The sequence below is a fragment of the Acomys minous genome (genome assembly GCF_964271855.1).
Source record: "Acomys minous genome assembly, chromosome: 4".
In the NCBI taxonomy this organism is placed as follows: domain Eukaryota; kingdom Metazoa; phylum Chordata; class Mammalia; order Rodentia; family Muridae; genus Acomys; species Acomys minous.
In genome coordinates, this window is record NC_140486.1 from 121,106,435 (window position 1) to 121,178,523 (window position 72,089).

The following is a 72,089-nucleotide window of genomic DNA, read 5'->3' on the forward strand; positions in this document are numbered from 1 at the left end:
TTTAAAACAAAAACCAAATCATGTCACTTCCCTGTCTAATGATCTTGAAGTGTCTCTCATTTCATATTTAGAAAATCCTAAACACTTTATTTTTACATGTGTACCCAGTATTTAATTCTATCTACAAATAACGTGTGTCACTACTAGGCCTTTGGATGCATATTGAGGAATCCATTCCAATATGGATTTCCTGGGTTTCTATTTTTCATGAATGTTGATTTGTTCTGCTGCAAAATCAGCAATAAAACTCAGAGAAGTTGCAATGACTGCTGTTGTATAAGCTGAGACTTAGCATATCTGTTGCCTTTGTGCTGTACTTTATAAGCTTCTTTTCCAACAGGGCTTTGCCTCGCTTCTGTAATTTACAGAAGAATAAAGAATGGTGTAAGAAGGAAATGCTAGTACTGTGTTTTCACTGCAGAACTGAGTCATGGTACCATTATGCTCAGAAAACAGAAAGGTATTGTTAAAACTTTTCACTGGTGTAACAGTTCTGACAAATTACTTAAAATTTTTTTCTATTGTATTGCTAAGCTGAATCATTTCCTTGAAACCTTGAAATATACTATATTACCAATAAAAGAAGAAAGATTTACAAATGGTAGATAATTATCCTTATTAAAATTCTAAGAGTCTATATTATGAAATAAATTCATATGTTAAATACTCAAATTCCAAGGCAGGAAATCATCTAGTCCCCTTTGTGAAACCCACTGGTTTTGGTTTTCTATTTTAAAAAAATCACTAAGAAATCAATGCTTGTCTTATATCATTTTTGAGATTTTAGCAAAAATTTTGTAATAAAAAGACTGTCAGTATGTGAATGCTCATGTGCCTGTGCATATTTTCCTTGTTGGCATAGTTTTATGCCAACTTGACACAAGCTTGGGTCCTTTGGGAAGAGGGGCCCTCAAATGAAAAGCATTCTCACCGGAGGTCTGTGGGCAAGTTTGTGGTGCATTCTCTTGACTGACATTGATGTGGGAGGGCCCAGTTTTCTCTGGATGGCGCTACTCCTGGGCTGGTGGTCCTGAGTGCTTTAAGAAAGCAGACTGAGGAAACCACGGAGAACAAAACAATGAGCAGCACATCTCTATAGCTTCTGTTCAGTTCCTAACTCCAGGTTCCTGGCGTGACATCCTTGGATGATGGTCTGCGATCTGTAAGAGAAAATAAACCCCTTTCTTCCCAAATTGCTCATGGCCATGCTCTCCATCTTAATATTTTGATGAACCCAGAGTTCATTGATCTGGCTAGGCTAGAAGTATATTGGTGAATCTAGATCTCATCGATCTGGTTAGGCTGGAAGGCCAAAGAGTTTCAGAAATCGACATCACCAATTCCCCAGTGCTGTAATAAAAGACACAGGCTGTCTCTCTCTCTCTCTCTCGGGTTTTCTGTGGGTGTTGGAGTTCCAAGCTAAGTTTCTCATGGTTTTGTGAAAATCACTTTACTGACTGAGCTATTTCTCAAGGACACTGCAGTAGTTTTGTTTTGTTTTTTAAATCCATACAAGTAAGATAAGTTCTGAAAAGTCCAAGTTTAAAAATATAATTTAAAAGGTCTGGTATTCTCATTTATTTTGCATGTAGGTTCAAAGCATAAAATCCTGCCTTTGAACATCATTCTCGACTGTGGGTAGCATGGGATGGGAGTTAAAACAATAGTTTATTATCCTTAATTTAGAAAGATAAAGAAGGAAAGGATAAGAAGAATTTGTAGGAAAATAGCTAGTTCTTTAATGCCCATGTATCACTTCATACCTGCATTCAACAGGCATATAGTGATGAGTATTAAGGCCTGCAAATAAGGGATGTGTGTGTGTGTGTGGGGGGTAATTCTTGATGAACAGTGTATTAGTGTCTTGGAATTTAGCATCCTTAGTGAGCATCCTTTGAGAAAGCTTCAGTGCATTTTGAAAGTTGTTCTTTATACCTTTGCTTCCTTGTCCTTGTAGAAGAGTGACTGTACTTATATTTCTGTTTGTGCACATTTACATGCATACAATGTTTGTACACATTTAGTTGAAACAGAGACACCCAAATTCCATAATGAGGACAACTGATTTTCTCTTTCTACAAATCTTCTATGGGTAGGTTTCTGAGGCACCTGAAGGGTGGTCATGACAGTCCACTAATGAGGCCTCTGATCTTCATTGGGACATGAATCTGTGAGGGTCTTGAGCTCTGAGAACTTGATATTAACAAGTCCTAACATGAACATAAGTGTGGGAGGACAGTCAGTATCCCCCTTGACCCATATGTAAACTACATGGATGAGGCTAATTCTTTTTTTTTTTAATTAATTTATTCTTGTTACATCTCAATGGTTATCCCATCCCTTGTATCCTCCCATTCTTCCCTCCCTCCCATTTTCCCCTCATTCCCCTCCCCTATGACTGTTCCTGAGAAGGACTTCCTCCCCCTTTATATGCTCATAGGGTATCAAGTGTCTTCTTGGTAACCTGCTATCCTTCCTCTGAGTGCCACCAGGTCTTCCCCTCCAGGGGACATGGTCAAATATGAGGCAACAGAGTTTGTGTGAAAGTCATACCCCACTCTCCACTCAACATCTGACAAAGGTCTAATATCCAAAATATATAAAGAACTCAAGAAATTAAACACCACCAAACCAAATAACCCAATTGAGAAATGGGGCTTGGAACTAAACAGAGAATTCTCAACAGAGGAATATCAAATGGCTGAGAAACACTTAAAGAAATGCTCAACCTCCTCAGTCATCAGAGGCTAATTCTTGAAGACTAGAACCATCCACCACATGGATATTAAACCACAGTCTCTAGGGTCTAGGGGAAATGAAATGCAAATAGAAAAGAATACTGCTTACTATAATTTGCTTTTATTCATTATTATTGGTGTTTTTAAGGTATCAGGAGACAAAACTGTGCTAGTAAACCATGGAAAAATAAATTCCACATGTATTAAAGTTTAATCCATTAGGTGACCCCAGGTAGGAAAGGATGAACTAAAACAAGAGTCCCTTGTAGCTTCTAAGTCCCCATCATGCGTTTGAGGATATCATCTTTTCCAGCCCTCACTTCTCATCAGAGGAATCAAAGTTGCATAGTATCCAAGGAAATGATGCACCGAGCATCATCACCTCCCTTGTTACCCTGTCAGACTCTACTTGATGACTTTTAAAGGTTTTCACTGCTTTGCTCTGTTAAGCACAGGAGTATTCTTTCGCATTGTCTGGCGCTTTTGTCTTCTCTCTCACTTTCCTATAGGATGGCTCCAATGAAAGAAGTCCAATTAAAAATGGGAAAACCTAGTACACTCATAATAGAGGCAACCTCCAAATATGGTCCATTGAGCTAGGGGCTGGGCTATAGAGTGGGCTTGATGCAAAAAAAAAAAATATGTAAAGGTAATGCAGACTTCGAGGTCTTCACAGTTTAGCACAGGGATTCTCTAATTTGGATGTATCTGAGCTGAAAACATAATAGGTAGATTTAGAGTCCCATCTTTAAGACTTAAGACTCAAGGCATGCATTTTAAAAATATATCCATTCTCCTGTTTCATACATACCAAGTGTGCTTTTGATTCAGGAAATCCACTCAAAAAAAAGGTAAAACTGGACAGGGTGAATGAAAAGGTAGCCAGAAAATCTTGGTGACGTTAAGATGTCAGGGTCTTGAGGACACAAGGAAACTTGCTGTGAATTCAGCGTGGCCTTGTCCGTCCCCACTTTCTCCTCTCTCTGTCCTTGCGCATGAAAGCTTATACACGTTTCAGCATCGTTTTGGTGTAAGGGCAAATTCTATTTTTTCCTGTATCAACAAGTTTCTGGTAGGAAGATAATTAAATTTCACCCCCTCAGTTCCGTGGATGTTCACAAGCTGTACCCAAACTGTGTTCTAATCTCAGGTGTTAGCTCCCCAATATCCTTTCCTTTCCTGCTAACCACGACTTGTGACAAAAATCTAGCAAGTCAAATTAGCAGGCCAGGGCGGCTGGCCTAAGAAGACAAATCATGTTGGCTTTTTGATTGCTCGCGGTTCCGGTGACATTGTGTTGACATTCAGCTTCACAGAGTCAAAGGGCTCCTGTGCTTTGAGCCTAAGTGCCTGTAGGGGCTGAAATTGTCTGGGAGTCCCTGGAGGCTTACCAAGCAATGGGAGTGTTTGGATTGCTCAGTGCAGAACCCCTGCAGCATCTTTTCTTGTTTTCTGACTGAAACCCAAGGAAAACTGATCTATAACCACACTGTATCAATTCTAGACAGTAATAAAACTCTCACATGCTATTAGTAAATACCAAACAATCTTTATTCCCTAAACTAAGCCCTGCTCTGCTCATTGGAGGCTAAAAGTGTCTGTGACTTCATTCTACATCTTCAACTCTTTAAGACAAATGTGATAAATCTGTTATTTAAAATGTTTTAATGACAACGTTATTACATTGTATATATTGAGTCAAATATTTTAAAGAAAATTTAAAGTACTGTGAGCAATATCATACCTTATTGCTTGTGTATAATTTTGATGTTAAGTACCTTGAAATTATCTGCTGCTATAGAATACATAATTTGGTAAGAGTATTAATGTAAGTAAGATAAGAGTCATCTGAAAGGGGCTTGAACTAAAAGATTTAATGGAGAAATTTCCAATAAGTTTAGAGTCACCACTTAAAATATTTTTCATGTTCATTTTATTCATTAAATAACTTTCTGTATAATAATCCAAAGCAATACATTTGTTTACATGAAAGAAGAAAGTATTTCAAAAGGTTGTATGCTTGATATTTTCTGCATTACTTTTTTGTTTGCAAATTGGACAAGCAGGATAGCTCAATACGTAAATGGTCTTGGCTGGACAGAGCCCAATGACCTGAGTTTGAGTCCCTGAACCCATGTGATAGAATAAGAGAACAGAGTCTTAAACATGTTTCTCTGACCACCATATGCTGCTGTGGGGTGTCAGTGTGTGCACATGCATGCATACCCATGTATACCTACACACATAATACACACACACACACACACACACACACACACACACACACACTAAAATTTGCAAATTGAAATCTGGCTGATGGTGAAGGAAAATGAAAAGGTGTTCAGAATTAATTTGTCAGGTTAGCTTGATTACTTTTGGACTGTGTTTATGTCAGGCAAGTAATCAGTGCTAACAATCCATCTCCAGGTCACTGAGGTCTTGTCATTCTTATAAGAATATCACTTTTGGCAGCACACACATATTTCCCGAGTTGGATCACATTAAAAACTTTTATTCTGCACTTTACAAAAATAATCAAGAACCAGACCATGAAGGAAGCACATCCAATAAAGGAGTTTAGAAGTTCATCCAGTAAAGTTGTATCCCTGTCATATCATTTTAAGGAAATTTGCAAACTTGGTCATTGAACAACTGTTCCCCATAAGAGAAACCAAGACTATTTTATGAGCACCCTAATTGTAACTTCATCCACAGGGCTATTAAAAACTTTGGAGAGTTACACAGCTTTATATTAAATTTAATATAAGGTCAACTGCTAGCAAGAAGGACAAACAAGGGCAGAAGGCAGAGATGAGCTTTGTAGCTTTATTTTCAAATAAAGGATTTAGTATTCTTATTTGGTATTATAAATTTATACTAGGATGAATGAAGTTAAAATTCTCAGAGAGGAAAAGGAGATTAAAAAGTATCTGATAGTTAAGTTCTTAATGAGAAAAATTAAGATGCTTCTGAACCCTAAGTGATGAAAGAAATCTTGCAGGAAAATACATATTGTCATAAAAACCTCTGGGCACATATCATCCTCTGGTAGCAACAGTTTATTTTGAGGCCTGATTACAGATTATTTATCCCAAATACCACAGTCAGTATTTTGCTATAAAATCAACATAAATCATATAGCAACTGAGATTGTTATTAAAAATGTGATGTTTTTAATGTTTTCTTTCTTGAGCTCATATTAATGCTTTAGGTAATTAATAGGAGCCACAGATGAACACTCAAGTAGTATTAAGGATAAAATGAAGAAATATTCTATGAACATAGAGGGAATAATTTTCATTCTGATTAGTGAGTTTAATTTGCAATAGAAACTAGGCAGGGTGTAGGAATTCAAAACAAGGTCTGCAGCTTAGAAATGAGACTGACCCTTTTTACATTCAGAATGAATTTCAATTACGGTGAGAAGCCTTGCTTGTCAATTGCATTTTCTTTGCTTTCCAAATGCAAAATTTATTTGGAATAACCAAATTAGGATATGGATAATGCCTCTTCAAATGAACATGTTAATGTCTTTCTTATCACAACAACAGAGGCCTAAATATATTGTTTAAGCTTACTTTTCTGGATGTCTCCATCTTATTTTGTTAAAAGAGTTAAGATACAAACAGCTATTGGACAGTTTGTCAATGGAACATTGTTTTCATATACAACATTCAAGTCAAAATGTTCCTTAGCTATTATCCTTTCCCAAGCAAACATTTCAGACCAGCAAATATTAAAACAAACATCATTTCAATTCTGAAATATACACAGACTTATAATCAAACATACATATAATCAGCTTACCTGGGTAAAGCCTTCACAAATTGCTCGGCTCTGAGAGAAACATTGATAAAATGCAAACACGTAGTTTGAAAGGCAAGAAGGTGAAGGAGGATTTGAATGGCTAGTCTTGTTCTATTTTAGTTTTATCTGGGTTTGCTAGGTCCCAAATCTGATTAGCATATTTAATCTTATGCAGTGTCAGGAATGGTTTACCATTCCTTAATCAGTCTATTATTAGCTGTCTTAATTGTTCCTAATAGCTTATTTTAAACACACCTTTAGTGTACAATGATGCATTGTGAGTTTGTGTGGTTTAGAGTTTTGGAGTGTGTGTGTGTGTGTGTGTGTGTGTGTGTGTGTGTGTGTGTGTGTGTGAAACATTGGCATGGTATACACATGGTGCATAGGAACAAACCTAAACTGAAGTGAAAATGTAAATGATGTTGTTCACTGTTCATGTGAGTTGGTTAATTAAGAAGAGATTGACATATCTTTGTGGTGCCGTTGGGATGGAAACAGCATATCGAGTGACAGCTGACTGTGACTTTGCTTTGGAAGGCTAGAGCTGAAGTTCCCCTTCCACACCCCATGATTCACAATTTTTGAAATTCTGTGGGATGTGTAGTGTAGTTGAGAATTGTTAAATGAATTAAGCATTATTTCTATTTGTATTCTAATGTTAAGAAAGAGAAAGAGGAAGGGAATTGGGAGAGGTGACAGATTTTTCAGAGGCAGCTTAGAACTTCTGAACACTAACACTTCAGCAACCCTCAAACTGCTGGGAAAAAAACCAAAACAAAACAGAACAACAACAACAACAACAACAAAAAGAATCAGGATCCTAGACTGGCCACAAAACTGAGGGTGAAGCTGCTGACAATATGTGCAATTGTCTGTTTCTTCCTAAATGGTGAGCTCCAGTTAACCACCTGCTGTCAAACACCCAGCTTGAGTGTTGGGCTGTACACAACAGCCTTTAATTGAAGGGAACGTTAAGGCTAACAGCAATGAGATGTAGCTAGTTATTTCTCTATTGGCTGAGAGTGGAAGACAGTTTTTGTGTCTAAGGCTCCTGATGTCCTCCTGGGCAGTACAGTTTTCATTCCCACTCCTGAAATAGCCGGCACAAAACCCTGAGACTCACAATTCTCTGTTCTCTCTGCTGTGTTCATCTGACCTTCCATGTAGAATGTCCCTGCTTAGACTTTATTAAAAGCTACCTTGGCCTGTCCTCTGTACTTGTGTTTATTCTTTGGTAAGATGCTATTGAGGGCAGGTTTTCTTAACCTTAGATTGCCTCACCCAAGTACCAAGGAGATGCCCCAGTTTTCCAGGAACAGTAACATATAATGTAGATCATTTAAGGTTATTTTAAAAATCATTTTTATTAATTTGTCAAATTGATACAGAGAGACAAAGACTCACTGTGCAACCCACTCTTGTGTCTTACGCTCAACACATGTTAAGTATGCTCAGCCATCCAGTGTAAAAGTTGTTCTATTTCCTCAGAAGAGGGGATGAGATAAGAGCTGTACCCAAGCTGTGTAAATACATGGCTTGGGCTGAGCCCAGACTGTTTGTATGTAAATATCCAGAGGCCTAGGCCTGGAAGCTCCTAGCCTCTGTATAACCTACTCTTCTACAGGGCTGGACCTTGAAGCTTCAGCTTCCAGCCTGTGCCAGCCAACCTAGATCCAGATTGTTTTCAGCCTCTGAGACTTACTACTGAATAAGCTCACCCTTTCCAGTTCTTTCTGAACTCTGGTTGGTTGGTTCAACGCAGCTGTTCTGGCTCAGAACTCCTCTCCAAGCTGCCTGATTCAAATTAGCTTCTCTTGGCTTCTAACTAAATTGTTCTGCTTGGAAAAACTGCCTCTGGACTCTACAAACTGAACTGCACTGACTGCAAGAACTGAACGGAACTCAGGAACCCAACAGAACTCAACTGCACTCAGTTGAAATGCACTCAACTGAGCTCAGATCCTCCTCTCTCTCCTTTCACTGCTCTTAAAAAGCTTCTTTTTCCTATCCGTTCCTGTGAGAGTTAGGTGTATCCTATCCCCAGCTCATTCTGTCCAGTCTTTCTGATTCATCACTTTGTCTGCCCCTCAATTGTTGTCATTGTTTGAGATTAAAGGTGTGTACTAAAAATATGCCTGTGTTCCAGCCAGAGGGATTAAATTTGTGTCATTCCTGCCAGATCTCACAGACCTAGAAGGTCTCTGGATGTGATTCTTTGCTAGAGTAGCCATTTTGCTAGAGTAAAATTCTTCTACGACCCAACGTTTTCAGTATTACAGCATGCTACACCATTCAGGTGCCTTATTTTTAATGAATACTATTAATGCATAAAATATCATATTCTGTCACTCCTTTCAAGATCTTAAATTATGAAATGCAAGTTTAAAAGAGAAGTAAGTGGTACGTTGACATTGGAGATCTAAGTTATACTAAGGAATAGGGCTCCTCATGTTCCCAAAAGAGAGTTCTTTTAGAAATGTTTTTTAAAAGATTTATTTATTTTACTATGACCATGTGGGTGTGGGATGAGTATATAGGTACTGGTGCTAGGATGCCTTGGATCTGAAGTTACAGGCAGGTCTGGTCCTTGACATGGGTGTTTGGAAATGAGCTTGGGACCTCAGAAAGATACATGCTCAACCAGTGAGCCTCTCTTCAGACCCTTGAAGTTTTGGGTAAGACCAAAGGATGAGATTAATTCCTTAGAGGATATCTTTGTTTGTATGATAAAGAATGGATTTGGAATAAGGTTGTATGTAGTGAGACAAATTTTGGAAGCTGAGGTAGAAACCAGGGAATTGGTGGAAAAATGATGGTAGCCATGTGGAAGATCAAAAGGGAGGAATGAGGAAAGGGGAGAAAGAGGTAGAGGAAAGAGGAGAGTCAGGGGGAAAAGAAAGGATGGACAAGGGGCAATAGGAAGAGGAAGAAAGTAAGGCTGTGGAGCAGAGGTAGATATTGACATTCAAGGGTTAAGGAGGAAAAAGTGCAATGCTGTGAGGTATTTATATAAGGAAGTTAAACACTATGATGCCTAATCTCCCATGCTGGACCAGACTCCTGGCAAAGGGACACAGAAACAGAAGCATGCTGGGCAGAAAGGGTAACATAAAGATAAAACATTTGGGAGGCTCAGTGACACCAAAGGAAGTAGTGTGTCTGATGTTGAGGACAAGTTTTGAAACCAACTAAATAGTTTTTTAAAAAGTAGAAATATGTAGAGTAATAGATGTAGAAGACTCAAACTTTAGAAATTTAGAAAATTGAGATTGAAAGTGTTTTGTTCTCTGTACTGCTATAAGAAACCTTGAGATAGCTGTGTTAAGTACAACCTACCTACCCACGTACCTAGATTTGGAGCAGAACACTTGGCCTCAAGCTCTGGGTCGCCTATTTATAAGCAATGTGCCTTTAAGAATGGTATTCTCTGTTTAGACCATTGTAACTGTGTGATAATAGTATCAACAAGCATTTAATAATGTATCTATGAGATCCAAGCTCCAACGTCAAACAAGGAGGAGGGTCACAGGAGGCAGAAGAAGATGCAGGAATTGTAAGACAGTGATACACACATTATGCATTAGGTGTGAAGGCTGCTCTAGATGCTAACAGGCATACAGGCAGGCACAAGGTAGCAGAAACATGGGCTGCACACAGGTGGGCAAAGTCCCAAATGCAAACCCACACACAGGCCACAGGAAGGCACACCTAGGCAAGGTAGAGACAATGTGAAATGACTTGCTTCTAGCATCAAGGCATGTTCACACAAAAACTCAGATAGTGACATTGTGTCAGAAACGCTCGTTTAATAGATTTCATCAGTGTTTACTTCATGTTCCTTGGATGTCCAGGGTCGGTCATCTCTAGCTGATGTCCAATGTCAGTCATGCTTTTACTAACTCAGACTGGAAATCCATATCAATGCCATAGCTTAAGCTTCAATAGGCCTCCATGACCATCTGTTCTCTACTCTTATGTATTTGTTACTTTTCACACTGCTGGAACACAATACCTGACAAATGCAAAATTAAGAAGGGAGTACTTTGTTTTATCTCAGTCCATCATTGTGGGGAAAGTGTGGCAGTTGAAGTGTGGGACTGCTTGTCACATCCACAGTCAGTGGCAGAGCAAAGGCCTGTGGTACTGCACTTGCATCCTCCTACTTAGTCTAGAATTCCAGCTGCCCATAGAACAGTGCTGCTCTTATTTAGGATGGGCCTTTGGATTCTTTTTTAAAAATATATTTTATTAATTTATTCATATTACATCTAAATTGTTATCCCATCCCTTGTATCTTCCCATTCTTCCCTCCCTCCCATTTTCCCCTTACTCCTTTCCCCATATGACTGTGACTGAGGGGGATCTCTTCCTCCTGTATATGCTCATAGGGTATCAAGTCTCTTCTTGGTAACCTGCTAGAGAATGTGGAAATAGAAGGATCCAGAGAGTCCTAGAAACCTACAAGAAGAACATTATGATGGGTGGATCTGGGCCCAGGGGTCCTGCTCAAACTATGGTACCAGCCAAGGACATGCAGTAAACTTCGAACCCCTACCCAGATCTACCCTATGGACAGGACATTCTTCACAGTTGAGTGGAGAGTGGGGTCTGACTTTCACACGAACTGTGGTGCCCCATATTTGGCCTTTGCACTCTTATGGAGGACCTGTTCAGAAGTTTGTTTTGTCGGTGATTCTAGATACTGCCAAGCTGACAGTAATAGTCACAACAGGTTATTTAAGGGTAAAACTATTAGAACACAGACTACCTCACAGCCTGTGCAAGTCTTCCTGTGAGAATAAGGTAACCAGAGAGTTGTGTCCTTGGCAGCTAGTAATAAATAGGGGCCTGCTGTTGTGTGATGTGGAATGTTATCCATAGGCTCATGTGTCTAAACACTTGTTACGCAGATGATGGTACTATTTGGGAAATACATGGGCCAATAGGAGGGAGAGCCATGCTGGAGGAAGTGTGTCATGGTGGAAAGGTCGTGACGTTTTCTGGATGGACCCCTCTTCCTGCTTCCGGGCTGTGGATCAAGTGAGACTACTAGCCTCCCACATGTGCCTCTGTGCCTCCTCTGCTATGATGGATAGGTGCCTACAGGGTTATAACACAAAATAAGCCTTTCCTCCTTTCAGTTGCTTCTAATGGGGTATTTGCCATAGCAGAAAAGTGACTGACATAAGACTCACAACACAACACTTAGAAGCAAAACAACCTATAAAGCCCAGAAAAATGTGAAGAAAAGGCACACTTAATTAAAATTAAAATACTAATATTATATGATAGACAAAGTGGCCAGGAAGTTAAGAGACTAATATGGCAAACAAAGCAATATGTACAAAACAAATTAAGGGTCTCATTGGGTGTGAGCATTAGATACCATTACAGCCATGGTAACATCAAGGTGTCCAGATGCTTGTATTTTCTCAACACTGCACAGCACACAGAATTCCTGCGGGCCTATTTATGGTTATACTTCCAGCAGAACCTTTATCCATGATGCAGATGGATGGCAGTGGTCAGGACCAACCAAGACCCTGAGTTTTCAATTTGGACATGTCTTTGGGGCATCTTTTAAATTGATGTTCCTAATATTTCAGAAAAAAACCTACCCAAAACAACCCCCCCCCAAACGACTCCAAACAGAACCTGCAAATCCATTCTACAAACAGGAGGGAAACTATCTAAGAAATGAACTCACTTTAATAAAGCTGCTGGGTAAATGGGTTTAAAAATCACTCTTATCTCAATGATAGAGATGACTTTAGCTCTCTGCCACCTGAGTAAATAAATATTTGTAAGGAACTGTACTAAGTCTGCAGAACATCACAGTGCTCCAATAGACTACATTTTCAGGCTAGAGTGAAACAGGCAGGTTAAAAAGAAGAGAAAACAACAACAACCAACCCCCCCTCCCACCACCACATTTGATCAGTAGTCCATTCTCTTCACTAACAGGTAAGAGCACTATTTTCAATTTCTACTCCTGGGTGGAAAGTCATCCTGAAATTGAAGCCGCTTCACAGTCTAAGTGGATAGGAGAAAGTTAATCCATCAGGGCTCAGACAGTATGTTGAACAAGTATAGTTCCCTTGAGCCGGCTGGGAAAGCCAGGGCAGTTTTTTTTTTTTTTTTATTCCTTCAGCTGTAGTTTTTCTATCAGACTTCTAGTTAGAAGGAAAAAATTTCATTAACAGATAGGCCTTTTTTTTTTTTAAAGCTTAAAGTGTATGATAAAATTTCATGGCCACCTCCGCTATTCTGGGGAGCATTACTATCATGGGAATTGTGAAAAAGAGAAATGCCCATTGATTGTTGCTTCGAGTTCACTGAGCAATAAACCGTGAAATATTATCTGGAAGGAATACAGAAAGTTCATGGCGACCCTGGTACCGTGGAATAGTTGCACGTGAACATCCTTCAGTGAAACAGAATAAGCAGCCACGTGCTGGCCCAGGCCACACTCCTAGGAGCTTAAGCTGCAGCTGAAAAGAAACGCTTTCCAAACAAGAATTTAGGTTGTTGATTACATACTTTCCCATGCTGTCTTTGACTATTTGACCGAATAACAGCAAAGAATTATTTGAAAATCTGCTATCTAGGACAAAAATTCTGCACAAAATTTAGTCAACATTTCAGCATAGATGGGGAGAGGGCCAGATGGCCTCATCTCTCTTTGAGAGACTAAGGGCAGCTAATGTTTATAAGGTTGTCAGGGTGGGTGGGTAGTGCTTGTGTTTGTGTGTGTGTGTGTGTGTGTGTGTGTGTGTGTGTGTCTGTGTGTGTCTGTGTGATTTTCTTCAGTGGTGTAGTCACTGACATGTTGTCCATGCTCCAGTAAGTAACTTCATTTTTCACTCAAAATCATGTAACCAACTCTAATTTAACTCAGCCCCAAGTTCCACACAAAACGGAACAAGAAAAGAAGAAAAGGAGCTATTGCAAAGATGGACGGTGGAAGAGAGGAGTGCAGAGGGAAGACAGCTACAATTCATTCGTTACTATATGTGTGAAACCATAAAATGAATTTAAAACAGAAAAACAAACGAATCAATGTTTTAGAAGTTTTTTTTTTTTCACTTTTACCCTAGCATTTGGAGAAAGAAAGACTACAAAGAGTGGTATAGAAGAGGAGGGTTGCTTTTGGTATTTAGTTTCACAATTTCTTTCTGCAGTTCTTGCCTATCTACACCTTTTGGAAAATACGGGCATCTGCCACAATGACATACAACCTCTGCCTCCTCAAAGCAGCCCAGCCTTCCTTCATATTCCCTGGTGCCATCAAAGCTTGCACTTCTTCCTTCCATCTCAGGGTCTTACAATTTTCATCCTGTTTTCTCTTTACCCACATCTCTGGCTGGGCCTTTAACAGGCTGACTAATTTTCGCAACAAGCTTTCAGTGCCCTCTCTGTATGTATGCGTATGCTACTGTGGATTGAACCGCATCTCTGTGGCTTTCTCACCACTGAGTTGTGTCCTCCCCGCTTTTCTTATTGTGAGCTAGGGTCTCACTAAGTTGTTCAGTGTGGTTCAGGGAGGTCTTGAATTTGCAATCCTCTAGCCTTAGGGCAGATTATCAGGAACTCCAGGGTTGCCTTGCCAGGTCAGGCTATGAGCTTTCAATTCATCACAAACTATAAAAAATGAAAAATTCAAAATGCAAATATTGACCATAGTAGATGAGCAATTAAGGTAGATTGTGCTGTATATATAGATTTAAATCTGACGTTAACTACACACAAGCCTATATGTTGGTACCTTTTACCCCAAACTACAAACTTAATATTTAAACAGACATTTACAAAATTCTTGGGTTCAAACTCAGTGCCTTAGAGGCATCACATAAGTATATTACCACTGGGCTATACTTCTAAGCCAAATCGAAATTTTAACCCTTTCATCGGGTACGTTGGTACCCACCTGCAATCTAAGCACTATAGACATTGAAGCATGAAGATTGTGGTTTTGATCCCTTCCTGGGCTACAACGAGATTACAGCTCAAAAAAGAAAAAAAAATCTTCCATGCATGGAACCCTTAAAATGACTTGTGCATTTGCTATGGACATCATTAATTACAAGCAGATGATACTCGCTAAAAGTTGTATTTGTGTCAAAAAAAATCACCAAAACATTAAAAACACACACAATATACAAACAATATATTTTAATGCGTTGTTATATTGATTCCCATTGGATTCATGTGTGACATTTCTTCCTGTAGAACTGGCTAAGATAACAACCATTTCTGTTTACATGTGTCTTCACCTCTCCAAGGTCAAAACTTAGGAATGATTATTAAAAACAACAATTTATTCACAAATTCCCCCAAGTACAGTAGGAATCTGAAATTAAATTTATACATTTTGACATTGGTATTTTACTTTGCTCTTGAACACTAACAATGTAGGAGTTAGCTGGGTGTGGTGGCGCATGCCTGTAACCTCAGAACTCTGGGAGACAGAGGCAGGCTGAGCGCTGTGAGTTCAAGGCCTGGTCGACAAAGCGAGTCCAGGACAACCCAAGGCTACACAGAGAAACCCTGTCTCAAACAAAACAAAACAAAACAAAAAACAAAAACAAAACCAAGAAGAACATGGGCTCTTACAATTTAAAATAAGAATCCACAAGTATTAAAAGCACATTTGGAACAAAAATGAACTTCAATTGATCATATTTCATAATAATCAAAGTATAGTATTTTAATATAGTTACATAGCTCCAATTTACCATGTATATAAATGTCCTGTATAGGTTTTGGTTTGGTTTAAAGTTCTGATTTTAATAAACCTTCATTAACTGCTAAGTAATAGTATTCATTAGTAAAATAAATTCTTTGAGAGTTATATTATTTAGGTATAGTATCTAATATTTGTATTAACAACATTTGGTAAGTTCATTCTTCTCATCATCACTTCTCTCTCTTTCCGTGTGTGTGTGTGTGTGTGTGTGTGTGTGTGTGTGTGTGTGTGTGTGTGTGTGTGTGTATAAGGCAGAGGCAGAAGTCATCTATCTTCTTCCATTGCTCTATTTATATGTCTGGGTCTTATACAAATGTGCCTGCAGAGGCCAGAAGATGCTGTTGAATCCCCTGGGGCTGTAGTTGCACATGGTTGTGAGCTGCCTGCTGAGGATTCTGGGAACCAAACTCTGGTCCTCCACAAGAATGGAAAGCACTCTTCATCACTGAGCCATCTCCACCTTGTGTTTTGAGTCAAGTTCTCTCATTTAGCTTACTGATTCACTAGACTGAGTGACCATCAGGCACCCAAGATGCTCTTTTGATGTCTCTTTTGATCTGGGATTAGATTTGTATGTCACGGAACCCAGCTTCTTATATGGGTACCGAGGATCTGAACTCCAGTACTCATGCTTGCACGGCAAGCACCCCAGTGCCGCCATTTTTCTAAGCCCTCATTCTACAGATACTTTGGTAATAGCTTTGATTTCCTAGTATAGGGGGAAATCTAGTTCTTATCTGCATACTGCAAACTGTTACAATGGTTATGCTTAACATCTATATATTGTCTTTAAGGTCTCTTCAAGCTCTACCAGTGTAGTAAACAGGCAAAATATTTATATGTATACAGTTAAAACAATTGCAAAACAGCCAATGTGTCTGTATTATAAAACTGCGAAATACTGTAATTAACTTTCCCTAGGATTTTAGCAACTCTCTTCTAAGGTATACTAATTAAGGCTTCTTAATGAAATAAGGTCAAAGCCAAAATATCATATTTCAGTATAATGAATACTGATGGCAATTATTATATTGTTCCCAAAACAAATACATCCTTAATTACAGAATTAAATACAGTCACTGCTTTATTTAAAATGCAAATACACTTTTGATTTAGTTTCTGACCTTCAAGAATTCCTTTCTAAAATGTTAATATCAGGTGAAAAATTGGAGAATCTTCACTTGTCTTAATAATAACTTTTAATGTAAGCACTTAGCTTTGAGTTCAACTGTGAGGTCCAGACACAAGTGTACGTGTGTTTTTTAGTTCTCTACTCATGAGTATGGTATACAGCAATGGGTAAATTGTTAAAACAAAATCATTCTTAACACTAGTCATATTAAACTAGTAGTAACACTGTAACAGTTCTACCACTAGAACAATAGGCCAGGAGACTGACAATCAGATGACTGAATAGACATTGATGCTGAACATTTGTCTCCAACAAGGATCCAGTCTACAAGAGATGGATTAAGGTTTATCCCACCTCTGGAGCATACTTCATTCCAACAGGATCTTTCTTAGTAGAATTACAGTCAGTTTTCAGATAGAAAATTGCCAAGCACAACAAAAACATTCATAGGATGACTCCAAATTAAAAAAAGAAAAATCTGAGGCATCATTCTGACTTACAAAACTACTAATTTCGTAGTTAACAAATATTTTCAAAGCTCCCAAGTTTTTATGTTATATGATTCTAAATATCAATAAATATATCTAATCTCACTTGAGAGATAAGTAGGATTAAAAATTAAATAATCATCCAACAGGGGTTAGTGTTTCTCATTTAGAGATTAGGGTTCATCCCAACCCAGTGCTTGATTAACTGATGGGCGATGGCTCGGCTCGGTGGCACGAAGAACGCCTGCTGCTTCCCTTTGGTAAGAACATCCACAACCTAAGACAGAAGCACAGCACAGCACCTCAGAGGCCAGATACTATGGGGTTTCCAGTTGCTTCAGGGAGCCCTTGTCTCAATGTTAAAATGTTCCAGAAAAACAGATAAAAACAAGGCCAGGAATGCATTTCACTCCAAAGTCAAGGCAACATTTTGGTATGGGTACCTTTTCCTGCAATTCTGAAACCATCATCTAATTTCTTTTGTCAGTACAAGATAAAAATTAATTTTCTATGGGCAAAGCCATAAATGAGTTTAAAACTTTAACACTATAGTGTCAATTTTTTTCTATATAAATTTTTGGCTAAAACTGTTCAATAATGTATCCTTACTACTTAAGAGATATTATTTTAAAAGTTCTCATGAATATATACTATGATATATATTTATGTATTTGGCGACATCTATGCCTTTCTTGTCCTTCAATATATTTTTTCTTCCCCGTTTACTTCCTATTTGTGTGTGTGTATATATATATATATATATTTAAATATATATATTTAAAGATGGACACTTACTATGCAGTACAGGCTGGCCTGGGACTCACTATGCATTGCACTCAAACTCTTGGTAATCCATAATCTTCAGCATTATCTTTCAAAATACACAAAAACTTCAAGCATTTTTACTGCCTTTTTTGAGAGCTATTTCCTTTAGTGTGAACATCTGTGATTGATATTTGATATGTCTGAACTAGTATAAATACTTCAAGTTCACTAAAAGGGATTATCATTCATTCATCAGTGGGTGTAATATGTGAAACTTGAAATGGCACAGAATCATCATTCTAGAGAATCTCACAGAGTGAGTCAAATAGGACACATTGACAACACACATTTTCTATATGGAATTATCAATTACATTATAATCCATTCATAATGAGAGGGTGGCAGCCATTCATTCAACTTGCTGAAGTACGCTTCCTTGCAGCATGCCCAAACCAATACTATCATGGAACAATCAATAGAATAAGGAAATTAAATTGAACTCTACCTGTTCTCTCGTGAACCATCGGGCATCCTCTATTTCATTCTTGTCAACTTTAATTTCTGTAGACACTGCCACAGCTAAACAACCAATCATTAAGGAGGAGGGCATTGGCCATGGCTGACAAGAGACGTACTGAACATGGCCAACTTTGACTCCACTTTCCTCTTCTACTTCTCTCCGCACAGCGTCTTCTATTGTCTCGCCTAATCAGACGAGGCACAAGAACAAGTGGCTGGTCAACATGACTTGGACACTGTGAGCTCCACACAGTTCAAACATTTTGAAATCACTCTGGAAAGAGCCCCCATTCCATGAATGCTAATTGCAGCCTGGAAGTGAAGAAAAGCATTGCACTTGGAAGTACGTGCCCACGAATCGAGTGTCAAAAAGCTTCAAGCCACTTTTCATTTCCTAAAAGCCCAATTTGGCAGTGCATAAAATAATAATTATAAATTCTGCAAGTATCACATACTGTTGACTAAATATTATTAAAAAGTTTATTATCTCATGAATCATCATTCAATATGCCATTATTTTGTAGGGTTTTTGTTTTTGTTTTTGTTTTTCTTTCTGAGACAGGGTTTCACTGTTTAGCCTTGGCTGTCCTGGAACTCACTCTGTAGTCCAGCCTGCCCTTGAACTCACAGAGATCCACCTGCCTCTGCCTTCCAAGTGCTCAGATTAAAGGTGTGTGCCACCACTGCCTGACTTATTTTGTGTGAGTTTTATAAATGGCTAGTTTTTCTCTCCATTAAAAATCTTTTATTTTATTTTGAGATAGGGTCTTATGTAACCCATGTTGGCTTTGAACTTGCTATATAGCTGAGAGCTGAGGCTATCCTTCATCCCTGACCTTAGTACCTCCACTTCCAAGTGTTGGGCTTACAGACAAGCATATACTATAACATCCAACTTTCATTAGAATCTGGAAACTCAAAATCACTCTCTCAAAAGACCAACAAAACAAAACAGACAAACTGAGAGAGAGGGGCGGGGAGGGAGGGAGGGGGAGAGAGAGAGGTGGGGGGGAGGGAGGGAAAGAAGGTGATCAACACAATGTGTTGGCCAGCCACTCCTGGGAATGGGTCTTGACTTGGAGCGTGTTTGATAAACTCAGTAACATTGCATTGGCGAAAGCTGATTTCCCCTTTCACAGAAAGTATTGATTGCCAATAGCATCTTTGTTAGAGGTTGGGTCCACCTTCCCTTCTCAGTGCAACACAGTGATTAGGAGCAAGGACTCAGAAGTGACACGGCCTGGGTTTGAATCTCTTCTCTATCACCAGTGAATTGGGGCTAGGTAAGCCCCAATTGTGTCAGACCTGTGAAAGCATTGTGCAGTACCCGCTCTAAGGCTGTAAAAGAGTCACAAGATTTACCACAGGCCAGCTTCCAGCTGAAGATCAGGTAGTATGTTTACTGCTATAACTACCTAACAATGCAGACTAACATTGTCTGTTGAGATTAAACATGACTAATCCAGGTATGTTCATTCATTTGCTCTGGGATAGGTAATAAAATCCTATTACATGTGAAGCAATGGCTCTAACCGACATATAAAAATGGATGAAAGAGAACATTATATCTTACAGAATTGACATGGTGCTAAAGTCGATAATCTATAAATATGTATTGTAAGGTGGTGTTGATCACTGTAGGAAGGGTCAGATGGCATGCCTGGGATTGTAAATGCTGGGTATGGATGTAATGACTGTACTTGTAATAATCATATAACCTTTAGGAAGGGTGACACATCTAGCACAGAAGAGAGATGCAAGCCACCTGGAGTGCTTGGTTAAAAGCAATGTATGACAAAGTAAATACTAAATTTAAAATAACAAACTACCTTTGTAAAAATTTGGAAATGATACCATGATTAAATTACATGATTAAGATACTATTTAAAATATTTTGGGGTTGTCAAAACGGTTGAGCAGGTAAAGGCACTTGTCACCAAGCCTGTTGATTTAAGTCTGGGACTCACATGGCTAAAGGAGAAAACTATCAAAGTTGTTTGCTTACCTCAACAGTGCAACCTTCTCCCCCCCCCCCTCTCTCTCACACACACACACACACACACACACAGAAGGCAGTAAAAATTAAAAAAAAAGTGTTTCTGTTTTTTACCATGGTATTTACAGGAGAATACAGCTCATGCTATCTGTTTTAAATTTCTAAAAATTATTCCGAAAAGGCTTACCAGGTTCAATAAATCCAGCGAGGCAAGTAAACATGCCTGGGGGAAATCTCTTTTGCCTGCCTAAAAGGCATTTGGTTCCATCTGGGTGGATAACTTGCATGATGACTACTGGATCTGTTCAAAAAAGAAAAAAAAAAAAAAGGAAACAAACAAACAAACAAAAAGCACACACAGAAGCAGCAGTAAATACAATTAGATGCATTATGCAATAGTAACATGCAGGTATATTTCTTACAGGAGCAAGACTCCTATTTATACCACAGCCCTCCTTTCTGCTCTGAAGTGCTTAAGAAATATCTGAGGAACCACAGAGAATACTTTTGGTAAGTGAAAGGAAGATGCTTTTTGCCGTCCCTAATTCCGATCTTAGCAACATTTTCTCTGTACTTAAGAGTATAATGAGGCACAAGTTTGAGGAGATAATATATGAACATTGAAACATTCACAGTTTACTAAAAATACACTAAACTTGTTTTTCCCATTCATCCAATAACACTTAGCAGTTCATCTCTCTAGAAGTCAGTAACCTAGAAACTCCTCCTCCAAGATCATGAGTGCGATCAGGGAAATCAGTCATTAAAGTGCCCATGTATTCCCAGGATCACTGAGCTCTAAGCAGTTTCTCTAGCAGTTTTCAGGGCTGGGTTATGGGATTTCTCTAGCAAGAAAAGAAACACAGCAGCGCCTAGAAGAATAAAGGCATAGAGGCCATGCAGGGGTGAGAAGGGAGCTTTAGACCACAAGGCTGGGTTAAGTCTCCCAGGGACTGAGGCACTGGAGACTTTATCATAGCTTCATGAGAGGGGCCAAACTGACTAGCTTTGAAATGAAGCATCTTAACGCAGCAGATTCATGAACTGATAAACTAAAGGTAAGACATGACTTATCGTAAACAGTACAGTCTTTTACTGAACGTCTTCTGACCCAAGATTCCAAGTAGCTGAGATTTCATTACAAAGAAAGAAAGGAGGGGGAAAAAAAGCAAAGCCTTGGGGTCTCAGGGGCAGATCAATAGTTAAGCATGCTTGCTCCTCATACAGCACTCACAATGGGTAGTTCTTAACAAACTGTGAATCCAGGTCAATGGGAAGGTACCCTATTCTGGTTATACATAATATTTACACACATTTGCACAGACATCCAGACGTGTACACACACACACACACACACATACACACACACACTCTTAAAAAAAGAAAACCCTTACTTACCAACTCTTGGATAAGATGTATTGTGCACGCCATGGAGACTAGGACAGTTTTCTCTTAAGCAAACTCTTTTATAGCCACCTTCCTCAATTTTAGTCGCACTGCCACAGGTTGGGCAGAACTTGTATCGACTATGCCACGCAAGAACAGATCTTGCTTGAGCAACAACGCCTTTTAAGAAGAAGTACAAGAAGTTTTATTTCCGTGAAAAGCTGGAATAATATGTAGGCACAATGCTTTGAAGCAACAGTGAGCACATGGGTTGTTTTAGGAATCTCTGACTGGTCAATGGCTTTAGTATTTATCTTTATGATGTACTATTATCATTCATATTTATATTTTTATTTTTAATCACTTTGTTGTAGTATTCTTACAAATTAAAAAAAATCACACAGCTAGATTATGGTAGTGATTCAAGCAAGCTGTTTTTCCTTTCAATTTAATTTTCAATATGACAAGTGAAAATCAGGCTTAATTTTAATTTGAATAGGACAGATGCACTGACATGTACACTAAAGACTAATAGATCAGGCTTCTGCTATTAGTACGTAAATACTGGATATACATTACCCAAGTATACAGTGAGTTTACAGTAGAGATTACAAAATCTTATATTGGGCTACAGATGTAGCTGAGTGGGAGAATACTCTTTTAGTGTTTGTGAAGCCCTAGATTTTATTTGTAGCTCTAAAAAAAGAAAGCACAACAAAACAACAACAGTCTATATTTTCTTTACATTTGTGATACTTTGTTGACTTAAAGGAAGCCATAGGTGTTTCTTGGTATATTAAGCCACTGTTGGTTCACAGCACCACACTGTGAGACATAACCAGTCCTTGCATATAGCACGTAGCATTTATTTGTAGGTAACTCCATTAAACATGTCCAACAGAATTTATCTTAGGATGTATGCACTCTGGTTCAAGCCCTTACATTGGTTCTTCCCGAGCTTTGTGACCTGAGAGAAATAGTACAATCAAGTCATAAGACTAGGAATATCTCAGAGGCCTGGTGAACTTATGTTCTTTAAAATCTAATATGTGACCGATGGAATTTTGAAATATCCAAAACAAGAATAAATGTAACAACATTTAAAGTGACAATGGTGAATAAATAAAACTTATAGCACCATATTTAAAGAAGCACAAGTATCATTAACTGTCTGCCTGTTACCTTATATACCATAGTATTTATCTTTTATCAGAATCAATATATAAAAATATGTATTTAATACTTGTTATACACTATAATCCTATAAAGATACATATGCATACATATATTTATACTTAAGTATATATATGTATATATTTATATATGTGTATATTTTTTAATATATTATTTTATTTGGTATTCTCAGCAACTTTATGAGAAGAGAGACTGGTTATCCTTATTTCTAGAAGAGGAAACTGAGGCATAGAGAAGTAAAGTTATACAGTAAAGTAGTTATCACTGTTTTCTCACCAGTAAAATAAAGAAAAAAGAAACAACTAGCTCATTTATGAGTTTATTATAAAACTATGCATATGTATCTAAATATAATTGTTGTTATTTAAGTCAATTATTTCCTCACCATTCTCTGTCTCTGATACTACTTGTATCTGTCCACCAGCCAAGGGTCTACTATATCCCAGTTATAATGCTCCAATCTACAGACCAAGTCATGTGCATGCTACCGCACACTCTTCCTTACTTTCTATCTTCACTGGCATCATTCTAACATGCTGTCTGTCTGCTAAGCCACGGCAGTAACTCATCTACTCCCAACAAGGCTCCTGACCTCCACTCTGCCATATACATACAATTCATGCTTGTGAGGTAGCTAGAATTAACCTTGCTCTTTAAAACACACACATACACACACACACACACACACACACACACACACACACACACTCACTCACTCACTCATTCACAATGTGGAGGTGTGGGGCTGTTCTTGTAGCTACAACAAATGGGTATTTAGAATAAAACTCTTGCTATTTTTCTTTTCCTTTCTTTCTTTTTTAATAGATGCTACTGAAAATCAAAAGCGAGGAATGCAACAGCTAAGGTCTTTGGCGTCAAGTTCAAAGCCTAGTAGGGACTCAAACTTTATTTACAGAAGAGTTGAATGGGACCATCACACGTGGAGGTTAACTCCAAGGAAACTAATCTGGCCGCTTCACATCACAGCCAGCATTAGAACATCGCTCTGGAGGGAGAAGTTGAGGGACCTCTTAGGCTTACTGCCCAGTGGCATGTACCGCTCAGATGCTGCACAAACACGCACCTCCAAACTGGTTTAAAAAGCAGACAGTTACGGACACAAGAAAACATACTCATTCCTCACCAGCCTCTTTTTCTTTCAACTGCAGAAGAGCTGGCATTGGAGGGTGGAGAAAATAACAATTTTCGTGTCTTTGCTTAAAGTCTTCAGCGGCAACAGGCTCTATGGCGAGGGCAAACCAAGTGACCAAACCATCGTCCTCTTCCACGGGGACTCTTTCAGCATGGTTCCGTGGTCCCTTTCTCATTTCAAGCTCTACTCCAAGGAACACCAAGGTGATCGTCTCTGGCTGAGCCAAGTAACCCTTTACGTCTGTGTAGTTCAGCTGGCAAAGCCTGACTTCCGGCTGCTGCGAGCTTTCTTTGTTGCTTCCTAGAGTAACCAAGGGGTTCAAGTCTGAGAACAGGATATAAACTGTGGCTGGGTGGCTCTCTTTAGCTTTCAGCCAGTCGGAATCATTTCTTTTGTCACTCTTCCGGTCCAGGAGTGTTCTGCTGAAATAATTGTCGCATTCGTCTACTTCATTCGTTAGGAACCACGGCTTCTTCCCACCTTTTGCATTAGCTAACAAGTTAGCTACGTGCTTATAACCCCAAAACACAGCAATATCTAGTGCAGTTTGCCTTGACGTATTGACAAGTGATCTGTCACATCTAGACAGAAGAAAAGATGGGGAGGAAAAATAAAATGATAAGTAGAATTATTCTCTTGTATTTATTTTAGTAAAATACATACATAGCCCAACTATTTCATTTTTCCCCTTTTTCTTTTTCATCATTTGGTTCATAGTTCACTACTGAAGGTTAAAACAATCAAGTAATAATTGTAGGAAATGAAAAGTTAAGGACGGTAGACATTTAAATAAAATGAGAGTGTCTCGGTGTGCCATAAAGAAATGCAAGCATTTTATATAGTCCATAGCAGCCATAATGAGGCTCACAGTTGTGTTTAGAAGAATGGCATCAAACTCATTGTAGACATTCTTTCTGACAAAACATGAAAGGTTGCCTTTTAAATTAAGAAACGTATTTCTAAAATGTAGCTCAGAGTTAGAGAGCTTGCCTGATATGCATGAGGCTTTGGGCTCAGTCCCTAACACTGAGCCCCCTCCCCAACCCAGTCTCAATAAAAGCCGCTTTAGTGATAAATTATGCCACCTTTCATATAATAAACTGGGCAATAAGCTATTTACTAGCCCATCTATATAAACATATCTATAGGACAGTGTGAACAGACATGAAGGCAGACATTAGAGCGCAAACCCTTTTAGGCGGGCCAGCCCTCAGGTGTTTACCCTTTCTCAAGCAGAAACTGGACAACATCGGGGTGCCCGTTCCTTGCGGCATACATTAAGGCGGTCCAGCCATTTTCAGAGGGTTCATTGAGAAGAGATGGAGAGTGACTGAGTATCGCTGCTAACTTGGCAACATCTCCTTCTGCAGCAGAACTGTGGAGTTCAGATAGTATTATCCTTTTTGGATTTTTTACAGAAGCCATGTCTTCCTTTAAAAAAAAAAAGTGAGAAAAACCTTATTTGCAATTGCTTTTTGCATGAATGGATGAACATTACTTACGTGCAGATCTAGGAAAAAAACAGTAAGTTTCCAAGCCAATACACCTGTCAAAAGACAATCCGTAGCCAACTGCTACTGCCATGTAGATTTTGAAATTGCTGTAAATTGCGAATCATAATTCAGTTTAGGGGCCTAAGAGAAGGGTCAGACAATAACAAAAGAGTTCTGGCAATAGAAATGCAGAGCTTGGAGTGGAAGGGGAGGGAGCAGTAACAATCTAAAAAAGAGCAGGCATCGAGGTATAGAACAGGGGAGGAGCAGGGGTATGGGAGGTGAAGGGTTAAAGCAGATGAAATTAGAGGCAGATGCTTAAGCAGATGATAAGCAGTATTCTGATTCTATGCTAGGTTATAAGTGTCATCCCTCAAAGAAATTATGGTTCTACAGTTATTCAAGCGCTTTTAAAGCTTCACATAAAAACAATTTACCGGTTAACCTTACATAATTAATTTTGCAATCCATATGGTCCTGAGCTTTGTTCATGGTGTGAGGTAGACTAGGTCAGGATTTATTTTCACTCATGGATAATTCATGACTCAGCATCATTCTTGAAATGATGTCTGTCTCATTGCACTGCACTGTTATCCTTGTCACAAATCAGATGACAATGCACTTTTGTGTCTGTTGTTGGATGCAGGTTTTGCTGGCCACACGATTGTCCTTGAAGCAGTTTTAAAAATTATTAACTTTGTGTTGTCAGCCTAACCCTGAGTTGTAAACAAAGCAAAGCCATGGCTCATGGCTCTTAATGAATACAATGAAGTTCTGAGTTGTGTTAAAAAAAAAAAGATAAAAAAAGATAAAAAAAAAAAAAAGGTTCCTGTTAACTTCAAAATATTCTTTCTTCTTTCTTAGTACTGCAGGTTCAACTTAAGAGTGTTGTCTCTTGGATTTTGAAATAGCAACCTGGCTAGTCAAATCCAAAGCTTAGTCTGTACAAAGTTGAGGAAAACAATGGGCCCAAGATTAATTTCTTGATTTGGTATCTGCTCTTCTGTTTGTGTTCTCTGTTATTTACAAATAATTTATAACTGCTCAAGGTAATCCAGGAAAACTGTTTAAAGTCTGTTCACAAGTGAAATTTGGCTAATTTACTTCCATTTATTTTACACATTTTTCCACTTTTTTTTTCATACTGAAGTTTTAAAATACTTTAAAATATTGTAGCCAGGTTGTAATATTCCAGGACTTTATTTTATTTTGAAGTACGGCTCAGTGTCTTCCAAACTCCCTTCCTCTTAAATCACGTTCACAAACTCCTGTTACAGCTTATTCAGTGAAGTTGACTTTTAATACCTCACCGTTCCCTGTTCAGAGGTCATGGTTTCAGAGTTCATGGTAACTCCCTCACCGCCCTCACAGATCTCCCTAGGGGAGTCCAACATTGGACATCCAAACTTGTTGTGTCATACCAATGCAGCGTGTATGCATAAAACATTCTCTGGACTGCAAGGTGAAACAAATAAGCCCCGTTCTCTCTAGCTTTTTCAATACAAGTCATTTAGTAAAACCGCCTTCACTCCTTCGCGGGAAGCTTGTAAGAACTGACATGTGGTAGCACTACCGGCAAATCATTTCTTCTTGGCAGGTGCAGTGGAAAGTGAGGATGAAAGGGTAGGAGAGAGCTTGGCCCCCGCTTTCCAAGGCTATTCGGAGAGCGCAGCCAGAAGAGACTTGAATTTTAAAGGAATTATATTTTAACCAAACCAGCATCCATTTTCACTAATAAGTAACCTGGGGTCCTAGAACTGCTCAGCATGGCTCTAGCAGGCCACAACAGGGCTTCACAGTACATCTGTCAATTAAGCCACCAGCCATCATGTCATGAATTTCACTTGTTTGGCTATAGGGACCAATTTAACCCATTAAGAGCAACCCACACAAGCATGGTCTCTCCCAACGGCCAAATGCCTTGAACAGTTATTTTCCTTCTAGTATAGGATTCCTTCTTTTGAGGAGGAACAACAACGTAAGTAGTTGGTTTTTACACTATCCAAAACTTAGCTGGGAATTTTAGCAGCCACCGTCCAGCAGGCACCTCCAGCTCCGCGTCCCGCGCCTGCGCCCGCGCCAGGCTGCGCCACAAGCCTGCGGGGGACCCACGGGGACTGCACGTCCTAGAAGGTCTCCTGGCCGACTAACGCCGCTAGGGTTACTAACCCAAGAGTGACCAGAGGAACCGCGATCACCACCAAGGACTCACAGGGCAAACTCAGCCGTCAATTTCTCTCGACGTTGTAGGCAGCCTCCCGAACTTCCGGCAGAGGCCCACTGTCATCGCACAGCCATATGGGAGATGTAGTTTAAAGGCCATCGAGAATTTCCGGCTGGAGACTGGGCGGGGTAGGGTAGATATGTGGCCTTTCTAGTCTCTATAAAAACCTCACTTCACATATTATGGAAAAGTCATTACAGAGTCTGCCTAACTTATTAAGTTATAAGCTGTGTTGGAGCTTCCACAATACCTCCTTGATTGTAGGTTTATATAACTCATGGAAAAAATCTTGGGACCAGGGTTGGTATCCACAATAGGATGTTTTTGCTTTATTAATTTAATTTCCTATGACTTTATTCTCCAAAGCCTACAAAACTAATCTGACTTCTTTGATAGCTACAGATTTAGTGGTCCTCTAATTCCCAAGCCAGGCAATTGTATTTGTTAGTCAGCAACAGCTGCAGCAGTATTTTAAGACTGACCATTGATTTGTGTACCTCCTGGGCTCTTTTTCACATTAAGGTTGCATATACCTGTTGACAGTGTGGTGCTTGAGCTGAGACCTGAACCCAGAGCCTCTTGGGTACAGGGTAAATATTCTATTACTGAACTCTAAACAACCTACTACCCAACTATATTTCCATGATGTTTTTTCAAACTTTGTTCCATGCTTCTATCTGGGAGTAGTTATTGAGGTGAGTTGGATAAGAATGGTCCCTGTAGGCTCAATTTTCTTAACCAATATATTTTATTAAAAACTTAGTGACCGAGCATGTGTCACTTATAACCCGACTAACCAAAACAATAAGAAATTAGGATTAATGGACACAATAACAAAACTGTAAGGATATCAGTTCTGAGGAATGATTCTCCGGCCATGAGCCACAGGATTTCTTCTGCTGGAACCTGGGGTAACCAGAACCCAGAACCTCAGCAGGTGCCGGAGCCCTGAAGCCTTCCCTCGAGCGGTTCTCTCTAGGAGCGGTTTTTTTAAAAAAAAAATTTATTTATTATGTATACAGTGTTCCTGCCTGCATGTACACCCACAGGCCAGAAGAGGGCATTACATCACATTATAGATGGTTGTGAACCACCATGTGGTTGCTGGGAATTGAACTCAGGACCATTTGGAAGAGCAGGTGGTGCTCTTAACCACTGAACCATCTCTCCAGCCCCTCTAGGAGCGTCTTGACATGCAGTGATGAACAGCTAAATCTATCCCAAGTCTCCTCAAAGCCCTGCCTCCAGTTCTGGCTCATTTATATATCTTCTCCCAGAGTCTGGTCACAGGATCTTTTCAGCTGGCAACAATTAAGCTCCTGCACAAGGCAGTTGCTCTTCTAGTGAATTAACCTCACCTGTTCTCTCACGAGACCATTCCGATCCCACACTTAGAATCCTAAAAAACAGGTTTATCTCTCCTTCAGGTCCTCAAGGCTCATACATTTCAATTCTTAGTCCTCAGTTGGTAGGACTCTTTACAAAGGATTAGGAGGCGTGGTCTTGTTGGAGGAGGTGTGTCACTAGGAGTGGGATTTGAAGTTTCAAAAGCCAAAGCCATTCCCAATTAGCCCTTTCTGGCCAGACCGCTGACTCCTACTTGCACCTAAGCATGTAAGCTCTCAGCTGTGGCTCCAGCAGCACACTGGTCTGCCTGCCTGCTGCCATGCTCCCCGCCGTAACGCTGATGGACCCATCTGCTGAAATGGTAAGCACCTCCACAGTCAACTCTTGCTTTTACAAGTTACCTTTATCATGGTATTTTGTCACAGCAGGAGAATCTTAGTGTGGGGGATGGGACAAACCATTTTTTTTTTCTTCATAGGTTTTGCTCTTTTCCTCTGACAACCAGTGCTGTTCTGCCGCCGTGAGGTCATCCTCTGAGATTTAAAAAAATTTAGTGTGAACAAGGCTTTGTTGAAAGCATTGGTATAGGTAGAGAATTTTTCCCCTTTTAGTCTTTCTAATTGCTGTCTGAAGCATCCATGGGACGTGTTGCCACTAGCCTGTCCCTGTGGGGTGTATGGAATGCCTGTCTCATGAACTATTTCATGTTGGGCACAAAAGGTTTGAAATGCAGAAGAGTTAAAGCAGGAGCATTGTCTGTCTTGAGGGGCTGTGGACGGTTTAGCAGTGGGTGCACTGACTAACTCTGCCTAGCCTGTCCTCAGGAGATGACAAATTCCTTGCATAAAAAAAGAGGCATTGTGATGGGACAGAGCAAGCATGAGTATCCTGAGCCTGTGTTAAGGCAGACTGCCTAGTGGCAGGGAAGCAGAATTAGAACCTCAAGACCAACGTAGTGTCTTGTGCGTCACTGTTACCCCGTGGTCATGGAGACCTGAATGTAACTTAATATGACCAATCTAGCAAGAACTCTGGTGGTGTTGCTTATGGGATTTTTCATCATGATTTGCTCAGCCTGCCTTCTCATAGAAACAAGAGCTGCCAGCTGAGGGGCTCCATCACTAATTAAGAAAATGACCTACAGCTGGATCTTATAGAGGCATTTTTTTTTCTCAATTGAGGTTCTTCCTCCTCAGATGGTGACAAAAGCTTGTTTCTAATTTACATAAAACTAGCCGGCATGGGCTTAATAACCTCAGCAACAAACACATAATATGGTTCTTTTTCATACTCTGGGCTAGGACTTTTTCTTGAAAGAGCAGTTGCTGGTACACTACGATTAGGTGGAAGAGGGTAAAAGCAAAATTTTTGTACTCATCAGCAGTTAGTAGAGAGGTGAATGTCCTAGTCACTGTTCCATTGCTGTGAAGAGACAAGACAACTCTTAGGAAATAAAACATTTAATTGGAGGTTTGCCTACGGCTTCCGAGGTTTAGTCCATCATCATCATGGCATGGCAGCGCACATGGCGCTGGAGCAGTAGCTGAGAGCTACATCCTGATCCACAGAATGAGAGATACCCTGGGAGTGGCATGGGCTTTGGAAACCTCAAAGCCCACCACAATGAGGCCACGCCTCCTAATCCTTCTAATCCTATCAAAGACTTCTACTACTTGGTACCTAGTCATTCAAGTATATGAGCCTATGGGGACTATTCTTATTCAAACCAACCAACCAACCAACAAATAACAAAAGCAACACTTGAAGTTAACTATAATTTATTGAAAATAATGTGGCACTCTTGACTGGAAACACCAATGACTTTATATCTCTTAAATTATTTAACAGCCTCCTGATTTTTGCCTGGTTTCTTTTTTCTGTTATTTTTCATAACAAAAAATAGGCATGTTCTAAGTATTAATTAAATATTTCTCTTCCAAAGCAGTGGTAGCTGTCAATTTATGCACCCTCACCCAGTCCTACTATGCTTGGCAACAAGGGCCCATATACGCCAGTAGCGATGGCTTGGGTCCCCAAGTAAGGGCTTGCTATAATTTGGTTGATAGAGCTGAAGTTTAATCTCCTACTCCCTGATGCTGCCTGATAGAGCCAAGGGACAATGCCATTTTGTGGTTGAGGGTCATCTGTCTGCCCTGTTGGTTCTTGGGGCTCTGCAGGGTGATATCCCCTATCGTTTGATTGGGCTAGGCCAGGGGGCAGAGGCTGTTTTTCCAGCTCTCCCAGAAGTTGTCCATGAATATTCATTTGTGAGCAGCATTCATTACCTCAGTAGATTCTTCTCTGACATCTCAGGCATAGGCCTCTGCAGACCATCCAGGGGATTTAAGGGCCTGCTTCTCTTTAAATTTGAAATTCCTGTGGTGCTTCTCAGCTGCAAAATGTCCTATTTCTTCATGTGCATGGCAGACATTACTTGTTCCCTCAGGGCACACAACTTCCTTAAGGGTAGACAAGAAAGCCACTGACCTTGAAGGTGGGTAGGGCCTATATATACAATCTAATCATCCTTTGTACAATCAAAACTTTATAAACCACCCCGCATCCCCACAGCCTAGCAGGGCTTCCTTAGAAGTCTTGTTAGCATTTTCAGAAGCCAGTTGTTTTATAAGCACCTTTTCTACTTCAGGGTCATTTATAAGGAGCCCTGTTGCTTGTAGGAGCTGGGCCATAAAAATATGTATACAGTCCTTCCAGGCCGTGGTGACTATCAGTCAGTGACAAGGTCTTTTCCTCCCTTGGTGGGTAACTGTCTCCATGCCCTTAAGGTAGCTATACCAATTTGTTGGTAGGCCTGTGCCATTTATAATTTATTGGTAGGTTAGTGTTGTAATTGGTTGTCAGCCCCTTCACAAGGCCAGGTACCTTGAAGCATGTCTGAGCTACAGAAATTCCATGATGTAGAAATTATGCTGCTTCTGGTCCTGACATAGCTCGATAAACCCAATTCTAATAACAGGTAACCCCCTGGGTTGTTCAAAAATTTGCCATACTTAACTAATGAGAAGGAGGCCTGGAAAAGTTACTGAGGGCACTCTGAACAAGTCCTTAGTTACATGGAGCAGTAGACTGAGGAAGCACATGGGGCTGCTTGATCTTAAGGATTTGAAAGGCAAAGTTTCATGGTATGGCAGCATTTGCCCAAGCTCAAAATGTGGGTAAATAGTCAAACCATTATTACTCCCCTCCCCCAACCCCAGTCTCTTTCCCAAATTAGGCCTGCTGGAAAGGAGTGAAACTGCTCTTTCTTGAATCTCTCCACAGCCTAGACTCAAGGGACAATAGTGCCATGGGTTGTGTGGTCTTGTCCTTCGAACCATTTTCTTCAATATCAATTTTCATGGCATCAGGCAGGTTGGGGCAAGCTTTACGCATGAAGCATGAATCGGTGTCTGTTTCTCAGGGAGGAGGGATGAGTCCTTGATAATCCAAGGTTAAAGACATAGGAGGCCAGAGTTCTCTGGCATCCTTCTGGACAAAGTCAGCCCTCTGTGAGGGGCTGTGCATCTATGGAATCATGGTAGATATCTCCATAAATAAAAGTGGAAATGGGACCATGTTGAGGCCCATTGGCCCTGTATATATCCTCCAGCTCTTCTCTTATCCTTTCCTACGTGGCTAAATGCACTGTCCCTTCTTCTAGAAACCAGCATGTCTCTTGAAAATAATCTAAGGATCACTTGACTTGTAATATTTTTACTCTGTATCCATAATTTCTCAAAATCTTTCACAATGCTGATATATGATTGCCTATCCCTAGATTGTACTTGTCTTTATTTGGTCCTTTGTCTCTTTCTCTCTCTTTCTTTCTCTCTCTCTCTCTTTCTTTTTCTTTCTTTCTTCCTTCCTTCCTTCCTTCCTTCCTTCCTTCCTTCCTTTCTTTCCCTACTTCCTTTCCCTTATTTCTTTTCCTGTCTAAGAGTACTTTTCTTGGGAGTAACTAATCAGAGCTTTCCATAGCCAGTGTCCATATCCTTGTCCCTGTTCTGGTGTCAACATAAGCCCCAGCAGAAGAGGGAAGCTACCACAAATTGAGAAATACACGTATTACAATTTGGGACATATCAGGTTGGCCCTGGTCTTAGAATGTTGGATCTAGCTATTTTCTTCTTTTGTAATAATCTCACCCTAGCCTTTCTAATAGCAACACCCTTCTTGCCATTCATGTTTAGGTTCAAATGTTCTTTAGCAATCTTTCCTGGTTGACCAGAACTCCCTGTTGGTAATGCCTACTCTACAGAGTTTACAACGACTTAGGAAACAGACACCTGTGCATTTGTATGGACAATTTGTGTGGACTGTACTCATCAAGGTAGCAATACCCACTCCCTGTAGGTGGCACTGTTCCCTTGCTGGAATCCTGTATGATAGAAATTGAGAAAGGGAACTGAGCAGCAACTTTGAACTCATTCTACTCCATGTCCCCACTGTGAATGGGTTGTGATCAATAGCGTAAAGGGTCTGCTACTTTGACTTCCCTGCCCTGATAGCTCACCCTTGAACTGTGAGCCAGAGTAGACTTTCTCCTTTAACTTGTCTTTGGCAGTATGTTTTATCACAGCAACAGGAGGAGAAACTAGAATAACCTCCTATTGTCATTCTCTCATCTTTTATATTTCTTGTCTCTGATGTTTGTAAAGGGTGTTTGCCAATTAGAATGTAGCTGCTGATCATCTTCCTTGAGGTAGCCTGGGTGCTGCCAGCAGTCAAATTGTCTTGTTGTGAATGAATCTTTAGAATAATAAAAACATCTTTAAATGCCATATTCTGTAGGTCTCTGAGGCCTTTGAAGACCTTATTTTACCTTATATATCTATAGAATCATATCTATCTGTTAGATCTAGGATATATATTCTTGTGATAAAATTAGACTAGTATTTGACATGACCATGGTTTGTATCAATATACAAAATTTTATACAAATGAGTTAAAAATAACCTTCTTTGTGAGTAACAAGGCTTTGAGTTAAGGAGTAGGTTCAATCACCTACCTTTTGTTCTATCCTCCCTTTATATTTCTATACCCCCTTTCTTTCTTTTCAGTTCCTATCCCTTTACCTACAAAAGAAAGATAAAGGAAGAGAGAGAGAGATCCCTGAGTCCAACCTCTGTATAAGACCAATAATAACTTTTAATCATCTCCTGATGAAAATAAGCATCTGTAGGCCAACAGAGCAAACAGAAACTTACGAAACCCTCCTTAGAGGAAATGGGACGTCATTCTTTTAAGGTTTCATCAGGGTGATTTGGGGCAAATAATATCTTAGAAGGTGCTCCCCCAAGATTGGGAAATATGGTTAAGCAAGCCAGAGACTGCATTCATGGTCCAGTTTCTAAATGTTGAGAGATTCCAGGCTTAATAGGTGTCCTGGGTGGGACAGAGTGAAGTTCTGGGCCAATTGGGATCAGAAGCTTTCTACCATGCTGTCCTGGAAGCTGTCCTGTTCTGATGGGTAACAGCAACTGAGGTGCCTGGGGCTGGAACAAGGAGGATGCAGGATGTCAGCATGCAGCATGCTGAGAGGAATCACCATCAAAGAACCTCCTTATGGAATTGGCTTCAAATGTGGCAAACCAGCCACTGGGAAAAATGTCTTCATTTCTGCCACAGACAGAATTTGGCCTAAAAATGGGCAAATTTAGATGCAGGTAGATTTGACAGCTGAACTCTGCCAAGACAGGCTAAGCAAGTCCTCAATAGTCCCTGTATCACAAATATTTCTGGCAGATATATTGGGCTAGCAGGCCAAAGATGATGCTCCAATGTTATAGAGAGGGTTGGGTGACTGTAGCTGCTACATAAGAACACCCTCCTCTTCCTCATCTACTGTTTCCTGGATCTTCAGTTTTCACTTGGCATATAGGAGACCTTCAGGGAGTAGTTATTGATGTTGAACAAATGATTGTTTTCATACTATATCCTGTATGTTTGGGATATTGCTACTACACTTTCTCAAATAACATTTGCCAGGAGTTCACTTGATTTTTTCATGGTTATGTTTATTTGATGCTTATAAAAATTAGGGAGTGTGTAAGCCAGACATAGCAGCATATACTTGAATCCCAGCACCCAGCAGGCAGACACAGGCAGATTGCTATGAGTTCAAGGCCAGCCTGGTCTATAAAGTGAGTCCAGGACATCCAAGGCTACACACAGAGACTCTGCCTCGAAAAACCAAATAAATAAATAAATAAATAAATAAATAAATAAAATAAGGAAGTATAATATGTTTGTGTTTTAGTTCATTGTCTAATGGACAGACACTATAATAGAGAGACAGAGAGCTCATTGAGTGTACGGAATATAGCTGTGCAGGGAAAGGTCAGAAGAGGCATAGCGGAGACTCAGCACTTACCTCTGCCCTGGTCTTTTTGGGAGGGATCGTCTGCAAAGACAGTATGACTCAAGTTCCCTGTATCTAAGCATGGCCTTGGGATTTGATAATTTCCAGCTAGTACACCATAACAGAAGTGGTGACCTTCTGGCTGAAGCAGTTAAGAGGCAGTACATAACCCCACAGAGCTTTATCACCCTGCTGTTGCAATCTGGAAGCACATTCAGATAAAGTCACAAGGAGACAAGACTGGTGCTCACCCCAGGAAGACGGGTGTCAGAGACTGCTTGCAGATCTTCACGAGATTTGTATGAGCTAGAAATAGAAAAAAAAAACTTTGTATAATAAGCTATCAAGTCAGGTTTAAGCCAGCACCTCCTCACAGCATAGTGTATTCTTCACAGTATGGAACACAGGAAGGAGATGACCTCTGGCCTGAGTTTGAAGGGCGAAGAACAGTGCTATAATACAGGGCAAGTCGTTTGCCAAAAGCTTTCCCTCACATCAGTAGAACATGGTCATTTGGGACTCTTGTTCTGCTACTGGGTTATCTCATCCAATGTGGATATGAGAGGAGGTGCCTAGTCCTACTGCAATTTATTGTTTGGTTGATATCATCCCTGGGAGGCCTGCCCTTTTCTGAAGGGAAACTGTGAGGAATGGATTGGGGTGCAGTGGAGGGTTGGGGACAGGAGAAGGGAAGGGACAACTTCAGTCAGATTTAATATATGAAAGAATAAATTAATAAAAATATAAAAAAAAATCAGGGCCAAGCTATTAGCTAAAAGTAAGTTGAATGCTCAAAATGCTAACAAGGTAGAAAGCAGACTGTACTAGAGTCAGATGTATTAAAAAAAACACACCCTAAAATCTTGACATAAAGTTCTGATATTCAGGAGTCTTGGTTGGGCGAGGAATTGACATAGCTAAGTCAGCACTTCCCAGGTTGTCTGCATTGAGGCCTCTCCTGCTCATTCTGATTTTGCAAATGCTTTCCCCTTTACTGAAAGTGACAGCATGTAATAGCAGTCAGCAGAGATGACCAGAATAAAATATCTTACCCTTTGCAATGTGTACATCCAGAAGTGCCCTTAATCTTTAAACACGTTCATTTATGGTTCATATGGGTACCAAGCCACTTTTCTTCACTTTAATGGTGATTTCCTCTGTCTTATGATTTTCAAAACAATTTTCAGTTTTTCACTCTTGGAAGTACATGGAAATGACTGTATTTTTCACACAAACATCAATTTAGTTTATGCATTTAGTTCCCAAACATCAGTTTATTCTTATTTACAGATCATCTCACCACTTTTGCTGTATGAGTTAGGTTTTATGAAGCAGCAACCATGATGCGAGGAGGAATTTGTCTGATCAGAGACAGAATTACCATTGCTTGACAGAGCAGCATTCTTTCTGTGTGCTCAAGTTAATTGATGCAGTAATTTAATCACCAAGCTGCCGTTCACATTTCATGTGTAAGTCACTTACACTTGTTTTTTTCTTTTTTAGAATGTCTAGGCTGATGAGCATTTAAATGGATTTGTAGCATTTAAAAATGTCCTCAAAACTGACTGTACCATGACATCCATCAGATTCTGTATTCAGTTTTAGTTTAGTTATTTTTGAAGCTTTCAGATGAAAAAAAATCTACATTTAATATTCTGCAACAGGTTGTTCCATCACCTTGCCAAAGCCCAGAGGAGTGCAACATATTTTTTTGAATTTCAGTATTCTTTTTTTTTCCTCAGGATATTTTTGACCCTAGATACTTTTTCCTTTAAATTTGATGGAGCTGTGATCATGGCTCTGACCTCTAGCCTTGAAAGAAGACGAGTTATGCCTCTCAGGAGTGATGCCTCAGGCACTTTGCAAGTCGGCTGGCAGGGATTATTTCCCAGGCTGTGAAGTGATGACCTTCTGCTGAGAGTGAATGTCTGCAGTGCACGTAAATTCTCCCAGCCATGATTGAGAGCCTCAGGTTTGTTACCTGCTCTGTGAATCGGAGCCCAGTCTTTCTCTACGGAGGATGGGTAATTTAGTTCTGTATTTAAAGCCACATGTTATATGCGCACATGTGGGTTAATTTACTGCTGCTGGTGATTATATTCTGTTTTTGTGCCCGATATAAGGTTACCTCGGAGGTAAATCTAGAATTTTGGAATAAATGAACAGAAGGAAGTGCCTGTGATCCGAGGACAACTTGCCTATTATTTCTAAACAAAGTGCTCTGTCCTGTTCCTCCAGCTGTCCACAACGCCTCTGATTTCAGTATCACAGAGAGGATTTCTGTTGCCTCCTCAGCTCTTATTACAACAATAATATGTTGCTGATTGCTAAGATATTTTCAGAATACATTAAAAAAGGATTAACATTTAGAGTGATTAGTAAACACTTTTTGAATCCTCAAGAGAACATTTGTTTTTCTTCTCTGTACAGAGCTGTCAATCTGAAATCAATGCATTTTCAGAGTTTTTAAGAAATGTAATATTCTATTTTATTTTCTAAGAAATACGTCCTTCCAAAGTCCATGCATATTTGTATATATGTGTGCGCGCGTGCACACACACACACACACACACACACACAGACACACACAGACACACATATATATATATATCCTTGTCAGTCTATTTTTCTTTTTCTTTCTATCTATCTATCTATCTATCTATCTATCTATCTATCTATCTATCTAATTATATATATATGGATAGATGATGACAGAAGGATAGACAGACAGACAGATGAATAGATAAAATGGATTTTCAGCATTTTCCAATGACTTAATGTTGGTGTCAGAATACTTTATCTATTTTAAGTTCTCATAAGAGATTCTTGAAAATCTATTGTGCATATACTGTTTAACCAGTTCCAATATAAAGCCAGTGGACCGAACTGTGGGACGGCTAGAGCTGTTATTGAAGGTCATGGACAATACTTGGAAAGCTGGGATGAAGAATGACTACTTGTTTAAAAAACACTGGTAGTGATAGCTCATAACATATTCCATCCCAGTTCAGGGTTGTCTGCTGTTGGGACAAACACCTGCAACTTAAAGCATGCAGGGCTCTTGTGGCAGCGAAACTCCAATCTGATGCTTCCTATGAAGGATCAGGCTCGTTGACCTGCAATCCTTTAACCTATGACTCATTCATCCATTCAAAAACTTATAAAGAATTCCTAAAATGTGGTTGATGAATAGAACCTGCAAGAAGGTAAAAAATGGATCAAATTCTGATACCAAATCTTTTCCTTTCCAGAGTGTAGCCTTACTGAAGATCAGGTATAGAAAATACCTCTAATTTGTTAAAAATAAATATTTAATCTCCAGTAGCATTTCCTACATTGTTTCACACTGTTCTTTTTTTTTTTTTGCTTATATTCTTATTTCCTTAGCAAAGAATATTTAATACATTTGGATACAGATTTATGTGCAAACCCCTGACTTTTGGAACACGTCAAACATGCAAGGAAAGAGAAACTAGCACCTTTGCCCATTCTCTAGGATGATGCAGGAGATAATGTGATTGCATTTATTGTATGTTAGCCTGTTTGTCCCCCATCACTTTCACACACCCTATGCCTCCCTCCTATTTTCCATGATCAAGTTTTAATTCCACTTAAACGAGCAAGATAATAGAACTAGCATAATATGGTGAGGTAGTGATTACATTTCTTCTTAAAAGTGTTATTATGAAACCATAACAGAATTTTATCATTGTGTTTTTATGATCTCAAATAGGATAGTGTATATATTACACACATATATGTTACAGCTTGACTCGTAAGCCTGCTTTTGGGAAGGATGTAGAACTAATGTAGGACCGGAACGCAATGGATGATGAAAGTCAGCCAGATTTATAATTTATCAACTACCCCTCCCCCATAACACTTTCTGCCTTGCCCTTGGTGTTTTGACTGGGCCAAAATCATCTTTAAGAGCTTTCCCCTAGGACTACTATACTAGCTTTGTAATGGCTTATCTGTCCCCATCCTACGTTTACAGTAACCTGCCAGAAGAAAGCCAAATGGTCCTTTGAAATTTGCTATTCATTTTCTTAAAAGGCTTTGTTACTATTCATTGAATTTAAGAGAACATGCAGAAAGTCCTTTCTTTCTCAATTGCAATGCTACTAATTAAAATATATTTATATATTCACTTACTTATACATTATATACATAGAAAAGGCTTAAATGCTAAGCTAGTATTTAGCTATATTCTATTTTGTTTATGGAATTAAAAAGTGGAGTGGTATTTTTAACTATTTTATTTTATTTTATTATTTATTTGAAATAATTATTTAAAAATAAATATTTCTTTTGCACTTATGTATTTGTCTTACACACCCTTAATTCCATTTATCCATGATTTCAGTAAACTCTATCAGTCTCATTTGCTGTGTACAGTAGGAAAAAATAATGTAATTAAAGAGATTATTGTCTCTCATCTTATATTTCTTTTGCTAGAAATAATTAACTCTCCCCTCTCTCCTTTCTTATCTGTATACTATTCTTGAGCATGTCTCACTATCTATCCATGGCTAAGCCATGCGTCTGTTAACATCTCAGGGAAATAACTGTATCCCACTGTGTGCTTCCACCAAGCATTATAAACTAAACTTTCTTCACAGCATACATCTTTTCTCATACGTTTTAAATTAGTTCTCTGAGGGTATTGTGAAACATGTTTATCCCTCCCACAACTTTTCCAAGATCTATCCCTCTCTTTTCTGTCCTCTTTGTGTTTTAGCCTTATATAATGCCAAAGGACTTGCATGTGCACGTAAAGTGTCGAAGTCCTTAAAGTGCTTTTCCAAGCGAGTGAGGATAGAGCAGACCGTGGGAAGCACATTATGGGTAAGGGTAATGTATTTTGATGATATTCAAATTCATTCAGCAAAGTCTAAATAAGTCAGAGCAGATTTGCTGGTTCATCAGTTGTGCCGCTTTTGCATTCTTAGGAGTAAACTGTAACACATTTTACAAAGACTCAATTTTCCCCACAGGTCACAGCTCTAGGTTAAGCCTAAAGAGCAACTTTCATTATAGATCACTTATTGAAAGTGGAGTGAAGCAATTACAATATCTCTCTGAAGAAGCATATTGGCCACACATTCTACTTTGGACTACTGCATGATGGCGGATTAAGTATTTAATATGTTAGCTATTATTGAAACTTATAAGCACTCCCTTGAACTTACTGACAGTGTGAGAAATGCAACAGATACATGATGAGAAAAAAGAAATCCTCACCAGAACTCTTAAAAATGAAAAAGTAGGCCTCTTCCAGCTATTGTTTTGATAAGGCAACTTGCTTCAGGAATTTATAGAAGCTGATATTCATTGATTTAATTCACATTAGTAATCGTTATTCAGTAGCATATTCATACAACCCATTTTCTGTTGTTTTGATATCTTGATTTTGGGCAAATTTAGATATAAAAATATAGGGTATTTTCTTTAGGTTTAGTACATCTAAATTTTCTCATTTCAAAATTAGCATCAAAAATAATATCTCTTTATGATACAACAATGCGAATTTCATTTCTGGAACACTGAAAGAACATTAGTTCATTCAAAGAATCTAATAATCTCCTTTTCAGTAATTGGCTCATGTAAAAAATACACTTTTCATCTTCCTCTGATTTCTTTTTGTGATTCTTTGAGTGCTAAACAGGTAATTATATGGATATTCAAATTTTTGTCACTTAAGTTAACTGTATTTTGAGGTGATTGATTTTTGAAGTTTACACATATTCAAACTTGGAAGTATGGATTTTTATCAACTAATAAAGGATTTCTCAGATCATGAATTAAAAAATTTCAACTTGAATAGCGTATCTTTTCAACAGAAACCATAGCGTCTGAGATATTTCCAATGGTGTTCAAATGCCAATCTCAGAATGTTTCTTTAATACTTATTTTCACACAGTAGGTAGGTATTTACACCGAAAATATCATGACTCATTTTGCACTATTATTGTTGCTAGGGTTTGAAGCCAGAGCTTTGGACATGCTAAGCACACACTGAGCAATATCCCAGCCCACATGCATTCATCCTTAAATGGTATGACAGACCTGTGCCGTGTGTATATTCTGGATGCACTCCTGTGACACACTATGTTGCAGCAAGGATATGTTCTAGGTGCTGTGGCCATTATGTGCCGTTGTATAGCTACTGTACAGTTATTTGTTCCTAGTTTTATCTTTTCCAGCTATATGTTTTCATACCATGAAAAAAAATCTGTTTTATAAGCTCATATATTTTATCCCGCATCAGTGAAATAAAAATGGATTCTTCAAAGACAACAAAGGAAATGCGCTATAACAATTGTTTTAGTTTTCTTTCTGGCTGCCGTGATGCAGTACCCCGCTAAAAGCAACTTAGAGAAGAAAAGGTTTATTTGGTTTACGATCCCGGGTTACAGTTCATCACTGTAGCAGGAACCTGAAGCGGTTAATCAAGTCACATTCATGGTTAAGAGCAGAGAGCAGTGCGTTAATGCTGGCATGCTAGGGCTCAGCAACTCTCTCCTTTTCCTTCAGCTCAGAGCCTGGCCCTCAAACGGTGCTACCCACACTTCAGCATGGTCTTCTCACCTTAATCCCATTAAGGAACCCTCCCACAGGCAAGTCCATAGACTACTGTAATCCAGACAGTTCTTAAGTAGGCTCCTCTCCCAGGGGAGTCTACATTGTGCCGAGTGGACATTCAAACTGATGCATTACAGCGATGGAAGTAACAGACTCACATGAAAAGAAGGCATATTGGTTGAATTTGCAGTCACTTCTTTTCCCCAACAGTTTGAGCCCGTTGTTCATATGTAAATAACACTTTGCTGATAAGGAGTTTTAATACTGCCTACCTGGGTTCAGCCTTCTTTTCCTGTTTATTGTGTCCACTTTTGGGACAACTAATTAATCTGTGTCTCAGTTTCTTCTTGTAAATATGTTGGTCAATATATCTTATAACTATGATTGGTGGATATTACTTTCCTCACACAATTGTTATATGGTTTAAATGTATAAATATGTGAAAAGCATAGAGTAATACTAGTTATTATGATTTATGCATTTGGTTATTTCTTAATGTCTTTATTGGTATGGGAATTAATACAAGTTCCTGAAATGGACAGGAGCTTAGAATATTAAGGTGCACTGAAGAAGTGCATTCTCCAATGAATGGGGCTTATTGTGTGTTTGTCATGATACGGCTAGTCTTTAACAGAGTTTGGTGGCACAAGCTTGTAATCTCTCCATGAAAACAATATCAAGGCCAGCCAGGTTTACATAGAAAGTTTCAGGCCAGTTAGGACCACATAGTAGGACATTTTCCCAAAAGGAAAAAAAAAATGAAGAAGGAAAAAAAGGAAGGACATGCTTCCTCAGTCGTCTGAACTTTATGTTAAGGTGTGTATAAGGTTTCATGGAACTAAATGTAGCCATTAACCTTTGGTTTATCTCACGGCTACATGGCTCCCCTTTTAAGGTTAGGAGTCACAGTTATGTGCTAATAACCTTGGATTTAAACCTGTAGCACGAACAGCAGGCAATCCAAGCTGCCTGAGACTGATCCACAATTAAGTACTTTTAATACCTTTATGAAACCATAGAACATATTGTGATGTTTCCTACTTTATGTAATAGGCAATACTTACACTATTTTTTTTTCTCATGAAATCATACCAGCTTAGAGAGTTAATGTGACTTATTTGGAATCACATAGCTGATCAAGTGACAGGCTATATGGATTGGGTCTGATATTTACTTTTATACTGATAAATTTTGTAATTAAAAAACTCTATTAAATATGACGTGGAAAATGTAGCTTCAGAGATAGCAAGGAAGGTGCTTGCCACCAGCCCTCATTACCTGAGTTTGATTGGAACCCACATGGTGAAAAAGGAGAACCAAGTCCTGTAAGCTGTTCTCTGACCTTTGTATTCACACTGTGTACTGTGTCTCCCTAAAATATATTAACAAACAACTTATTATTAAATACAGGTAACAATTCTACATTGGTGAAACTAACACTTTTATTACATTTAAAGAAATAGTCATAGAATGGCTGAAAGCAAGGCTAATGTAATAGTTGGTTTTGTTGGAATTGTATGTTTGAAAGGATCAGAGTCCTTGGCGTCAGTTTGTTTGCATAATATGCAAGGGAAATATAAAACCTGTCAAGAATTTTTCTTAATTTTTGTTTTAAAAAGTCTTTACATTTTAGTAAAGAACAGATGCTAAAATTAAAATGTCTCTGAAATGTATTTTAAGAATAATTGGCTTAAAAAGATTTATTTGTGTGTGTTGTGATGTGTGTGTGTGTGTGTGTGTGTGTGTGTGTGTGTGTGTGTGTGTGTCTATGTTTGAGTATGCCATTTATGCACAGTACCTACCAAGGCTAGAAGAGGATGTTGGATGCATGAAGCTGGACTTACAAGTGTTTCTGAGCTGTTTGGAGTAGGAGCAGGCATCCAATAATGGTCCTTCTGGAAGAATAGTAAGTGTTCTTAACTGCCCAGCTTTCTCGGAAGTCCTAAAATAGGCCATTTTGACAAATGTATTGTCAATTTTTAGAAACTTGGATGAATTTATAATCCTTTAGCAAACACTGTGGGCAAAGAGTTTTAAAATCATTAACAGCACGATTGCTCAAAAAACTAAAAGGGTTTATTTAAAGTGCAAGCTTATTAATAATGAGCAAATGAACCTCACAGTGAAATATTCACATTCTTGCCCAGTACCATTTTTCTAATGAGGATCTATTTGAGACATATATAAAGTCAGTCTAGTCAGGCTATATTATATATCGACCCATCCCTAAATTCCAGTTCTGACAATGTAGGCCTGTTTCTTGTTCATGTACTATGTCTATCGGAGGCTGACTTGGAACATGTCTTCACATTGTTCTTCTTTTTTATGTAGTCAACGACGAAGAAAAGACACCAGCGAGCTGCAGTGGTGCTAACTGTGCTGCTCGGAGTGTTATGAAATATGTGTCAGTCATTTCTGACTGCCCAAAATACGTCACATGGCTAAGTGTGGGCTAGAGCAGATAGGGAGGGTTACGCTTCTTTCCATGAAGGATTGCTGTAGAGCGCATACACAAGGACACAAGCGAACACTTAGAAGTAATAATACAGTCTCTTAAAGGTACCATTGTAAGTCCTAGATACGAACCTCATTCAAGACCAATATATAGTTTTCTGTGAACGGCGCTCGTCTCTGAAACGTGATCTCGGCACTAGCTATTTACATCTTTCCATCTTTTATTATTGGAAAGGATTCTAGTTTCTGTTTCTGTTGTATCAAAAGTTTTCCTGCTTTTCTTGTGTCAGTAGATTGTTGGGGTCAAAGGTTTAGGCATTAAGAAGCCTAACCCCACACATAGCTATTGCAACGGACGGAGGTATGTGGAATGCAGAGCTTGCCTATGGGCAGCTACACACAGAAGCACGTCAGTGCTCCTACAAGGCTGAGAAGCTGCCAGCAGTTATTGATCCTTACTGTGTGGTCACTCCTTTTCTTTCTTTCCTAGATATGTGGTTTTCTCCTTTCTCTTTATCTGTAGACATTTCTGTTATGTCCATATACTTAGCACTTAAAGACAGCTCCATAGTTTGCCTCTTGTTACTTCAAAACACACCAAAGACTGAACTGTTGTTTCTGAATCTCCATTTTGAATTTTCAGGGGAGAGTGAGAAACACCAGCTGGTAGCGCGGGGCCCTGAGTAGCCAGAGTTGTGGCATTTAAGTCTCTATGAATAGAGGAACTAAGAGGGTATTTCCCAGGAAGAGGATGGGCAAGATTTTCAGCTGTTTGATATTCAGTGGTTAGGGTTCAATTTCAATGAAAGGTTTAAAATGAAGCTTCATTTTTATTAATTAATTAATTAATTTATTTATTTATTATTTAAGTAATTTATGCAGATTACATCTTCTTTGTTATCCCCTCACTAAGCTTCATTTTAAGTTAACAATAAAATTCTGAAACTTCATGAAGAATATAGTTAAGAGTTCTTTCATTATTTATTTCTTTTTTATTGTCTGCTGGGAAACTAAAGTACTTTGATAATGTTTTAAAGGCAACTAAACTGTCAGCTTTGAAGCATTAAGTTGTTAAAGAAAAAAAGCATTGGGCGTTCTCAAGTTCTTTTACAGGCTTTGTTCCAGCCTTACCCTAGGGACAGTGTTAGGTCAGTGTTCCAACAACACAACTGGGCACCTCCTGAAAGATCTAAGGCTGCTAGAAATCATACTTCTCTGGAATGAGAGAATGAAGTAAACCTTTCCATTGTCCAGAAAAATATTCCCTCCACTCCCAGACTTCAAAGTATATATTAAGCTTGTCTGTCAATGTCAATGCTCCTTTTTGGGCCATGAAGTTAAACTCTATCACTAGGGGATCAGGGTCCCTTTGTGGATTCTTGGTCTCATTGATAAAAGGATTATTTAAAGAGATTTGGAAGGAAGCTAGAAGACTGGGTATTTCAGAGAAAACAACGAGGAAAGTAAGCTGAAAACCTTTGCAGCGCTGGGGAGGAGGAGAAAGATCATGGAGGCAGAGAGAAGTCATGCCTTTCGAATTAGAATGCTAGGAAGTGGGTGGGTTCAGCTGTAGAGCTCTGTCAGCAGCTGTGAGGCGGAGGGCCACAAAAGAAAGGAGGTTATATTGTAGCTTATAGTTCCACTGTATAGTTCACCAGTGCAGGCGGTCAGGGCAGGAATTTAGCGGGCAGGAACACAGGCAGAAGCTGATGCCGAGCCTTGGAGGAGTGCTGCTTCCTCAAAGCTTTTTCAGCCTGCTCTCTCTCTCTTTCTCTCTCCCTCCCTCCCTCCCTCCCTCCCCCCCCTCTCTCCCCCTACTCTCTCTTTCTCATGTACCTGTGTACCTGTCTCTCTCTCTTGTCTGTCTGTCTGTCTGTCTGTCTGTCTCCCTCTTCCCCTCCCTCTCCCCCTCCCCCCCTCTCTTTTCTTATAGCACCATGACTATATCAATCAAGAATATTTACCATAGGCTTGGTGGGGGCACTTTCTTAATTAAAGTTTCCTTTTCCAGAACGACTCTAGCTCATGTAAACTTGCTATAAAACTAAATAACACGTCCTACCCAATTGAGAAAACTGAAATATATCCTTGTAGCCTTCTGTATTGAGTAGCTTAGAATGTCATGACTACTCTGGGTCAGAAGTAGATTCTGAGATTCTAATTAACTTCTCCCAAGTCCTGAAACCTACACCCGCCTCGATTTCACATGGCATTTTAAATCTGGAGGAGACACAAAGCTGATTGTGAGGCAGGCGTCTACTTTGGATGGACTCCAGTCCTGTAATGGCACATAACTTCCTCAGAGTTGCAGGAGTAAAGCAGATTCAAAGTATCATTTGTCCTTTCCCCTCAACCTTTTATTTAGAATTTTGTCTAAGCCCAAGAAAGACAAAAAGGTTTGAACAAGGAGTTCCCAAATCCCCAGCAATCAGCTCATCAGTGTTCGGTCACTTGGTTGCATCTCTCCAAGGATGCAAGTATCTTCTGTGTGCATTCAAGATGGTTTTCTCAAAAAGGAAATTTATTATACCTCCAGGAAAATCCCCTGCCCTTACTACTGCTGTCCCTTGCTTCCTCTGTACGGCATCTCCTTCTCTCTTGTCGTATTAAAGCATGCTTGTTAAAAATGCATGAATCAAATGTGCATTAGCACAAAGGCTCCGAAATCCTTCTAGTCAGACCCCTGTCAGCAGCTTGCAGAGAAAATGTCTTTAGCATCATGTTGATGTATGTTTTCTAGACTACGTACTTGTGCCATTCAGCTCATTTAGTTTGTTTCTTAATTTCTATCAAACATTTTTCACACTATACATTTTGGGTATGATTTTTTTCCTTCCTTCAGTTTCTCCCACAACTCACCCCACCTCCCTACCTCTACAACTTCCTGTTTCTTTTCTCTCTCTCTCTCTCTTCTGTTACTAGATGCAGGGAAATTATTTATAGCCAACAGCAGGTGGCAGTAGGAGCTAAGGTTGTGTTCTGGTCTCCAGCTCGGAAAGGCGTTATATTTGAAACCTTTGTACATAATACTATTAACAATAAAAATATTTAAATAAAGATAGCCAATTGTCTAAAATTAAATCCATTTCTATAATTACCTTAGAAATAAGTTAAAAATTGCTAGAAAAACGTATTTTTAATTGATGTTTTAGATACTGAATTTTGTTATAATTGTAGCTCAAGTGATAAAGAATACTCATATTGTTTTACTCCCTTTCTTGCCTATTTTTTAGCTAGGAAAAAAAAAAAGGAAAGAAAACTTTCAATTAAAAGCATTAGACAGCTCAAATCCTGTTAAAATTTATAGGAGAAATGTCACAGCAACATCATTTATTTCTATTGATGAACAGTAGCTGTTTTGAAATTTTATGGCAAAGTTCAGTAAAGCTATTTTAAAACAGAACTACTGTGGTTCAACAGGGTAACAATTTTTAGAACATTTAAATTGCTCTTGACATTTATTGGCGTAACTGAAAAGTCTTCAGTTGTAATTTGTTGCACACACCGCAGTTTCTTTCTTCGTTCTCAGGAAACCTAGATGAGAAAGACAAATTTATTTTCATTCAGGTTTCTAGTTCATTTTTTCCACATTCTAGTTCATTTTTCCAGCAGCAATGAAGACTTCTTGAGGATGGCATCAAAACCTATCTCATGTTGCTAGGACCTTGATAATTAATTCTATGTGGGTTTTAGTAACTTACATATGACTCAGACACATTTTCATGTTTATATGCCCATTTACCATGTAGATATCAAATTTTTGTTTTTAATAAACAGCAGGGGGATTTCTGCCCTTAATTGGTTTGTTTCATTTACAAATAACTCAGAACAATTAATATCAAAATAGAATTCTGAGGTTATACAGTTAACTGGCGCCATTGCTCAGACGAAGAAGCTGAGCTCTGGGAGAGCTGGCAATGAGAGGAAGACTTGATGCTGTGGGCCAAACCTGTACTCTGACCTGATCTCTGCTGCCCCAGGGAGGGTGCAGATGTGAATTACTGTTTACTGCAATCAAACTCTCAGCACAGCTGCTTTCACTGGTTTTCTTTTTAGGAGAAAAATGAGTTAGGCTGAAGAGGTAGCATGGTTGGTAGAATGCTTGCCCAGGATGTAGGAAGCTATAGCCTTCATCCCCAGTAAATGGGGTAAGTGGTACATCTCTGTAATCCAAGGACATGGGAGGTGGAGGCAGAGGAATCAGAAGTGTAAGCTTATAGTTGGTTGTTCCAGGCCAGCCTGGGATACATGAGGCTCTCTCTTAAAAAAAGAAAAGACGAGAGAGAGAGAGAGAAAGAGAGAGAGAGAGAGAGAGAGAGAGAGAGAGAGAGAGAGAGAGAGAGAGAGAGAGAGAGAGAGAGAGAGAGAGAGAGAAAGAGAGAGAGAGAATGAATGAATGATGGTATTCTATCTTCTCCAAGAATCATTTGGTGTAGCCATTTCTCTAATTCTCTGCCTGACCTACCATTCACCTTTTTTTTGGTGTGTAATTAAATTTTGGTGAGTCTTTCTGAAACTCGCATTTTGTGCTTTTTTGAGAAGTACCCTGTGTAGTTGTAACTTTTGTTGTCTCTACCTTTTAAGAATGTAAATGAAAAACTTGGAAAACATAAGAGGGCAAGTCAATCAAGATATTTGAGGAGGCCATGACAATACAGATGTAATTGCTGCATCCCAAGGAACTCGCCCAAACAATAAAGACAGATCCAAGTGTCAACTTTTCCTTCCACATTACAGTAGAACCAGGAAGTGAGATGATAGATATTTATTGTTTGTAGGTTAAATCATTTTCAAATAGGAACACTGTTTCTACATAAGACATCAATGGTTTTTTGAATTGATTAACTCAAGCACACACACTTTGGAATACTTTTCAAATTTAGTTATGATTACATTCTTAATCCTTACTCTATTAAAACCCGTTATTTATAGTTATTTACATACAGCGGTTCTTATTAAGATTAGAAAAAAAAAAGAACTGTTCCTTGAAAATTCTCGGGCCAAGTGTACAGTCAAATGAAAGTGCTTTATAAATAGAATTTTATTATTTGTCCAGAGTAATCTATGCCTTAAATTGCAGTACAACTCATTCCAAATCAATGTAATGAATTGATTTGTAAATGTTTCAGGCAGGACAGCTTTCTTTGGGTTTTTTGTCTATTGAATGTGCACTGCAGTTAAATCATCTTTTTTCTGCATAATTAAGTCTATGTTCTTGGCCTTTCATAGAGTTTAAACTGGTCTTAAAAGGCAAAAGTGTATGTTAAAGCAATATTATGCACACCTATTATTCTTAGTCTTATAAATATTGAAGCATAGTTTGTGTGTGTGTGTGTGTAGTTAAAAAGAGAGAGAGAGAGAGAGAGAGAGAGAGAGAGAGAGAGAGAGAGAGAGAGAGAGAGAAAGAGAGAAAATAAATGTGAATTCCCTGGGCTTTAGTGTCCTATTCTGAGGACATTTTATTTAAAGTGTTTTAATTCTTGAAAAACCTGAACTTAATGCCCCCAAGTGCCTAAATTGTTTGAATACACAGTGACTTCCATTATTTTTATAGCTATGGTTATGTTTAATTTATAGCATATGACAGAAAGCGAAAAATATGGTAATTTGAATTTTGAGAATTCTGAGTGCATTTGCAGTTAATATATAAATGGAAATAGATGCTGTGAAAAATAAATTCAACTAACATTTATTGAGCATAGTTACTCCTTCTGTGCATCAGGCACTGGGCTTACTTTTTGGTGTCTGTAAGATACCAACATATATTTCATGTTGCTAGGACGTTTTATCACAGTGATGAAGGAGAGAATTATTTATAATAAAGGGGAATCATTTTCATTACTCAGTATGAAATGTATAATTCTAAATAGGTAGAATCAACATTATATGGACTGTTTGAAGGGCCTGGAATTTTATGTTAAGTAGTTTAGAACTCGTAGGTAAGTCTGCTTTGGAACCACTTCCGTTGGCTTCCTAAGCATGTTTTTTTTTTTTTTAATGTGAGTATGAGTATATTTTAAGGTTATATAGCCTCAATATACATTCAGATATATAAAACTCCAAGTTATGGAAGTTAGTACTTATATGAGTTTTAATTCCTCAAGTATTTGCACAGTAAACTTTTATTGGATGTATTGACAGGGTTCATTTTAATAGTGGTTGTCCTCAATGTCCACACACAGAGCACATTTAGGGTTTTAAAAAGATGTATACTTAAAAATTAGATTGAGTTTCAATCCCCTGTTCTAATTGTTGTGAAAGAATCAACACAGGACGCTGTTGGTGCTGATCATTTGGCTATGTCATAGGATTCTCAGTGTTTATGAGACGGCAGTGTGGGATCATATACAATAGCACACGTGACTGGATTGTAAGACAGGTGCTCCCGCCCTTTCTAGGATTTGAGAGTTTGGGATTATAGTTTTTAGAACTTTAACTCTAAAGCCTTCATACTTTTATGTACATATCTGCTGTGTTTGTATACAACACACATGAAATTATACACTGCCATATTAAGACATGACCTTGAAGAGTTTGATAGCCTTATGAGTGTTGTTTTTAGCTGATACTAGGAATGATTATACTTTCAGGAAGATCACTCAGAATTGTATTTTTTTTAAATGAAATTCTTTCTTTCTCTCTTTCTTTGTTTCTTTCTTTGTTTTTTTTTTTTTGTTTCTTTCTTTCTGTGTGCTTGCTTCTGTGTCTACATGTGGAAATCTACGTGTGAGTCTAGGTGCCCTCAGAGGCCTGAGAAGGTGTCAGATCCCCTGCACTTAAAATTCCAGGCAGTGGTAAAAGGCCAAGTGCCTGCACTGCGACAGAACTCAGGTGTTCTCAACCTAAGCCACCTGTTTAACCCTGCTTAAGTTTTAAATTCCACTTGTAATTTGGAGAGTAATAAAACCTTTAAATATTTGGCACAACCATCCTGCCTAATATCTGACCTCTTTTTTTTTTTATACCATTTTGTGTTTTATCTCCCTAGTTGTTACTTATTTAGTTGGAATTGCTCCATTGTCATGTCCTTTGTGCCCTTAGTGGCAGTAGATGAAACTTTTGTGTTGGTTTGCTTGTTTGACTTAGCGTGGTTCTCATGTTGGCCAGGCTCGCTTCTAATACACTATGCAATTAGCCTGTCTGTGAACAGCTGAGGCTAATCTCGTCATCTTCCAAGGGCTGTGATTGTAGATATACACCACCACACTCAAATAATAGTTTCATTTTAAAATCCAAATTATTGTTACACACACACACACACACACACACACACACACACAGAGAGAGAGACAGAGGGAGAGAGAGAGGATATCAAGTACTTCTCTGCTAAAAGTATGTTTGTAATATAAAAATTAAGAATATAAGACTCAGAGAGAGCTCATATTGTACTTCTCCAATGTGTAGCATCAACTCCGAAAGAAAAAAAAAAAGTCACATAGGAATGCCAAGCTTGTAATAAACATTTCAAACACTGGTTCTCTGACATGATCAACTTTATCCGTTGTTTTCTTTGTCAGAAAGCCTGTGTCCTTATCACTATGGAGATAGCTTGTGAGGAGAGGTGGATATGAACCAACATACATGAGGATCATGTATGTAAAAGAAACAGTGAGAGTGTAGTTAGTTTAGTGAATATCTACTAATAAAATGGTAAAAATCTTAAGATTGAATTTTCATATTTTCTAAGTGTTATATACACAAGAATGAGTAACTAATTGAAGCTAAGAAGGCAATTTTTAAAATTTTTTTTCTTTTTTTATTAATTTATTCTTGTTACATCTCAATGGTCAGAACATTCTCCACAGTTGAGTGGAGAGTGGGATATGACTTTCTCACGTACTCTGGTGCCTCACATTTGACCATGTCCCCTGGAGGGGGAGACCTGGTGGCACTCAGAGGAAGGACAGCAGGTTACCAAGAAGGCAATTTTTATTATTGGTACCAAATCAAATGTAATAGAAAGGTAGTAATTAGTCATTAGATTTGTAATGATCTATGGGCCAATGTAAGGTTTCGGGGACAGTATATAACTAAAGTTATTCTGTGTGTGTGTTTGTATGTGTGTGTGTGTGTGTGTGTGTGCTTGCACACGTGCACATGCACATGCTCACTTGTAGTGTTTTAGCCTCATTTCCACAACTGTTTGTAGGATACTGGACTGGTGACAGGTCATTTCTACGTCTGGCACAAACAGCTCACATAGATTTTAATGACTTTATCATGCTTGTATCAGGAAATAAGAACTGTGATATCCATTGGCAGTCTTACTGTTGAATAATTTTGTGCCTAGAAGGCAGAATCTTAAATTCCTATTAGCTTGTTAATATGTCAGAGACAATTGGAAAATATAGAGTGTTCCCTAATTATTATCCTACTCCAACTCTACAGATTTCTATTTTCTCAACAGTGTGAAGATGTATGAGCCTCAATTAATGTTTGGGATTATGAAGGTTTGGGATTATGAAGATTTAAAAGTGCGAAGTGTATAAATGTCATTATTTTAATAAAAATTCAAATTTACAAGATGAGCTCTTTGAATAGCCTTGAATAACTTGTTCTTAATAAAGAAAATATGAAAAATGACCATTAGAGGGTGCAGGGGCATTGCAAAAATGAAGGAAGTCTTCCCAGAGTGAAGCTCAGTTTGGAAGTGCATTGTTTGCACCAAATGCTTAGTATTTCAGAGACATTCAAACCTTTAAGAATATGTCCTTGAGCATGAGATGAGTGTTTACTCCTCTGAGGATAATCTGACTTTTATTACTTGATTTCTTCTATCTGGGCAAATGGTCACCATACTAGTTTTTGAAGAGCTGAAACAGGTTAAATGTTCAAAGCAGTGTTAAAGTTGGTGGAAGAAGTGTAGAAGCTGCTGCTATTCAAACAGCTTTGGCTTTCTTAGGTCATAAATGACCATATTAGAAAAAGTTAGACCCCAACTCTTGCTTCTTTTCTGTAAAAATGGACATTTTTATTGGGGATAAGAAATTGATTATTAGGAAAAGATTTGGAAAGTTTCCTGAAAGACCAAAATGCTGAAAAGCATCTTAACTAAATACAAAATAAAAAAATTTCATTTATTTTTAAATTTTGGTTTTAAAATTATGTTTCCAGGTTTGTAGAGCAGATCTGTATGCTTACTAACAGAATAATTAGTCCTCTGTAAACTAAAAGGAAAGAAGCATGATCTACACTAAATATAACCATTTATAAAGATTACTAGATGGACAGAAGTAAAATACACATTGCTTCTAAATGTTTTCTAAGTTTTTATTCTGTGGCCTAAGTTATACAATTAAGTGATGTTAACTTTTTATAATGTAATAAGTTGCTTTATTTGTTCTATGATAAAGATACAAAAATTTGAGCACTATTTCTCCTATGAGTTTTGACAGGAAACAACAAAAAAAGATTGCTGAACAGCTCATTTTAAGGTTATACTTAGAGAACTATCTTAGAAATAGTCTTGCGGTGATTTCATGTTAGTTTTTAAAGAATAAAACCTGCTTTTGAGGTGACTCATAGGAGATAATGAGCCAATGAACAATGTTCTTGTCCTTGTAGGTTGTAATCGACTAAAATGATGCCACAAAGGTCACAGAATTCCTATTTTTTTTTTCCACTATCAGAGTCCTTGGACCATAGGACTATCTGAAGAGTGTTCCTTCGTGTTTGATGACCATCACTCATCAGAGCTGAGTTAAGAGAAGGTCAGGTACTCTGGTTCCCCACATTGGCATAAATTTGGGATGCGAAATCACCTAATTTTCTTATAGAAATGGTGATCTAACTATAGACCAAGGGCTCTGAGAACAGAAGAGCCTCTGCCTTCACCTCTGAGAAGTTTCATTCCAGGGAGGTGATTATGGTGAATTCTGCACTGATAAAATACACCACCAATTTACACATGAATGCTAGAGATTATCTCTGGGGCTGGTGGTAACACAGCTACTACCCACCTGGCCTTTACATGTGTGGCTGAAGTCAAGGGGGATGTTTAGCTGAGAGGATAAGTTTGGTGGATTCTCAAAACCGCATTTTAGCTATGATTTGGACCCAAAGTTTCCAGAATTAAAACTCTAGAAACCTCAGCTACGTAAAATAAACTATGGAGATTAGGGGATTATACACATAGTCAGTCCTATTCTGAAATAAAAAGGGAGACAGTTACATCAGCTCAGATTTTATGCCTGAAGGATGGAGGGTTTAGGTGTGCTGTAAGGGCTGGGAGAAAGTGTTGGCAGGCTTTTTTTGGGGGGGGGGCTTTTTTATTTGGGTTCTTACATCTACCACCCTTATCCACCCTCATCCCTGCCAACACTCCAACACCAGGTAGGAGAGGGAGAAGGGTAGTGAGGAGAATTTTTTGTCTACTTTCTGCTGACTAGGGGTAAGACCAATCTTTATCTCATCGGTATATCTCCAATTATTCCCCCTCCTCTTCCTCCTCCTCCTCCTCCTGCTCCTCCTCCTTCCTTCTTCTTTCTTTTTCATTTTTGGTTTTTTGAGACAGGATCTCTCTGTGTAGCCTTGGCTCTCCTGGAACTCACTCTGTAGACCAGGCTGGCCTCGAACTCACAGAGATCCTCCTACCTCTCCCTACTGAGTCCTGAGATTAAAGGAGTGTGACACCACACCAGGCTAAATCATCACTTTTCTCATGACCACTTGACAAACCAGCGGCATTTCAGCAGTAGCAGGCACCAGCAGGAAGACCAGCCATGCCTCCTCTCTTGGGGCTCTGGTCTTTTTATTCCCTCTCCAGAGTCTTCAGAACTGAACTATCGTCAACTGGCAGAATCCCTCCCCTGCCAGAGCACACTCGAGGCAAATAGTCTGCTGCTGTGGGCAGTCTGAAGCAGCTCAATATCCCACACCTGGGATTAAAATGAAAACATGTCGACATAACATAACTGGGTTTTTTAAAGAAACCAAACTCTCACTACAACCAACTGTCTCTACAAGGCTAGAATACACACATCTTCTAGCTATCGTCTATCCACTCAACAGTCCCTTACTATCTGCCAGGCATTGAACAAACAATTCTTAGCAAGCACGTGCATAGAGATTTTTTTTTAGTAAATTTTTTTCATATGATATATTCTGATCAGGCTTTCCCCTCCCCCAACTCCTCCCAGATCCTTTCCACCTCCTTATCTACCCAACTCCACACAAGTTTCCTTTCTCTCTTTAAGAAAACAATCAGACAAAATAAGGCAGATTGGAACAACAAAAAAACAAATCCACAAGAAACAAAATCTGTAGAAACATGAACTCAGAAACCATTATATGTAAGCAAAGACCAGCAAGACCAAAAAACAAAACAAAAACAAAAAACAAAACACAAAACAAAACAAACAAAACAAACAAAACAAAATCCCCCAAACACCAACACCACCACCAACAAAACCAAACAAAGCAATATGAGACAAAAGTCTATAAAAATAAGATTAAGTTCATTTTGTGTTGGCCATCTACTGCTAGTGATGGGGTCTACCTTTAAGTTAACATAACCAGTGAAAATCCACAGGAGAAAACGTATTTTTCTTTTGCAAGTAGATGTCAACTGGAAATAGTTTCTTGATGAGAGATGGGAGCCCTGTCTACTTCTGTCAGTTCTGGCATGTGAAGTTTTAAGCAGGTGAGATTACTTCTTTTTAGACTCGGTCCACACAGACCACAACGGTATCTTAGAACTTCCACTTAAACACTGTCCACCCTCAGTAATTTTGGGAAATGTCAAACTCAGCTATAATGGTGGTGTGAAAGGTACTGTGCTTTCTAATCTCTGTGTACTTTTGCTTCCTATGGTTCATTATGCCCCTTTAGCATGATGTATAGTAAGGCTAAATCAAGTAGTTAGTTTTGATCCTTAAATGCACAGAACTTGTGTTGTTTTAAAACCTGATGTCAGAGTGGCCGGGAAATTCATTTTTAAAAAGAGGAAAAAAAAAAAACTGGAAATAAAGAGATCACGTTTAATGTTCATACTATAAGTTTATCCTTTCCCCCATAATCCCATGAGACAGTGAGGACAGCCAAGTATTATTTAGTTAATTCACTAACCTGTTTACGAATTCCATGATTTCCTTAAGCTCAGACCAGTTAGCTTCTTAAAAGGTGTCCAGGGACAGGAATTCTCTAAGTTATTTTGGTGGTTCATCCTAGGGGTGGAACAACCCTCATATATTTAGACAAAAAACAATGAAGAAAATTTCAGTTTCATGTAATAGTGATTATTTATAATGAGCCTTTCTGAGAGTAAGGGGGCAACTACATATTTTGTCTACTCTTTTATGGAGAAGATGCATGATCTTTGGTGGCTTTAACCTTTTCCCTGTGTTCTGGCTAAAATAAATTTGATCTTGTGATTGTTAAATGAAAAGAGGAAATTAGAACACTTGTTAGGTATGTGCATAACTATTGAAAATGAGAGGTTGGAAAAATACACCCTGATATTGAACACAACCTTTGATATTAACAAGGTGTTGAACTGCCTCAGCCACTATGATATCTGACCTTAAAAGAAAAGAACTCACTTAAAAGGGTGAGGACAGACTGGCTTAAAGTGTTGATGAAGGACCAGGGTAGGGTGGCTAGGAATTCTACTCCAAGAAGAACCATGGAGAGTGAACTGCCGGTACAGTATCCGAACTCCTTGTTCTGAAATTTTCCGGGGGTTGGGGAGTTGTGTAAAACTCAGTCATTAGACTTTTTGGAGTTGTCCAAATAGGATTCTTTAAAGTTTGCCATTCCAGAGAAATTTAGATCTTAATCTTACTGTTCATCTGTAAAGTTTAACATTTGGCCTCAGGGAGAGAACTGGTTCTTACAAGAGTCTGGGGAGTGACCCTTGGCCCTATGGCTACAGAAATCATTATGTGGAAATTTGAAACACACAAGTGTGTGTGTGTGTGTGTGTGTGTGTGTGTGTGTGTGTGTGTGTGTGTATGTGTGTGTGTGTGCGCATGCGCACTTGCATTTGAATAAGGTGGTAATTTTGGACTTATCTCTCTGGAGATGGTCTAGTCAAGAGTTTTGTGGATGCAATGCTGTTTTAATGAAGCCGCCCAGAGAAATGTGTTGAATTTCTACATAATCAAGCTGTGATAAAGTTTCCATTGAACTTTACATCAGTGTTCTGTAATCCTCCCTGGTTCCAGATGATATTTAATGTGTTGATTATGAGCTATAAAGTCTCAAATTATTTGAATATTGGCTACTTTATTCTCTGTGAGACATTGTAGTTTAGAAGAGTTCTTGCAGCATGTGTACTGCTAGATTTTAGGTTTCATTAATGAGAACTTGGGATGAAATATGACTTTGATGCGGGCATCTTTCCTATGGAATATTGGACAACTGTTGTATATGGGAAGGAAAAATCTTCCCAGTGTCTAACATCTGTTGGTATTGAGCTTCAATTGAAACTGAATTTCTTTTCTTTTCTTTTCTTTTTTTGGTTTTTTGAGACAGGGTTTCTCTGTGTAGTCTTAGCTGTCCTAGACTCCCTTTGTAGACCAGGCTGGCCTCGAACTCACAGCGATCCGCCTGCCTCTGCCTCCCGAGCGCTGGGATTAAAGGCGTGTGCCACCGCGCCCAGCCTGAATTTTACTTCAACTTTCAAAAATTTAAATTATTTAAATAACTCCAGTGCTTTATGTGTTAAATTCTTTGTATATAAAACTTTAAGTTGAATGCAGTTCATTTATGCTAAGAAATGATACATTTCTTAGACTAAACACTAGAGATAAAAAGGGGGAATATGTAAATATGAAAATATTACTGTTATGACATTCTTTTCTTGAAATGTATTATTGAACTGTTTAGTTATTTTAACAAATCTTTTGCTGTCATGGATTCAGTCTGGCAGGTATAGAAGTGTCTTTCCCTCTCATGTCATGCTTAGGAGTTTTACCTGTTTGCTATCGCACTGACATTATTTATAAAAGATTTGTAATGTCCTTTTCTCCTTATCCATATCCAAATACTCAACAAGTTCCATACCTATACTTTCTTTTTCCCATTTGTGGCAAGGAGTGTCCCTATGTTGCCAAGGCTGGCCTCCAATCCATAATCTTCCTACCTCTACATGCCCAGTGGTTATAGACAGGTGCTTAGATAGGCAATAGCCAACTGCAAAATGTATTTTGAGTCTCTTTTTTTTACTCATATCTGCATTAATCCAACCCACCATCATGTCTTGTTCTCCTCATCTTTCTAGTGCAATGTCTATATTTTTTTCTCTTCTCTCAGTCCAAGTATTGCTGCACCTATGTGGTTTACCATTCTGTTCCTTTACCCTTATTTACTGTTTTATCTCTCTTCTGCAGGGTCTACTTGGATATCTTGTAAATAGTGGTTTGTTTTTTTCACATGGTGCCATGCATAAAATAAAACCTGATATTTGTATAGCATACTTATGTTCCATTCAGTATAATCCCAGCTGAAAAAACTAGTGTGGCACACAGCCAAAGCTTCAGAGGTGCCTGATGGAATAATGCTGTTAGAGGAGTTACTGCAGGTTGTCTTTGCAAATAATTTTGGCTTAGTATTGTTGTAATAATTCTGACACTTCCCATTATCACTTTTTTCTCTGTGGTCTATATCTCAGTGGGGCCATGGGTGTCCACAGCAGCCCTAGCCTCGGACCCTACAGCTTCTATAACTAATCTTAAAATAAAAGTAGAATTTTGAAGTTTTGAACTTCTCAAGGTTCAAGGACCTGTGTCTCATTCATTTATGTATTCAGAGCGCAAAGCATAAAACTTGTTCAATAAGTGTTAAATAAATATTCTTCAATTATACTTCTCATTTACTGTCTAAATTAACTTACTCACGATTATGGGTAACCAAATTCTTGCTTAATTTCATGCTATTATCTTATTTATTTTTATGCATTTACAATGTTTATGTAGCTTATAATGTGAATAATATGATAATTCATTTGTATTTGTATTTTAAATTTCTAGAGAAGTGGTCCTTCCACCCCTTTCTTTTTTAAAGAGTTTTAATTTTATGTTTGTGTGTACATCCGTGTACATGTGTGTTCATGTGTTGATGGAAGTCAGAGGTAAGTGTCATACCCCTTGGAGCTGAAGTTACAGAAATTTTCTGAACCATCAGATATAGTTTCTGGGTCCAAGCTTTGGTTCCCTGATAGAGCAGTATGACTTCTGAACTAATAAAAGAAAAAAAAAAGCTCTGAATTGCTCAGCCACATCTTCCTACCCTATTCTTTTCTTTAAAAATTTAACATATATTTATATTATTACACATATACAATAAACTACATACAGCAAGAGGACTACAGAACAATTAGGAATTATATAATGTTACATGCATAGTGTTTTGGATATTTGCATTTGGCAACCTTGGAGAAAACATCTTTCCTATCTTGGTGAGTCTACAAATATAAATGTAAATCAATATTTATTGTATCTCATCTCTACCACCCTAAAACTTTTATCTAGACCTGAAAACATCTTAATCCCTGAACAACTAAGCTTAATTGTAAAACTAAACTATCTAATCTTCAACCCCATCAGAAACTTGAGAAGAAATAAACTTAATTACTGGAGTAAACAGGAAGAGCCAGTTAGCAACTTCCCAAATAAGATGACAGAGACAGTTTATCTAGACAGTCACCCAAAACTCTCTAAAACACTGGAGCATCTTCTTCAGCCTTCTGGCCCAATATATCTGACAGACATGTGTAGGCTCAGTTTTCTTAACCAGTATAATTTATTACAATTTATTGACCAAGTGTACGTCACTTATAACCAACTAACAAACACAATAGGAACAGAGGATTAAAGAACACAATAACAAAACTTTAAGGATATCAGTTCCAAGGAACAATTCTCCTTGTGTAATCAGCAGGATTTCTTCTGCTGGAACCAGGAGTAACCAGAATCCAGAACCTCAGCAGGAGCCAGAACCCCGAAGTCTTCCCTTGAGTGGTTCTCTCTAGGAGTGTCTCGAAGTGGAGCGATGAACAGCCAAAACTATCCAAAGTCTCCAAAAGCCCCTGCCTCCAGTTCTGGGCTCATTTATGTGTCTCCTCCCAGAGTCTGTTCACGGGATCTTTTCAGCTGGCAACAATCAGGCTCCCGCACAAGGTGGTTGGCCTTCTAGTGGATTAACCTCACTTGTTCTCTCACAAGATTGTTCCGATTCCACAACTTGGGATCATAAAAAACGGGTTTATCTCTCCTTCAGACATGTTTGTGAGGCAGGAACTATTGAGGACTTGCTTACCCCTGTCTTGGTAGAGTTGGCCGTTGACTCTCCCTGTGTTCAAGCATGCCCACTTTTAGGCAGAATTCTGTCTGTAGCAGAAAGGACATTTTTCCCAGTGGCTTGCTTGCCACATTTGAAACCACTTCCATAAGGAGGTTCTTTGATGCTCATCCTCTTCTCTGAGAAAGGCTGGGTGTTGCCAGGAGTTAATTTGTATTATTGTCAAAGGATCCTTAAAATCACAAAAACACCTTTAAATGCTGTATTCTGTAGGTCTCTGAGGTTTATGAAGAACTTATCTATTTTACCTTATCTATCCATAGAATCCTGTCTCTCTGTTAAACCTAGGTATACACATTCTTGTGAGGAAAATAGGCAAGTAATTGACATGACCATGATTTGATCAACTAACAATTAACTTGTATTACTTAATTATCCTAAACAGCCTGCAATAGCACATTCAAAGTATTGGAAGCAAACCTTGTATTATAATTGAGTTGTATGGATACAATACTTCATATTAGAGTAGCAACATATTTAACATTTTATTGAGATGAAACCACTTTGAGAATTTGAAGGTAAGTAAGGATTCTTACTCTATAACGATGAATGCCCACCTTATTGCCTAATCACATGTGATTATACTGGCTTCATATGCCATTTAAGGGCCATTTCATATATACTTCTTTGGACTATATATAATAAAGGTAATTGGTTTTCTTAAATGGTAACTAAAATATAGGTGAAAAATTCAAAGCTTATATATTCCTTCCATTTGAGGAAAACCAAAACAGTTAAAAAGATATTAATTTTGTAAAGGAGTAGAGTTCAGTTTTAGAAAACGAATCTGATGAGCAAGTCATTTTTTTCTTGTTTCAGTGTTTTTCTACCAGAGATTTGAGTTTTTAAGATTATGCAAACACTTGTAGGTATTAAAGAGTCACTCTCACGTGTGTCACCAGAAGGTCTTAAGGCATCACTCTCATGTGTGTCATCAGAAGGTCTTAGGGAGTCACTCTCATATGTGTCACCAGAAGGTCTTAAGGCATCACTCTCACGTGTGCCATCAGAAGGTCTTAGGGAGTCACTCACGTGTGTCATCAGAAGATCTTAAGGAGTCACTCTCATGTGTGTCACCAGAAGCTATTTCATTCTATATAACAACTCATTGCAGTTTTTTTCTTCACTTTCTCACCTTCATAATTCCAACTCATTTTAACCATGTATATTTTAAGATAAATAATTCCTTCTACAAATTCCTTCTAACAGTAATATTTGTTATGAAGCTACTTGAATGTGTAGGAATAATAGAAGTGTAGGTCTGAGGGAGCCCATGCATGTTGAACGAATACCTATTGGGCCTTTCCCCAACATGAGCCCCAAAGTTTCCACAACACTCTGTGAATGGTGCACAGTTTCACCCCCACGTCCTCAGGCATGGCTCACTCTGAAAACCATAGCGAAAGCCCTAACCTCCCTGTACTCCTGAATTTCACTACATTCCCAGCTCTGTGTGTCCTGATATGCTCACCCTTTCATGACAAACTTGTGGGTAGACAGGAGAGCTCCTGATTCTTGTGGGTTAAACAGTTAGTCCTCATTCATTTCTAAGACAGCAGTCCTCACAATAAACATGCATTTACAGCTGCTTTCTCTTCTGGAAGCCATTAGCACAAAACCCACCATGTTTTATCTCCCCTTTGTATAAATAACTTTAAAAGGCCCGAGAATATTTGACTACACATTGTCACCTGGGCTTATGCAGCACAAGGCTGAGTAGGACAACCCCATCACCAACCCTCACTCAGTACTCCATCTTGGTCATTGTGCTCTTACTGCATCATCAAAATCTAAAGCTTATGGGGGCTTTGGTTTTCTTTTTATAGGTCTTTTTACCCCTCTCACCAACAACTATCCTAGCTGTCTCTGAGGACACTGGCAGCTTTACTTTCTCACCACAAGTGTTTTCCCAATTGTGCTTTCTTCCACTTCTTTGTTTCTGCTGGATCACTCATGTTTCCCTGTTTCTACAAAGACATAGTCCCTTGAAGCACATCCATTATCAAGTGACTACCAAATTATTCTTCATATATTGATGTTTGAGTACGTAGATTGAAATTAGAAACTTCATTAGTGGATGAAACCACTCCAAAACTGACTTCTCTTAGGTCTCACTCTTCCTGACCCTGTGTCCACCCATGCTATTCCCTAGACTATTAATTACCAACAGTTTCGTTAACCTTGACTGTTGCCTTGATTTGACCTGGAAACATCTGACTGATGCATCTCTGGATGGGTCAAGGAAATCACTTCCCAAATGGATTTACTGAGAGGATAAGACATTTTGCCAAGTTGATAGGGCCCTTCAATAGCAACACATGTATGAATAAAGCCCAAGAAAATAATCAGTGTTTCTTGCTTATCCATCCTCACTTCTTGCTGGTGAGTGCACCTGCCCTGTTGTTGCTGTTGCTGCTGCCTTTCATATACCAGTCATTAGCTTCCTGGCCTTCCAACGTAGAATGATGAACAAAGATTCCTGAGGAAGTGTCAGGGTTTTTATTGCCAGATTGAAACTTCTGAGGCATCCAGCTTCATGGAGTATAGATACTAGATTATCAGCTCTGCCTATCATGGCAGTCATTGCTTATCTACTTATCCCTGATCATGCAAGCCAAGTAAATAAATCATATATATGATATATATATATAATATATCATATATATATAAACATCTGTATGCATGCATTATATATATATGCATTATATATATGTATATATATATTATAATTCTGTTCCTCAAGAACCTCCTAATACACTGTCAAACTACTAAATTTAAAAATAGCTATAAGTGTTATTTTCTTGCTTTAGAAAACTTCATAGCTTAAATAAAACCATTAGGAAATCTTACATTCTGGGTCAAAGATATCTAAAATGGGTCTCACAAGCCCCAAAACCAAGCTATAATCAGAGTTTGAGATGCTTTTCTTACAAGAGACAATATGTTTCCCTAGTTTTCCCAGCTTCTGTGACCATATGTTTGCTGTGGCTTGTGACCCCCAATCCTTCCTCAAAGCCAGCAGCATAGCATCCTACCAAGATTTCTGGTTGACTTTTCCTTGGCTCCCTGCTCCTTGTGATCTCCACTGAGAGAATTCAGACAAGGTACACAGAATACAGTATAGAAGGCAGACTATATTGAAGAGAGAAAAATGAGATATCATAAAGGAGTAGCAGTGGGCAATGGGCAAAGAGTTCATTGTGGAGAAAAATAATGGCACAGAACGAGAACGCAGAATGATCCGTTGGTCCATTGTATATAGAAGTGACAGTGAAAGGTGGTCAGAGGGATCATTGTGCCAACTTTGATTTTTAGTTAGTTTTATAATATTTCTTCAAGCTTCTAGAACAGATAGCTTTACCAAGGAGACATTTTCCTGTCCAGATGACAGACAGACCAGTTTGGATTAATTCTAAAGAAAAAAGACAGTGATGTATCTTTCTTGTTTACCTGAAAGTCTCTGGTGATAGAGTGACTTTACAGTCTTTGGGGGGAACTTCTTATTAAACTCCTCTTTAGGAGGAGAAACTAGCAGGTTCTCCATTCTTTCCCATGACATTTTAAGTTCTAAAGGGGAGAATTTGATATTTATCTGTTTTATACCTAGTTTTTGTTTTTTTTTCACACAAGCATCTTAAAGTATATTCTAACTGGTAAATTTTAAGAAATGTAGAATGTTTTATTCATCTTATATATATTCAATACCTAGAAAACAATATTCCTTCATCAATAATAATTAGCTGTATGAAAATGGTTTTAAGTTCTGACATCAGATATTTTTATTTTCATTGTTCTTATGTCATCAGATTTTTGTACTGCCATGAGTCCTCTGCCAATTTTCCATTTAAATATCAGTTTATTTCTGAAACATGGCAAGAAATTTCAATATATAATGTGAGTTTACCTCTTATTTGATAGCTATTTTTATGCTTTAGGCACTATTATTAGGGTTGTAATTGGTTTCTTTACTCTCAATTCTTATTTCATGTGTATCAAGTCTTGTGTATACAGTGGTGGTATTGATAATAATTAATTCTGGCCATTCTGATATGTCACATGTTATTCTGATTAATCCTCCCCAACCCAGAGTCTCACTATTTTCCAGTTTGCTAGAAACTGACTTCTTAGATTAAGCTGGATTCAAACTTGTGGCAATTGCCCTGTCTCTGCCTCCTGAATGCTGGAATGACAAGAGATCACCATGATATCTGGCTTTATAATTTTACCTTTAAAACTCAAATCTTATAATGATTTCCAAGTTCCAATGATTTCCATTTCCAAGTTCTTACATGCAATTATTTTTTTGTGAGAAACCAGAATAACTTTGGATTTCTTTTGATATGATTTTTTTCTCTAATTTTAGCATTTTTAGTTTTCCTTTGACAACTTCTCAAATAGCATATCAGTTTGCTTTATTCCTAGTGATCATTTATCAAAATTTTTGCGATGTAATTATCATTTGAAAAATTATTTTCATGGAATTGCTTGCGGCAGAGAGTTTGGGTGAAATATCCTGAAATTGTCATTTAATCACAGAGGGTTGTTGCTTTGCTGAGATGAATTTAATATAGAACTGAAAAATAGTCAGATTCTCACAACTTCATTGGAATATCCAAATCCTGCTGTGCTTAAAGGCAGTGGTTCCAAATTGCCTTCCCAGGGAAGGAAACTGAGAGGCACAGATTAACATTCAGGAAATGTGCTAGGAGTGCTTTCAGGGTCAACATCTGGGAAGCCAAGCTAGGGAAGCTGACTTGCCAGCCAGCAAATCTCTCCCAGTGACTGGAATGCCTTAGTCTTGTTCAACACTTTCCCTAGCACCAAGGAACTAAGGGAACTGAATTCTAACTAAAAGTTTATATTAAAAAAAATCAGGAAGTGAAGAGAGTAGGCAGAAGAGACTAGCAGTAAATTCTTAGCTAGTTGCAAATTCTTAGGAACATGGCACAGTAAAGGACTGATGCCTAGCGACTCTCTCCTGTGGAATGTATGAGCCATGATTACAGGGCCATTTCCAGCTCCCTGCAATCTGAAAGTTTCCAGGTCTATGATTCACTATTACTTTACCATAAAATTTGTATCCCCTTTATAGCTCTTCTGAAGATCTTCACCAGTCTCTCATTTGTGAACTATAGCTTTCATCTAACTCTTCTTGGCTTTGACTATTACAGTAAAACAAATATTTTCTCACAAATAAAAATGGATATATGCATGTTTTTCTGAACAGAAAATGGACTATCTGTGGAAGAGTTTTCAAATAAGACTTGCTCTTATAGTCTATAGGACATGGTCCTGCTCTCTCACTTTAATGTTCAAGGCCGTATGAAATATTGTCACCAAATGACTTGAAGAAAAACATGTAGTTTTGTGCCAGTGTTTAGAGGTGGCTATACCAAAATTTTGTACAGCATAACACAGAACAAGCCTTAACAAATTTTCTGAGTATATTTCCTCTTCTTCATAAACTTTCTCATACAATCAGTTTAGTTTATTGAGTGGTATTCAGCTGTAGACCCCACTAGAAGAAAGAGAAATAAATTACAGAAAAAATTACTTGAATGTTTAAAATTTACTAAAACTATTCGGAGAGGAAAGGACTTGGTGGGCTGACACCTGAGCTGAAAGTCTAGTGTAACAGTGGGCTATGAGAAGAATCGCAGGTAGGAAAACACTAGCATAGGGGAAAAAAAAACAAAGAAAGGAAAAGCTACAGGCAAGAGGTGAATCATATGTAATGTTACATACAAAAGGAAGACATTTTAATTTTGACTGTAATTACATTGTGATTCCACTGTTACCTTCAAATAAGGTAACACTGATATAGTCTGATCCATGGTATAGAATGACTGCTCTAGAATTGAGGGGACACAATAAATATGGCAGAGAATGGCATAAAGGTGGGTTTGGTAATGATTAGAGACAGTGATAGCTTGGGTGTGTGGGCTGTCAGAGAACATGATGAGATGCCCTTAGAATGACATGTGCTTCAAAGGTGTTGAGTGCAAGACTGAGGTGATGGTAGGGAAAGTGATGGTGAAGAAAAGAGAAACATCAAGGATAGCTGCTCTCCCATTGGTTGTTTTCCTCAAGTAGTCTCTTCACTGGATATTTCCTCAACTTTGCCTCCTCTGTGCCTTGCCAGTGTTAGTGAACCACTCTTCATGTTGCCTGCAGCAACGCTCCCTGGGAAGTCAAGTCTGTTCTCTGCACTATCTACCCTCTTATTGAGAGGAGGGCTGAAGAGATTCTTCACCGAAGTGTCTACCCTGACAATATCATTATATTTATCTGCCTCTGATCTTGCAGTTAACGCTCCCTTTCATTGCTCAATCTGTCTCTTTGGTCTTTCCTCAAACGCGGCTTACCTCTACAAAGACATTTTGTTCTTCAAAGCCAGCCATTTTTCTTTAGTTTTCTCTACTGTCACCAAAGGAATTAGTGACTGTGCTTTCATATCTTTGTACTCCTATTTTAGTACTTCAGTAGATATTTTAGTATTTTAATAGAGACATGACATATTACATTTTCACTGCCTTAGTTTTTTCTCTTTCCCAATATAGCCTAAGATATTCAAGAGTAAGATATATGTATGTTTTCATCCCTGGGTTTCTAACAGAACATGTTACATCCCAGACACTACTAAAATGCTTACTCAGTTCAACGAACTGTATGAATTTGTGTTATGTATCCATTTATTTTAGTTGATAACCATTAAAATAATAACAATATTAGAGAAAATATTTTAAGTATAATTCCTTGTATACATTTTTATGTATTTAATGCTTATTTGAAGAGACCTTGAAAATGTTGCATTGTGAATTTCCAATATCCAATATCTTTGCTGTATTGGAGCTAACAGATGGCTCAGGAAGTTAAATTTTATGTGTTTAGTGTAGAAGAACAGATGAATATTCATTTGCATCTAGGCTTTTTTTTTTTTAAATGAACTTACTAATATCAATTCTTGAATGCTTCTGCTTTATGCTACTTGATGAAAACTTGTCAGCAGCCCATTGAGAGCCCATTCATTCAGGTGAACTTTCCTGAATGGATGGAATACTGAGCAACAGACAGGCATCTCTAGAGAACCATCTTACAGTGATTGCTGAGATGCTGGTGGTAATCCTGAGGTTGAGTACGGGAGAAACTGAGATATTTAGATACAAATTCGTCTCCTGAAAACCAGTCCACTTCTTTCAGTTAAAGGAAGGTGTATTTTTTCCTTCTACATTGGAAGATAAAGCTTATTTTTAAGAAAACAGACTAGAGAATCAACTTGATAATTAAGGATAGAAAACGAGAGACAACTCCAAGTGTCAAATGTTGGCAGGAAGGAGCAGAGAGATAAATGCTCCTATCACATTGTCTCAAGGTGATGATTACGCTAACTTTAAGGCTAACTAAGGGACAGTATTTGTTGGTAAAATGTGTTTTAAGAGTTATAAATCATTAGCAGGGTCAAATAAACATTTTTCTGTGTTAATCACTGAATGGAAAGACAAATTATTATGTTTTGATGAAGAGGTCAATTGAGTATTGTGCCATGGGCTGGTGAGATGGCGGTGCTGTTAAAGGCTAGGCTCATAATGAAAACATCAGGGGAATTGTGCCCCCATCATTAGCATCTGAAGAAGTATGTAAATTATAATAAGTCTCTGATTGTATTTGAGTCTTAAGTATCTTACTGTTAATATCTTTGGAAACAACCTAGTATTAGAGCATCTTAAAACTTATCTCTCAACAGAACTACAACTCCATCCTTATTTCTCTGCCTCTTCTGTTCCCCAGCAAGAGAAAAATAACACTTCCAGCCTCCAATTTTCTTCTCCATGTCCCTCTTATACCCACTCTCCTCAGGCTATTGCCACTCCGTAGCCTGCCATCACTGCTTTTATCAAGGCAACAAAGACCCTCAGACACTCAACCCCATTCTCAGCCCTCCACTTCCTTAAGCCATTAGCAGCGTTTCATACAGAAGACAATTTCTATTTACTGAGTACTCCTTCCTCACTCAGCTCCCTGGATACCACACTTGCTAAATTTCTTTCAGCACCACTCTGTGTCTTTTCTCTCCTTATTTTCATTTTTGATTTGTATGTATCTATATTGACATCTTAGTCTTACTTTAGACTTCTGTCTGTCACTACTGCCTTGTTGATATGTTCTGCTCATGGCTTAAATATTACCCAGTGGTGGCAACTGCCAAGTGGCCATCTTTGACTCAGAACAGTTTTTGATTCTGGAATCATGTATCTGATCATTTGAGCACTTATATATCTGATAGTTATTTCAAAATAGAATACTGTCATTATCTTCCATCTACATCCTTTCAAAAGAGAAATGTTCACACCAAGCCAGACATAAAATCTCTATCTACAACGAACAATCTATATATCTTGCAAAATATGGCAGGGCAGTGGTGGCACAAAGCTTGCAGCACAACAAATATCTGCTGTGATTTAAGGCCCATTCAACAGGATGGAAGTCATAACTGAAACTGCTGGAGTGGAAAAGAACCTGAGACTAGACAGCCTAGGGACCTAGCCTAAAACCAAAAAAATACTGGTCCGAAAAATGGAATGTAATGATAAAACGACTTGATAATATTCTGCCATACTTGCAGATCAGTGCTTTGTTCAGCCATCATCTGAGAAGTTTTTTTTTTTTTTTGTCTACTGGTAGGATAAGAGAGTTTTGATGGGTTATTCAGAGGTTATATGCTTTTGCTTTAATGAAAAAAAATCAACTGCACACAAGTGTTTTTCAGGTGAGCACTCTAGCTAGCACCCTAGTTAGTGCTATATGGGTCATGCTGTGTATCAGGCTAGTATTTTGAGCTTTTTCCTTTTCTTGGTCCTTCTAAAAATAGTTTTGTCAACATTTCCCTCTTTAGTATAAACAACACATCAGTCACAAGGCACATGTGAGGTAAAGTGAAGCTAGTAGCTCAAACTTACTTTGGTCAACACTTTATGGATGCTCTAATTCTCTCAGCTGTCCTCCTAGCACCCAAGGTGGGTTCAATTGTTCTGCCCGTTGGAAAACACAGAGTCGTCGGAGCTGAAACACCATCAGGCAAAGCATCACCCCTGCTCAGTACTTTCCAAAGGCTAGAGCCCATGAGAAGACTGAATTGATGTTCTGGAAATTGACGGACAAAGAGGCGTCTCTAAGAGAAAAGATAATTGCAGCCAAACACAAAGAAGCGATAAAACCAGAGGGGAATTTTCCTATTCTGAAGTAAGATGACTAGGAGAAAGAGTTTTGTGGTTTCCAGAAGCAACTAGAACTGCTCTTTGCTTCTTAAACGAGGATCAATACTTTTCCAGCAGGATGAGCAAACACACACAGCCTGGGGCCAAGTGTGTCTGGCTGTCTTTCTTTAGAAATAAACTTTTCTGAAATGTATCCAGGCAGATTTATTTAACCATTGACTAGGCTGCTTTCCCACTGCAGTTGAAAGTTTGAGGAACTCTGATAGGCTGTACGGCTCCTGCAGCACCGGAAACATTAACTCTAATGTTCTTTAAACAACGTTTGCTGGCTCCCGCACTGTGCTGTTGTTGTTATCAAATATAATTTAGGTTATTTTATCTCAATCTGATATTCAGAAAATGTATTTCTGTGTCCACTGACTCTTAAATTTTAAACAATACTTTAAGAACTGTACATTAAGCCCATTCTTGAATAAATTCTTGTTGTTCAAAGCCATTATTAAAAAATCAAATTCTCCGGTCACTTCCGGTTTGTACAACTTTTTCCTCACAGAGAGAAAAGTAAACAATTTTCTTAAGCACACAGATTAAAGAGTTATTTTAATGTGGATTCTGGAAGCATGACATTTTCTTTTACCAATATCTGTCACTTGCCACCACCCCCCTTTTGGTTTTTCAAGACAAGGCTTCTTTTTTTGTGTGTGTAGCATTGGCTGTCCTGGATTTGCTTTGTAGACCAGGCTGGCCTTGAGCTAACAGATATCCACCTGGCTCTGCCTCCCTCAGTTCTGGGATTGCAGGTGTGCTCACACCCAGCTATGCACTTCTCTCTTTTTAAGTAACAATTATTCTCTTTTCTTCTGGCCACAGTTACAGATTCATCCTTCCTTGTAGCAATTTGGCATAGTCTCAAGAAAAGATACTGTCTCAGTCTCAGACAGTGCTGCCTACTTTCTCTGCTGTCTGCTGAAGAGGAATCAATTTTCAACAGACGTGTTTGTGTCAAGGACTGCCTGCTTACACCCTCGTGGTCATTTTCAGTCCCAACAGGGTCTGACCAAGATGTGGAAATAATTTTGTTTGCTGTGCTCTGCATCTTTTGCCCAATTATTATCTTCATACATTTTAGTGACTTCACATTCATTTGGCTCAGGCCAACAAGGCTTCCAGAATAATTTATGATCTAAATATAGCTTGTAATAGCAGAATTATTTCTGGTGCTTAGAAATTAATCAGAAATCACTGTCTAAAGCTCAATGATTTACTGTTGTTTTTGAACCATGTTGTGGAACCTAAGAATATTAATTAAGACTGTGGCAGAAGGTCAAATAGAGTCTGATACAGTTTCATGATATTGCAGAGTGACCAGTTATCAAAGCTTCTGAAGATGATGAGACTTTCCTATTTCATGTCAGTTTGTGAATGTCATTTCTTGATGTCTGAAAGCCCAAATCTTACCAACACCAGACATTACCTGCAGGTAGAAATTCCCAACAGAAGAATACTTTCCTCTTCTATGCATTTTTGAAAATTAAGAAGAAATATGAATCCAGTTAGATGCAACTGGATGGATCAGAAACTGAAGTGAGCTTTATTTGAAGAGAAGGTTTACAGTTCAGAGAAAGTGATTTAATTTATGTTTTCCTTCCCTTCAAATCATCCCATTTACCCCTCCTTGCTCTTTTTGAAATCATGACCTTTTTTTTATCATTAATTGTTGTCAAATTACGTATACAGTGTACATATATACATATACACATCCCTAATATAACCTACTCAGTTTGTATAATGTTATTTGTATGTGTGTTTTCAGACTTGACCATATATTATTGGATAGTTTGTGTGCTCTTTGGTAGATAAAAACCGTTCCCCCACTCTCAGCAGTCTTTAGGTGCCTGAAGTTCTTTGTGTAGGGCTGAGGCCTCTCAGCCTTCCCTATCCACTTTGGCATGCCAATTGGTGCTGTCCTTGTTTAGCTCAAGTTAGCCATGTTAGTGAGACTTTATGGTGCAGCTTTGGACGTTCCTAGGAGACACAGCCCTTCTGCCCTTGCTCCTCGTACCTCTGAATTGTGTAAGAGTTAATAATCTTTATTAACCTTTGGATTTTCATGTGAGGCCATACCTTACTTCTAAGCCTGAAATTTCATCTAAATTGTAATTCTTTGTTTATACATATGAAATGGAA

General features: G+C 38.5%; 1 protein-coding gene and 1 long non-coding RNA gene across 5 annotated transcripts; one reads left to right on the plus strand and one right to left on the minus strand.

The window, feature by feature from the left end:
* Positions 1-11,785: 11,785 nt before the first annotated feature.
* On the plus strand, positions 11,786-15,198 carry LOC311596119. Its single transcript, XR_014778714.1, has 2 exons — positions 11,786-14,989; positions 15,066-15,198. It is a non-coding gene; the product is annotated as an uncharacterized lncRNA (long non-coding RNA).
* Positions 14,703-27,703, minus strand: NUDT12 (nudix hydrolase 12). Of its 4 annotated transcripts, none has more exons than XM_084779342.1 (7): positions 27,587-27,703; positions 25,147-25,355; positions 23,916-24,505; positions 21,590-21,757; positions 20,379-20,492; positions 18,182-18,381; positions 14,703-17,188 (listed from the first exon to the last, which is right to left on the minus strand). In XM_084779342.1, the coding sequence occupies exons 2-7, from the start codon at positions 25,347-25,349 to the stop codon at positions 17,078-17,080; spliced, it is 1,386 nt and encodes a 461-aa protein (XP_084635468.1). In that variant the 5' UTR covers positions 25,350-25,355; positions 27,587-27,703; the 3' UTR covers positions 14,703-17,077. The 4 variants fall into 4 exon arrangements, with proteins under 4 accessions (XP_084635468.1, XP_084635469.1, XP_084635470.1 ...); XM_084779343.1 differs by having other exon boundaries at positions 27,630-27,697; XM_084779344.1 differs by lacking the exon at positions 27,587-27,703 and adding an exon at positions 27,432-27,580.
* Positions 27,704-72,089: the final 44,386 nt, after the last annotated feature.

What these genes read in the sequence shown, in the direction of transcription:
- NUDT12 (XM_084779342.1), bottom strand. Translation starts at nt 25,349, where the DNA reads ATGGCTTCTGTAAAAAATCCAAAAAGGATAATACTATCTGAACTCCAC. An exon ending in GTTGAAAGAAAAAGAGGCTG is followed by an intron (nt 21,758 to 23,915) that starts GTGAGGAATGAG and finishes TCTTCTTAAAAG; the next exon opens with GCGTTGTTGCTCAAGCAAGA. An exon ending in CGCTGGATTTATTGAACCTG is followed by an intron (nt 18,382 to 20,378) that starts GTAAGCCTTTTC and finishes TCGTCTGATTAG; the next exon opens with GCGAGACAATAGAAGACGCT.